Source organism: Pipistrellus kuhlii, unplaced genomic scaffold, assembly GCF_014108245.1.
Source record: "Pipistrellus kuhlii isolate mPipKuh1 unplaced genomic scaffold, mPipKuh1.p scaffold_m20_p_24, whole genome shotgun sequence".
NCBI classification, from domain to species: Eukaryota; Metazoa; Chordata; class Mammalia; order Chiroptera; family Vespertilionidae; genus Pipistrellus; species Pipistrellus kuhlii.
The window spans coordinates 11,230,622-11,301,948 of record NW_023425523.1 but is presented as its reverse complement, the minus strand read 5'-3'; the positions used below and the strand labels follow the sequence as shown (position 1 = coordinate 11,301,948).

Here is a 71,327-nt window from a genome sequence, read left to right as displayed (position 1 = left end):
TGTTTTCTTGTTTGAGTTTGCACAGCTAGTAAATGCAATGAACTAAGATGCTCCCGCCCCATCCCCTCATTCTGTTTGCACATGAAAAATATTTTATTCTGGTAAGATATGGGTAACATAAAATTCACCATCTAAACCATGTTTATGTACAGTTCCGTGGCATTATGTACATTCACATTGTTGTGCAACGGAATCAACTTGCTTTTACCCTGAAGACCCCGGTCTCTCTCTTTTTTTTCATTCCTGTGTATACAAAGCTGCATCTGGTGGCACCCTCCATCCTTCCTTCTGGTGAATGCCGGCCACAGGAAGGATGGCACCACGGCAATCGCCCTGATACGCCATCCCCTGCCTCTGGCATTTTGCCTATCGATTCCATACCTGCTCCCCTTGGCACTTGGTATGGGGATGGACCCCTCATCACGTGGACCCAGGCACCATGTAAGACATGAAATGCCCTCCCCATCCTTATGGGAGAAGATACTCATGCCAAAACTCTTTCGTGGTTATAGAAGCTGGGAGAAAAAACAACAACCTTGCAATAACACACTATAACATTTCTGTGGTTTAAGTTTCTTTCCTAAAATTGCAGATTGACAAGCCTACATTAATATTACTGTTACAAATTTCCTAAGGCCTCTTGTTGGGAAGCTAGCCCAGGGGCCTGTGCTTCCTGCTCGTCCAGCTCGCTAGTAGTTCAGCCTAATGTTGGAGTGAAGAGGAAAAGGGGAGAGGAGAGGTTGGCACATGCCAGCCGTGGTGTTTCACCGTGGTTGCTTTGCCAACTGTGTCATTTCACTATTGAGATGGGGAGTTGAAAACTCAATAAGCATATGGCCTTCTCATCTCTCCATTGGGATGTACCAAGGAGGGTTGCTCTGCAAAGACATTCTGGATTCAAACAGAACTTTCTTTGGAATCTAGAGGTCAAGAAAGGCTCAATTCAGCCATTTGTTCAGAAAAATCTTGAGTACCTTCTCTTGTGCCAGGCTCTGTGTGGGGACGCTGGAGTCACTAAGACGTATCAAATGAATCCTGCCCCGTAGGTTATAGTTTTGGGGGAGGACTCAGTCTATCTGTGTATGGATGACCTGGCTTAGCCAGATGCTGTGGCTTAATGTAGCGAGACCCCCACTCCCTGGCACCACATGGCCGCATCTCATGAGAAGATGCTCTGAGCTACCCATCTCTACCCAAGCCAGAAAGGCCTGCCCTTTCTGTTTCTCTTGTATCTCGATCCCAGATTCCTACTCTGTCTCTGCTTTTACTTGGCACCTGATCTCCTGCACTGGATCCTCTTCTCAGGCCCAGGCCTGGTGTCAGACTCAGTTACTTTATCTTGATACTAAAGCATGCGTGCATTGTTTTACATTCCTATCCTGCCTCTCCCTGCTCTTCTCTGCCCCGGGTCACTTCTCTTTCTGACTTAAACCTCTCCTTACCTCCATCATCCTGGCTGGTCCCACCTACCCAGTCTGGCTCCTTTTCCAGGGGAGGGTTAGATAGCTGCACAGCCAATTTTTGAATTATACTAGTAAACTGATTTCTCTCTGCTGCCCAGCTGAAGTTGAAGCTGCTTTCTTCCTACTATTAGTATCTGAATGCCCAAAAGTACCCACATCAGCCCATTTCACTACTAGTCCAAGGAAAATAGTAACAGAAAGAGAAGCAGGTACCCATTTGTCTGTCTTTGTCTGTAGCTACCCATTATATGTCTTCTTTGATGCTTTTTGAAGGGACATGGATGCCATTTTTTCTGCTTTATCTCCTTTGGTTTACCTACAAGACTACTCTATTCCCTACGGGTAATAACCTAAAGTATTATTTCTGAGACTATAAGGAGCAGACATTTCTTCCTTACTTAATACCTACTAATACCCCATAGGATTAGTCTTCTATAGAACACACTCTTGGAAAAACGGAGCCAACTTTAGCTATCTTCCCAGAGATTCTGTGATTGCTATTGCTTTAGATCCTCTGTCAAACAAATCAAAGTAACACTATATATAAAATGCCAAATGTATATGGGCCAACCAGTCATTGATGTCAGATGGGCTAAAATTCTCTTTGATTCTTCACGATTACAAATTATCCTTCATATGGCTGTCTGGGTGATCTTTCTAAAGTACAAATTGGAACTTCAGAGGCTTGCCATCGTCCCTGGGATGAGATCTAAATTCTAGAGAACAGTGTTCAAAGCTCATCATGAGTGACTCTTGCTTGCTTTTCCAGCATCATCTTTCTCCTGATGCTTGAGGACATTTTGGAGTCTGTCCAAGCCAGCTTCCTTCAGTTACCCACCACGCCATGCTTTCCTTTGCACCCAGGCCTTTGCAAATGCTGTTTCTTGGCCTGGAACTTCCTTTGCCCTTGAAGTCTATTCCTACTCACCCTTCAAGCCTCAGCTCAAATGCCCCTCCTGTAAAGGGCCTTCCTGGCCCCTACAGGCAGAGATAAGAACTTCCTCTCACAGTACCTTTTGCAAAAGACCATTATCTCTGCCTTCCTCCTTCCAGTAGATCCCACTCATCTCACATGTGCCTTTCTCCTCCTCATCAGGTCAAATCCCTCTATTGTGCTCATGGCCCCATATACTTCTATTTGTAGCTCTCTCTCATCATGGGTGCAATTTCACCTACTTGTAGGTTATCTTTCTCCTTCATCAGACTGTAAGTCTCATGTCTGGTTTTCCTTACGACTATATTCCCAGCTTAGATGAACAAATGCATAATAGGAACAATAAACTCCAAGGTAAGCAAATGCAAAATATGGAAATCTGTGGGAGGCAGCCTGGGGTCTAAAGCTGACAAGAGCAAGCAAACCAACATGGTGAGGGAGCTAGTATTTAGACAAAATGAGTTTGTAATAATTTCCTTGGGCCAAGGTCACACGCATTGGTGGTCCTCTCCAGAGGTCTCAGTTGGCCTGACCCTTTCTCAAGTCACCATTCTCTGACAGTTGAGAAGAGCAATCAGTACATTGGATTACCAGATCAAGATTCAGATAGGAAAGATCAGTGGTCATTCAAGTTATTGAGCATTTCTTATTAGTCCCATGCTCTAACCTCTAGGGGGAGCTCAAGACTTCCCCCTCCTCTCACAAGGTGACCAAATAGAAGAGATGGGACTCTTAGTCTGAGGAATATAATGTAGTTATAAATGGAGCCGGACTGAGCAAACACTCTCTTATTCACCCCATGTTTCACACAGTTCACTATTCTTTTTCTTCTCTGCTGTGTTTGCCATTAGAAGGGTTGTTTGAATGAGTTCACAGTCCTACAAAGGAAAGGTTGTCAGGGTGGGAGGCATTATTATATAAGGGGCTTGGGGGCCAATGGTATAATTAGGAACAAAGATCCAGCTTTTTCCTGGTGATTTTATTCTTTAAGCTCTAATCATGGTGGGAGGTAGTTGGTAGAAGATATAACTAACATGTCAGTGAACCGGGGACTCTACTAGGCTCCGGGAAACCATGATGACTTAGATTTAGTTCCTGCCACATAGACTGTAAGTCTAACCATTTAGCCAACCACACGCCTATGTTTAGCCTGAGTACTCACTGGCAAAAATGAAAGATGAAGGAGTCCTGGCTTAATAACAATAAGAAAACAAAGCACAATAAGACAAAACAAAAAACAAGTTGTAATTTTCCATATACTCAAAATAAAAATCTAGAGTGATGTGGCAGCTGAAAAAGTCTTTGTAATGTTAGGCTCCATTAATAGAAATATACTATGCAGATCAAAGGGGTTAATAGTCCCATTGTAATTAGTGCTGGTCAGTCCACATCTGGAGTATTGTGTTTCCTTCTGGATACCACATTTGAAGAGGAACATGAACAAATTAGAGTGTATCAGAGGAGGCTGACCAGGACAGCAAGTGACTGGAAACTCTATTATATGGGATGATTGAAAGACCTGGACTGTTGGGAAATAAACAACATGGGTGGGGGACATAATAGCTATTTTTGGAGATTTGTCATGTGGATTAGGGCACGGGCCAACACCTCATGTTATAGCACAGAACACTTCCTAGGCACAGTACTTGGGTGAGTAGGTGGAAATGTTGGGGAATGATTTTTAGTTCAACATGAGGAGGAACTTTCCAGCATCCAGGCCACCCAACATGGACTGTGTGTTCTCTTTTCTTAGTACTTCACTTTCTTGTCTCTCTTTCTTTTAAAAGTATTTGTATTGATTTTAGAGAGGAAAGGAGAGGGAAAGAGAGATAGAAACATCAATTGATTGGCTTCCTCCTGCATGCCTTACCCTGGGTTGGAGCCCGCAACCCTGGCATATGCCCTGACCGGGAATCGAACCATGAAAACCTGGTTCAGAGGTTGATGCTCAACCACGGAGCCAGGCCAGCTGGGCCACTTTCTTGTCTCTTTTCTGCCTCTTCTCATCTGGGTAAAGAGCTGGTTTGCAGGTTTCATTTTCTTCCCTCATAATCTCAAGTCTCTGATCCTTCTTGGTCACCCTAATGGATTGAAGCCCTAGAATTCACTTCTATGTGAGTGAAAGGTAATATTGATAACTAACACTATGCTGACCACTTACAGACATCATAGTGAATGCAAAGTATAGGATAGATATAATTCTCTTTCCATTTTACTGAGGCAAAGTTTACATAACTTGCTCAGAGTCACATACCTTAGTTTTGTTGTGTTTTTTTAAAAAATATATATTTTATTTATTTTTTTTACAGAGAGGAAGGGAGAGAGATAAAGAGCTAGAAATGTCGATGAGAGAGAAACATCGACTAGCTGCCTCTTGCACACCCCCTACCGTGGATGTGCCTGCAACCAACATACATGCCCTTGACCGGAATCGAACCTGGGACCTTTCAGTCCGCAGACCGACGCTCTACCGCTGCTGAGCCAAACCAGTTTCGGCCACATACCTTAGTTTTATAGATTGAATGGTGTGTCCCTAAAGTTCATGTGCAGAAGCCCTAGCTCTCAATGTGATTGTATTTGTAAATGGGGCCTCCAAGGAAGCAATTATTAATAAAATTAAATAAGGTCATATGGATGGGGCTCTGATCCAATAGGGTTAGTGTCTTTATAAGAGCTCTTTCTCCCTACTTCTCCCCTCAAGAAGATAGCCCTCACCAAAAACCAAATTGGCCAAAAAGACTCCCCAGCCTTAAAAACCGTGAGAAAAATAAATTTATGTTGTTTAAGCCACTCATTCAATGACTGATACAGGCTGTAAAGGAAAGAGTCAGAATTTAAACCCAGGAATTCTACTTCCATGGCTTACTCCCTTAGCCACCTGCTAATATATAAATTCACCAACAAAACAAACCAGGTGGATCAGAAGTTTGGCTGAATGTGGACTAATGGAGTAAGCTTTCTCCCTCACCCCAGTGAATAAGGGGACACACGTGTAGGGCACAGATACATGTGTAGCTCATGTAGTATGTTGAGGACAGTGGGACTCAACGTATTCTTTGGACTTGTCACTCCTTGCCACCCGAACTGTGCACAGTTAACCAGTACTCAGATCCACCCATCGTCCAGATGGTCTGCATGTGTCACCAGGCTGAGCACAGTGGCACAGTCAGGATTCTGATTTCAATATTGCTTTCTTTTCTGACCCCCCTCCCCGCCCTTATTCCACTGGGATCTGGTTATCCCATTCTAATTGTGTCTTTATTGCTTCACATAGGACAATGCTTTTTATAATGAATAAGAAAATTGAAAAGCTTTTTGATTTTAAGAACTTCTATGACTCACCAAATACACACACAACCCACAACCCAATGAAACCATAATTAAAGTCTATGTAGACTAAATTCCTCACTGAGTAGAGTTTTGCATTCTCTTGCCACAGGGCATCCAAACCCTTTGATGTATGTTGGGCCTTCTTGCTCATAGACCTCTGTCCTATCATCACTTTTCACACCGTGAATCTTATGTCACTGTGCTTTCTCAGTGGAGATGAAGTCTTGTCTGACAGGAGGTATAGAGGGAGGCTTCCTGGAACATGTAGGGAGAATCCAGGAAAACGACCGAGTGAAGTTAAGTCCAAAAGAACAGCGGTAACAGACAGCTTTCTCAGCTAGAACTCTTGCCTGTGCTGAATCCAGAGGTTATTGGCATAAGATAGCAAGACTCATTTAGGGGGAATTTTGTCCACAATTTGTTTTTTTGGCTCTCATTCTGTGTAGGATCATGTGGTTAAAAAAAAAAAAATCAAACAGTCTATGAAACAAAATATTTTTCAGAGATAAGTTTATATTGACCACCTGAGGCTGCAAGTCTGTGGCATTGAATACCTAGATGTAAACCAAAGAGATTCTGAATAGATGATTTTTGGTATGCACATACATTTAATTTGGTTTTATTGCTTCTAGCATCTATTAATTCAGAGAAAACTAGCCATCTGTTCTGATAAATTTTAGGTGGCTTGAATTCTTTGCTATGTTTTTCCAGCAAAGCTTCTTTTAGGGCATTTGAAAGCCTCTTCCCCCCCCCCCCCCCCCTTTTTTTTTTGGCATGTCCATGATATTTTACTTAAAATAGAGATATTTTTACTTAAGGGATAAAAGAGAGATTGTAACCACATCAGCATCCATTATAGATCCAGAAAGGAGCCAACTAAATAGAAAAGGAATAGAACTGGTTGTTATTTTTAAATGACATTCTTCAAATATGACAAACTGTAAATAAACTGTATATTGTCCTTTAAGGGTGAGAGCCAGAGGTGGAAACTCCACATATGGCCATCAAGGGAACAGTTTGGGGTTTTCAACTGCTTCAATGACTCCTGACATGATTTGGCTTTGGAATGCATCTACTTAAAGCTGAAGGAAGACAAACCCTGAGACCGATGGTACTACTTGTTTTACACACTTAACTGTGACATTTTTACAAGCCATTGCCAATAGTTATATCAAGTGTCATGTAAACTGTCCTGAGTGCAGTAAAAACAGCCCCTCTGAGAAGTTTTAGGACAGCCCTGAATGTCTGACTCTGATAAGGATGACTTTCCATCCCACTGTTATCAAGATGAACAGACTGAGGGTCAGAGAAGACAGAAAGCCTGCTCAGAAATATTTTGACTTGAAAGATGGTACAGGCCTCCATCGTGGTGCTTTGCTTGTCACCGACACTTCTTCTACGAATAGGACCAAGCTTGGTGCCAAGTGGCAGATGCCTTTCCCTTGTTCTGCTTTGCTGCCAGAAGCCTGACTCTGACCTTGGCTCTGCCCCTGGCTAGCTTCCCTTTGGGATGAGTTTCTACATCCCCAAGACTTAGTTGTAGACCTTATCACATTCTTCCCATATTCATGTAAGGCAGGGCTTCCCCTTCCTGACTTCTTCCCATCAAGGGAGGACAACAAAGCTTACCATGTGGGACTCTGGCCCAAGAGCATGAGGCAGAGGTTGAATTCCAAGTGGCTGGACCTAGACCCAGGACTGTTGCACACAAGGCTAATTGGGACTCTGAGAACAGGACAGATGAGTCTGGTTCAAGTTTCCAAGTGAGAACTGAGGTCTAGACGTGGGATGACCATGTGTGGTCTATGACCCTGCTGCTCAAGGGTGTGGTCCCCAGCACAGCATTGGGGGGCCTTGCCAGGATGCTTGTTAGGAGTGCAGGACCTCAGTTTCCCACCCCCCTCTACTGAATCAGGTCCCCAAACGATTCAGGTGAATATTACAGATGGAGAAGTACTTCTCTGGAAAACCTAGGGCAGGGCCAGGGTCAGGGGCATGGGGCCAAGAGTTTGAAACTGAGTAGGGACAAAATGGAAGTGAAAGCAGGTCAGGAACAAGCAGGTAGAGGCCAAGGTGAGGAGACAGCACGGTTGCTGCCAACACCAGGGTGTGTGAGAGCCTACCTCCCTGTGCTGTGGGTGAGTGATATATAGATACATCTAGACTGGAAGCTGACAGACCAAAATTCTCTATTCAGCCTCCAATTCGGATTTTGGAGGTCAGGAGGCCCATCTTGTCCCCTATTCATTCAGGACCTTGGGTGGCATTTGCATATCATAGATGTGTATCTGGTGTTAGATAAACTGAATAGGTTTCCTCAGTCCCCCCTGTGTGTCACACAGCCTAGGGTGATTGTAGTGGAGAGTCACCACTGATTCTGGTTTCCTCCAGGAGTCTCCTGGTAAGATAAAGGCACTTTGCAATTTTCTTTCCCAGAAGCCACCTGGCTGGATCAGAGAAGATCCAGCCCTCTATTCGGTGAAAGTCCTGGCAGTGCCCTGGAAGCCCAGGCCCCCACCTGGGTGTTGAGCTATCAACATGCCATTTTTGCATAAAAGAAAAATGGACTTGCTGATTCCTGCTGAAAAGTAGGCGCCTAGATGCCAAGTTCAGAGCCTTGCTGTGGGGGATTGTTACCGCCAGCCTCTGCAGAAGGTCGGGAGTGAGCTCAGCTTGCATCAGCCCTCCTCCTGGCAAGAGTTAACGCTAAGGTACAGCTGAAAAAATGTGAAGGCAGGAGAGCCAGCTCGAGGGATTGCTTTTGCAATCAGAAGACGGCCCAAGTCGGAGTTCCAGAGTCCTTTGAAGGGGTGCCAGCTCGGACACATGTTTCCAATTATCATATGCAATCTCGAGACAGTGTGCAAGTTGCACTTTCATTATGTCAAAGTGAAAGGAATGGTGAGGGCGAGATAAAGGGGGAGAGGCCCGCTGAGCTGGAGGCTGCACTTAGCCGTGGCACCAAATGTTAGCCGAGGCGTCTAGCTGGCCTCACACTCAAGTCCATCCCTGGATCCGGGGCACGTGAGGGCCTTCCTTTTTCCTACTTATTTTTGAGGGGAATCAAGGAGATCCATCCCAGCTGATCAGGACAGATGGGGAAGCCCCATCCTCAGGAAGCTATCTGTCAGGCTCTTTGGCATTTGGTCTGAATGCAAAGATAACCCGTGTCCACCTGCAGGATCTTACGTGGTTATTCTCTGAGTTTCCCCGAGGTCTGTATTTGCAGGAGAAGGTAGTCCCTTTGCCAGTTTGTGGTTCACAATGAGGTGAGAGGATAGCGGAGAGTCACACCGGGGAAACCTCTGGTTTGGGTTCTACCTTGTTTGTAAATCTGGAAGAAGTCTCAGCACAGAGAATAATTTCACTCAACCTTTTCTCCTACACACGAATCAGAAGTTGTTTCTTTGAGCAGTCTTCCTGGTTTTACTCTTCCCACCTGATTGCCTCTTATAATTTATGCAATTGCCATCGCTCAGAATACTCATCTGCATAATTTGTGCGTTGCTCTGTGTTTTGAGGTCAGTGTGTGGTTCCATGTGAGTGTGGAATGTACACTTCCAGGCTGCTTCTCAATGCTCTGCGGCTCTGTGAGTGTATACGTATGTTGTGTGTGTATGTGGGCATAGATGTATGTGCATGTAGCTGTGTGTATATTTGCATGTTTTGTATACAATAACTTGCTATATGCCAAGCACTGACTAAGTGCATTACAAGTCCACAGAGTAGGGCCTATTATTATCATCTACGTTTTCCACGTGAGAAAACTGAAGTACAGAGATCAGTCATTTGTCCAATGTCACTCAGACAAGCTAGTGGTAAGGCTAGGGTCTGACTGTCGCCGTCTGACTGTGTTCTTCACCATGACACCAGCCTCTGAAAAGTGCTGGGATGAGTCCCACCCAGTGGCCTCAGGGAGGACCTTACCTTCAACTCAGACCACTAACCCACTTGTTGCAGACACAGGGTAGGCACAGACAGGCTGGGATGGTGTTTGAGGGGGAAAGGATGGAAACTAACTGTCTTACCCGCCCTAAGAGGCTGGTTGAGTGCCTGTGACCTGCAAGATTGAGCCCAGGGTCTGCAGCCCTGGGCGTAAGGGATTCTTTCTCCTCAGGCTGCTGCTGTGGGAGGGCCTGCCCCACCGAATCTTGGCCCCGGGCCCCCGAGCCATCTCCACACACCCAGGTGAACTTTAAGAAGGTCAGAGCTCTTTCTTTGCCGACCCAGAGTAATTGGAGCAGAACAGAGCCCACGTGCTGGCCACATGGAAACTCTCAGCGCCAATGGTTTATAAACTTGCCAAGGGCCGAGAGAGAAAACACACCTCAGAGAACCGGGGAGAGGCTCGCTGGCAGTGATGCGTGAACACAGGAAGGCAGCCTCTGGCATCTTCGCGAGGTGCTCCTAGTATTAGAGTGCGGAGGCTTGCTCCGGCTAATCCACGTTCACTGCTTCCTACAGGGCGGCACACGGCACACGCTCAGTAAACGCTAACGGTCATGGCAGCTTGCTATGACTGTTAGTCACAGAGGAAACCCGTGATGCATTGATAGGACTCTCTGCTCACAAACATGCTTGCCTCGTTGAAAGGTGTTCCACCCCATTCCAACATCCTTTCAGGGTTTCTCGGCCAACTCTACTTAGTTCTCAAAACGAAAATGTATTACATCTTCTTAAATGCCAGACACTTGTGTATATTTATATTATATAATTTATATCATTCCATTGTCTCCCCACCCTCTGTCTTCATTACAAAGATGAAGAAATTGGAGCTCAGAGAAGTGAAGCAACCTGCCCAAGGCCACACAGCCTCAGTGGAAGTATCTTGCTTGTCTGGCTCCAGAGCCCATGCTCGCAGTCAGTTCTCCAGAATCTAGGTGGTCTTCCCGAGCCCAGATTCAAGCGGAATCTGAAGCAGAATAGCTGCTGGTCTTACTCTTGCCCTTCTGAGCCTGGCTATACCAGGTCCATATTTTTTAATGCCCACTAGCAGAGGTTTTCCATGCCCAATCTCTCCATCTGCCAGCAAACAAATACCTAGTGAGCACCTCATAGTTGTTACTCCCCTACAATCACTGCAAGGACTGTCAGTTTAGAACAAATCACTTTGCCTGCCACTTGACTGTTAGCTTTCAAATGCATGGCTTTGCTTTAACTCTGGGCTATCGAAATACTTATTTTCATTCCACAAGTGCAGGATCTGAGGTCAGAGAGGGGCAGTGGCTTGCTGAGCGTTCGCAAAGAGGCATGGGGAGCTGGGCCTGGCCCCTGGCTCTGCTGACACCAAGCCCACGTTTGAACCTTCACATCGGACGGACGGCTTCCTCAGCATCAGGGCCCCAGCTCCCCGCCGCCCCATTCAGGCCTCGGAGCAAAGTGGAGCAAAGACTGAGCTCAATCCTGAGTTGGGGTCCTGTGTTCCCGAGAGTCCGCACTCCCATCGTTCTGGGGCCCCTGTCCAACGACCGGTCCCTTTTCTCCAAGGAGCAGGGACCATGTGGCCCAGAAGGGGCAACCCCTCTGTCCTCTGCACGCCAGGTGGGGGGCGGCCCCCGCTCCCATGATGCCAATGGTGCTGAGACGGCGGTGAGACAGACGGGCAGTCCTTGGTTTCACGGGGGTGAAAATAGCTGCTTGGCTGTGTTGCAGACCTGTCTTCCGTTGCAGGATGTCTGTGAGGGGGAACAGGTCCCGGGGAGGCTGGGGCCTGCGGTGGGAGGGGGTCAGAGGACTGATTGGAACACAAACTAAGGTCAGGCTTTGTCTCCCAGAGTCACTAGGAGAGCTGGGCCATGTCAGGCCAAGGCAGCAGGGATTTGGTTGCTGGAAGGACGCTTCTGGGGAGGGAGCTGGTGAGGGGAAGGCATCTGCTCTGACCTCGGGGCTTTCTGTGATCTGGGCACGAAAACGCCAGTAAGGCGAGTCAAAGAAACGTTTATAAGTCCCGCCTGCCATGGCTGCTCTTGCGCAGAACACAGTGGTGGTTTTGAGCTGTTTTTCAATGTGTTCAAGTGTCTAGGGCCTGGCGACTCAGGACGGCCTCTTGGGGGCAGCCTGGGTGGGTCCGGAAGCCAGAGCTGCCCCGTGTGTGTGGGGAGCAGAATCCAAGTTGCAGAAACCACCAGGTCAGGGTTGTTTTTGGACCACTCGGCTCCAGCAAACTGATAATCCCACGCGGCGTGTAAACACATCGGCTCCCGCTCGGCCCACGGCAGATGCTGCCTTTGGGGAGGGCCGTGGTGAGTGAGGTCAGGGGCCCGCCGTTACCCACCCCTCGGCCTCCATCCTTCCTTCGAGGCTGTCTTCCCTCCAGGTCTTGGGGACCCATGTCCTGAGGTGTGGAGTGGCTCTCCAGACGCCACGCTGGCAGAGACCAAGCCAGCTTTCCAATGCCCCAGCCCCTCCTCTCTCATCACCTCTGGGCCCAGCAGGCCTGCTCAGCGCTAGGAGAAAGGGCCCAGGGACTCTTTGCTAAGAGGAGCCGGGATGGCTGAGGCCCTGGCACTGGTGCCCACCGAAAAGCCACAGACACAGGTCCGTGGGAGGCCTCTCCCCCTGCAGGCTTTATCTGCCAGAATGTTCTGGTTGGTGTTTCTTTAACACAAATCTTTATTCCAGTGGCAGTAGCCCTGATAGGAAAGCAGGCTACATTTCACCATGGTTTCACCCTCATCAGATTCCTCTCGTGCCAACGCTCTCAATGTTTCCAATGCGCCCCGTTTGGGTGGGGGTGAGGGAGGGGTGGGCTGCCGAGAGTTACAGAGGAACAAGCATGGTTATTTGCTTTTTCTATCAGAGGGACAATCTGGGCCAGCTCTCATAAAAACTGGGGTCAGGGAAGGGTTGGGAAACAAAATCTCCATTTCAGTGTAAACTCTCTCTTGAGGGGAGACAGTTATGCCTTCAGAGAAAATACAAAACAAACAAACAAAGAAATCACAAGGCCAAGTGGCAGCTTGAGGCTGGTTGGAGTGCTATTCTGGGCTGTAAGCTGGAGTCTCTCTGTCACCTCCATGTCTCTGTCACCTCCATCTCTCTTAAGTCAAGATGCTCTTGATGTTGTCAGCATTGATTAGCACCTGTCCCCCCCAAAAAGAAGACCGCCCCCCAGGGCGCTGGGTTTCTTGGAGGCAGGGGAGGCTGGTAAAGGTGAGATGGCACCTTCCCCCTCCTCCTGCTCTGCGTCCCCCTTCTCACACCTTCCTGCTCTCCTCTCCCCTGTCGGGGAGCCTCGGGAAGGCACTGTGCCCCTGGCATCGCCCACCTTGCCTGGTGCATTTGTGTCCATCTTCGCTCCATTTACTTGTGTCTTTTCTACCCACACCCTCTCTCGGAGATCCCATGACCCTGCCCACCTCCGGACACCTGTGAAAATCACCCAGTGAGAACGAAAACACTTTCAAGTTTTTTTTCACGGCGGGTCTCTGACTCCCCTGAGTGGAGGCTGCCATCGGAAGTGGCCGTGAGGCCCTCGGTGGGTAGCAAGAGTGTCTGAGACCCTGTGATTTCCTTGGGTAGCCACGTCTTTCCAAAAGAAGCTGCCGGAGGAGAAGCTGAGGATCAGCGTTAGTGATAAGGCAATCTGGACGTGAAATCAGACCCACCGCCGGCGGGCCTCCTGTGGTTATTTCCTTGCAGCTCTGCCGGAGAGAGCCCCAGCTTTTGCAGATCTTCCCCTAGAAGCCAGCCAGCCTCTCGGGTCCTCGGTGCAAGTCTCCTCCTGCCTACAGAGCGAGTGGGTCCCCCCAGGACGGAGCCTTCTGATGAGGCTCCACAGATTCCCCGAGTGGAGCAATCAAGGCGCATGCATCCAGGCCCGGGGCAGGTAATCCAAGGATTAGGTAGCTTTGGCTCTGGAATGCAGAACTAAGTTGCAATCCAGCAGGCATCCCTCCCCAATCACGCCCAATGCGGACTAATATCTGAAACCAGTGCGCCTTCCCTGAAGCGGTAGAGCCGGCTGGGGGGTGGGGTGGGGGGCTGAGGGCTCCTGGCAGGCCTTTCAGGGGATCCAGGGGCGGCTGCGGGCAACACCCCACTTCCCTCCCCTCTTCCTCCGTACCCCCACCCCCGGCCAGCCCCGGACTTGCAGATGGCCACCCTGGGGGAAATGACCCGAGTGGCCGGACTCAGGATGCTTCCAAAAAATTTAATAAATAACGATATTTCTTTTAAAACCGTATAAACTATAAATTACCATGCAGTCCTTATAATTTAAAATAATTTACAGGTTGAGGTAGGGAGGGGCCCAGGAGAGAGTGGCGGGAGCTGGGGCGGGGCTGGCGTGTGGTCAGGCTCTCCTCCCGGCCTTCCTGCTGAGCACGCACACGCAGGCCGTGTCTATGCGGATGAAGCGCCAGGCGGCCTGCTTGTCGTCCATGGTCAGCGCCTTGACGAAGGTGTGCGTCGTGGTGCAGTACGAGTTCCAGTGCTTGGCGTCGATGCCCCGGCACCCGCTGTCCACGGGGTGGGGGGCCCGGCACTTGGTCTCGAAAAAGTACTGCTTGAACACGCTGTTGTTGATGTTCACCTCGCCCAGCACCATCACCTCCTTGCCCTTGATGTCCGTGGCCGTGGTCTTGTCCCCCACCCACACGCTGATGCTGTCGCACACCGAGAACTCGCCCCTGTGGAAGATGGGGTGGGACGCGGAGCGCTTGCTCCGGTGGGTCCTGTTGAAGGAGGCGGCCCCGCCGGCCTCCGGGTCCAGCTGCTGGGCTTCGGCGGCCACCGGCGGGGGCTGCGTGCTGAACAGCACGCGGGGCGAGCGCAGCCGCCGCTTCTTGAAGAGCTTGGGGTCCACGGTGATGTTGCCGGTCTGCCCGGACACCCTGGCGGCTATCGCCCGGGCCGGGGCGCTGCGGGCTCTGCGGAGGGCTGTGTCGAGGGAATGCTGCAGGCTTGTCCAGTGGGCTGGGGGGACATCGCTCTCTGCCTGGGGTTCCGCCTGGATGCCGATCAGAAGAGCTGTGATGAGAGCGTAGAACAACATGGACATCACGCTATGCACCTGAAACGAGGCAAAGACCAGGGTCATCCACGGAGGACTTAGTGGGACAAAGGCAGGATCTGGGTCGCGCAGAATCGGCCTCCCAAGAGGATTCCAAGGAGGCTTCACCCTGGACGCCCCGGGCAAGGGGACCCTGGAAATGACCTTCAGCCGGGAGGGACACTTTCAAGAGCGAAGGGGTGCCAGCAGCAATGACAGTGGGACCCCCGGCATAAATAGGCCCGGCTCAGACGCCCGGATATGAGGTCATCCTCTCGGGGGCGGGCTTTTCCAGGAAGGGGCAGAGGCCCTGACATCCTGCCCTGTGGCCCGGTGTGAATGTGGGAGCATCGCTCACAGAACCCCTGTCAGCTCTGCGCTCCCGTGACTCTGAACACTTACTCTGAATCCATGAAGCATTTGTGTTTGCCAAACGCTGTGTGGCTCTGAGACCATCTTAGTCAGCCGGCCCGTCTGGTCAGCCCTTGCCTATGACGCGATACTGATAACATTTCCTTTCTGTGTGTTGTGAAACTTTTCAAATATGTTCACTTCTAACTTCTCATTAGTCTGTGAGTTAGGTTAGGATGTATCCTCTTTCTCCCATCTACGAGGAAAGTGGTCCACAGAAAGTCAACCAAGAGGCTGGAAGTCACTAACACACACTGGAACAGAAATAGAATCCAAACCTGGCCCTTGACTGAGTGAGTCCACCCTTCCATGCTCTCCTTCCTCCCTCACTTTCTCTTTCATTCTTCAGTGTGTCCTTGCTTTCTGTTATTTGTTCTTAACAAGAATAGATCAAGTGGCATAACCTAGCTCTCCCCAAGAGGCAGCGCAAGCCCCGAGCATGAGCCAGACGGACTCCGAGCTGCATACGGTTGCCCACCAGTAACCAGCCCAAACCCACGCCTGGGTCAGTGAGCTGTGGCACTAGCTCTCTTCTCTGTTCACAAGCGCAGATTCACATCAACTGTCAGCTCCGTTGTGAAGCTTCCCCAGGTGTTCTTAGTAGGGTAAGAGCATCCCTGTAGAGGGTGTTCAAATGTCTAAGTCTATCCCTCCCTCCACGGGTCCTTCTGCTCCCTGCCTGCTTGCCCAGCCTGGCACAGATACCACCTTCTTTTGAGACATTCTCAGGTCACCCCAATCAAAAGTGATCGCTTTCCATTCTCAACTTGAGAAGCGCACGCACATGTGTGTGTGTGTGTGTGTGTGTGTGTTTGTGTGTTCATGTTTGTGTGTTCTCTCCTACTAAATCAACGTAGTGGAAAGAACTCTGTATTGGATCTGGGGTTAGAAAACCTTGTTTGGATTCGAGCGTGGCTACGTGTTAGCGGAAGGAAGTCACTAATCTTTCTGGGCCTTAGTTTCCTCATTGATACAAGGGGGCAATAAACACCGTTTCACAGGGTTGCTGACAGGATTAATCGGGCGCTCATAAAATCCGAGTTAACGCCGAGTCCCTGTCAGATCCTGTGGGCAAAGACTCCATCTTTCTGAATCACATAGCTGCTTCTTCACTCCTCGAGCTCACTCCATCTCCATCTTGTCATAGCACCTTGTTTTCCCGCCATCAGGCTTCTTTTTGAGCCTGTCCCTGTACTGGCTGTGCCACCGCTGTGTCACGGCAGCTAGTCATTCCATCGCTGGGTGTACACCTCTCTCATCGCCTGCCCGTGCGTAACCCTGCCCCCCTCCTGGTGCCGTAGATGATCATGTACACGCCTGTCCTCCCCAAGAGCACATTAGGAGCAGTGCCATTTGCATTTAAATATTCTGGGGCCACGGGCAATGCCTGGCAGGTAGTAGGTCCTCAACAACTGTCCGGAGAAGGGACGAAAGAGGGAATGGAGATGGCCAGGGCAGCTTCCCCTCTGCCTTCTGTGCGCCCAGGTGCATGCTGGGATTTTGTGTCTGTGGCCAAGCCCAGCGTTGCTAACGCTGTGAGCGATGCATTCCGCTAGGCACCGTGCTTTTCTGCAGCTGGGAATAGACAGCTCTTTGATCAGATACCAAGAACAAGACCGTCACATTCTTTTCTCTTTGGTCACTTTGAAAACACTTGTGTTTGCTCCAGTTCTCCAGCCGGCCGTGCAGGGGGTTGGGGCACGTCTGGGCTTCTGACCACGCCTGGTTCAGTGGCCAGTCGCCAGCGGCTGTGAGAGAGCTCATCACTCAGGTGGCAGCGGAGTTTACTTTTGCCCCTTTTCATGCTTCACTCCTCTCTGCTTCTTAGCACACGGTATCTCATTGGGTAGATGGAGGGAGAAGAACTGAAACATTCATCCCTCTTTATCCAAATTAGAACTTGGATAAGGAAATGAAAGAAAGGACTACACTGTAGGGTTTTGATGGGAATGAGGGCATAGTGCTCCCTGTTTCCCATTTCCAAGGGTTCCCATCTCACTTCAGTCTCCCTGTTGGTGCTCTCTCCCGCTTCTAAGGAGTCACCTGAGATTGCTGTGTGGCCCGTGCCTGGAGCCTGACACCTTAAAGCTAGGACCATCACCTCCTTCTCTTTTCTCAACAACAGCAGTCCAGAGGGGGACCCTTGCTGATTCCATAGCCATTCCACTGCTCCTGTCTCCTGACGCCTCTCCCCATCCTTCTCTGCGTGTTTCTCCGCGTGTCACTCTCTCTGTGCCTGGGCCACCGTTCCTTCCCTCTCCAGCCCCAGACCTGGCTCACCCCTGGACTCTGCTCTATCCTTGTGCCCTCCCTCCAGCCCTATAGATTCTGGTTCAGTAGCATCTCTTGAAACTGTAATATCTCCCCTCTAGTCCTGGGCCCTCATCTCCCTTCTCCCAGTGCCTGCTATCCCTGGCCGCCCTGCTCACCCTCCTCAAGCGCTGCCCTGATCACAGCCCGCTCAGAGCGCCCAGCGGTGAGTCAGCTGTCCCATGAGCCAGTGGGACTGCTAGGCCCTGCCCGCCTGCACTGCCTCACACATTTGGCATTCCGGGTAAACAGAGCTCCTCCTGGAGCATCTGCTCCACGCTCCCCCGCCACTGGCCTTGTTCAGCCTCTTCTGTCCCAGGCGTGCTCCCCGCTGCCCCTCTCAGCATCTTTCCTGCTCCCGTCTCGGCTGGCTGGACTCCTTCCCATTGTCTTTTAACACCTAACGGAGATGCCACCTCCACTGGGGCGCTCTTCCTGTTTCCAAAGAGACAAACTCTCTCCCTTCTCCATCTCCGAAAGCATTTCCTGCAGTCTCTTGTCACAGTTGTGTTCTCTTATCATTCCTTCTAGAAGGCAAACTCCTCGCAGGCAGCACATCCTGCTCCTCTTTGCTGTGACAGGTGACCTCGCACCCGCAGCTGGCTCCGCTTCTAAGAATCTGAGGGTGAGGGTGGGTCTCCTCCCCTCAGTGCTCTTTCACCTCTCCTTCAGAGTAGTAACGTTTAAGGGGGCTTCCAACTGCAACTTCTGAGTTTAAGCAAACATAGTCACACTTTGGAGATGTGGTGGGTTTAGTCTCAGATGACCACCATAAAGGGAATATTCTGGTCCAGCAAATAACACAAATTTTTGGTTTCCCAGTGCATATAGAAAATTATGTTTACACTATGCTACAGTCCACGAAGTGTGCAATAGCATTGTGTCTAAAAATACAATGTATAATTGGCAAAGCTCTCATAGGCCGATGCTACGTCTCAGTCTGCTATTAGCATATAGTTGTGGGGCTGGTGGCGTACACTCCCGGCCGGGATTTGCATCTCGGACAGATAGTTTCATAAAGATTTGCAAATGCTCTCATTTGAATTTCAGAGGAAAAAATGTTTTTTTTTTTTTTAAAGTATTTATTTGATTTACAATAGTGTGCCCCTATAATCTTTTTAAATTTAAAAAAAGTCTTCCTTTTAAAAAATCATCAATAGCTAAAAAAGAAAGAAAGAAAGAAACCGGTGTGTTTTCTATTCTAGTGATACAATGCACAATGCACAGTTTACAAAAGGACATTCTCTTCTTAATTGAAGTTAACCCGGCAGGATTTTCATCTTATTTTTAATAACAACCTTTGAAATGATGACAATCCTCACCAGACTCCACTAAGCGGAGCCCCGTGAGCTGGATGATGGATTGGTGGTGAAGTCAGGCTGACTGTGTGCATGTTCCGTGATTGTCCTGCTCCTCCCAGAATGGAAGATACACCACTCAGCGTGGGGGGACCCACCAGTGCCTTTTACCCAGCTCCTAACAGGCTGCCCAACTCCTTCGTCCCTTCCTGGACCAGGGGTACCTCACACGCGGCCATAAGAAGAGACATCGCCGGCACCAGGCGAAGGGAGCTTTGCGTAGATTTTGGCCTCATCTGGATAGGGGATGACACTGCTGGACAGAGTTAAGTAACTGGTCCAGATAGAAGGGCTGATGGCACCCTGAGGCTTGGCAGCCTGCCTCTGGAGGTGCGCTGCAGAGGGGAGTCAGATCCTCCCTGCCTCCAGGGGCTGGTGCCAAGAGCGCCTGGTGAGGCTCGGGCCAGAGATTGCATCAGGGAGCCAAGGTCATTGCGTGTTAGTGAGAGGAAATGCTTGTGGCTGAGGAAATCCAGCCTCCTCCTCCTCCTCCTCCATCTCACTCGCCACATTATGACAGTGGGTCAAGGGCCATGTCTTGTTTTACACTCGGCCTCTGCCGTAAACGTAAACGGCTGCTGTCTTCAGTTGTAGACTCAGACGCTCCCAGTGGTCGGGGCCTGTGTGTGGTGTGCGGGATTCTCTGGCTCCTCAGCTCCCCGGGGAGGTAGCCCCGAGGCTGCTGTGGAGAAAGGCACTGACGGAAAAAACCCAGTCCTTGGCTAGCATTTCCCAGGGGCACCGGGAGGGACGTCAGGGGGTCTCAAGCCCACAGGTGCAGTGCCTGGGAATTACCCAGAGAATTTGTTAAACCACAGACTGCGGGGCCCCTCCCCCGGTTTCTGATTCGTAGGCCTGGGGTGGGGCCCGAAAATCTTCATCTCTCCCAAGTCCCCAGGGGATACCCATACTGCTGGCTCGGGGACCACATGTTGAGAACCACGCATCCAGTTAAATCGTTGAACTTTTCGGAGCAGAGAAATGGGCCTTGAAGGCTAAGAGACCTGGGGTTGTGCAGCGCGTGAGCGGCAGACTCCACAGGTGCGCCCTTGACGTTGCTCAGCACTTTGCAGGGGACAGAGACCTGAAGCCCCACACGCGTCGTAAACACTGGAGTCCTGGGCTGGGTTTACTCAACCCCCCCGCCCCCCCCAACATCAAAGCGAAAATCCCTTTCCAAAGACTATAAGTCTTACCCTCCTTAGGCCACAAACCCAGATACTGGAAACATGTGGACATTCAGTTATTTTAAAATCTAGTTTATCAGGTTTCTGGGCCTCGTGTAAACGTGATCTGAAAGTGCTTAAAATGCCCACGGTGGCAATAAGCAGCCAGGACACGCTGGCACGTGCGGGCACCTGTGGATTTATTGGGCACCGCGGGACAGAATGGAAACAGAATCTACTGATCCTTGTGCTTAGAGACACATCTTAAAATGAATGAGTTGAGGTCCTATCATCATCTCTTGGGCTTAACTGTCTCGTTAACGCCCACCACAAGCTGGGGAGGTGGGCCGGATTACTCCCATTTTGTAGAGGAGGAAGCAGACACGGTGAGAGTGACTGGACCATGGGCACACACCGGGAGGGAAAGGAACTCAGAGCCGGGTCTCGGCCTCCAGATCTGAGCTCTTGCCTCGCTCCTTCCCATGGCCAAGGGCATGGGAGTGATCAAGGACCTCACATCCCACCAAGGCGGCCGGCCCAGAGAGACCGGGAGCTGCGTGCAGGGTCTGTCTGTCTGGGTGAGGCCCCATGACCCGTGACTTTAGTGGTGGACGCTCAGACTCCCAGCTTGTCCCTGGAAGCTCTCAGGGACTTCCTCTCCCCCGTGGGCCAGGAGAGTCACATGTGTTGGAAACCCATGATCAGCAGTGGGATCCAATGCCCCTTCCTCAGCCTGGGGCTCATTTCCAGCCCTCCCGGCGGCTCCAGAGCCCGGAACCGTGGTGAGACGGACACCCCCGGTGCTCACCTCAGTGTGGCCAGGACGGAAAGCTGCTTCCTTGGAAAAGCCGTTATTGGGCCCGGACGCTGAGCTGAGCTTGGGTCCAGCATGCCATCCAGCCACCTGGACTGCACGACCACGGGCCAGGACTCTGTGGGAGGGAAGAGCTGGCATTAGATGGGCCCTTCGCCGCATTCTCAGGCAGATGGAGAGCTGTGCCCCAGGCAGGAAGGGAGGGAGGGCCAACAGGACAAACTCCATTTCCCTGAGTTCTGGGATTTTGTCAGCATCAGAGCTCAGGAAGGAGCTAGAGCCCAGCTTCCCAAACCGCTTGGGGCTGACCTTGCCCACACCTACGGTGGCATCTGCCTTTCACTCTTTTCTTTTCTTTAAAAAAAAAAAATATATTTTATTGATTTTTTACAGAGGGGAAGGCAGAGGGACAGAGAGCTAGAAACATCAATGAGAGAGAAACATCGATCAGCTGCCTCTTGCACACCCCCCCACTGGGAATGTGCCCGCAACCAAGGTACATGCACTTGACCGGAATCGAACCTGGGATCTTTCAGTCTGCAGACCGACGCCCTATCCACTGATACAAACTGTTTCGGCTGCCTTTCACTCTTGTGCCAATGCTTTTGGTTTCTGCTGGGACACAGTCTGGCTGATCTTATGCCTAGCATAGGTGCTTCCAGTCCCAGACCAGAGTCCTGCTCCAGCATACCCCTAATCCAGCATCCACATGGGTGTTATTCTGTACGTCACACACATGTAGATGTGGTAGACCCAGCCCTGGACCAGCCCAAGATAACACACAGAAGGAAAAGTCCTGACACTTGAGAGTAAATTGGTGCTTTTGATGAAAATCCAGGCAACCTGGTCACTTGACAGATAACAGAGAACTCTACAGGACTGCGATAGGAATCTCAAGAACCATTGCACAAGCCAAATTCCAGGAATCAGAAGCTATGGGGATCTTACAAAGAGAAAAAAAATGCTATCCAGTTTCAGGTTATGGTTCCTGGAAGCAATGGAAGGTTTTTATTTTTTTCACTTGTGTAAACTTCAATAAATGAATTTTACATACAAAATTCATTTATTCAGCAATATTTCCTGAGCACCTACTATGTGCCAAGCACTGTTTTAGTTGCTGGGGACACAGCAGTGAATAAGACAACAAGGTCTCTGCTCTCATGGGGCTTATAGTCTTGTGTAAATAAATAAAGTTATCCTCAGATTCTTCTTATGCCATGAAGGAAATACATGGGGTGTGATGACAGCAGACAAGTTAAGGGTTCTCTGAGGAAGTAACCTTCCCATTGAGATCTGAAGGATGAGAAGGAATGAGGGCGAGAGTATTTCAAGCAGAAGGCACAGCAAGTGCTAAGGCCCTGAGGTAGAAACAAGTCACAGTTGCTGAGCGAGTAGGAAGTAGTCCTAGGAAATGAGTTGGGATGAGGCAGAAGGAGCGAGGTCTGCAGGGACATAGCTGGGAACTATGGTTTTATCCTAAGGGGAATGGAAAGGGACTGAAAGGGTTGAAGCAAGAGAGTTACATGACACTCTTTAAATGAATGAATGAATGAATGAATGAATGAATGACTAAACTATTGTGTCTGCTGCAGAATTTATAGGGTGTGGCAACTCTAGTAAAAGAAAAAAACAAAGAATGACATTGTTACTCTTCCTGTCTATATTCTTTCCAACACCCAGCTCCTTTCCCCATCAAGTCTTTTTTTTACTGTGGATCCCCACCAGTTACCTTCCTTCAACCCCCTATCATTTTGTGCTACAGAAGCAAATACCAATGGAGGTGGCCCCAAGTCCCTCCCATAAAGGAGCCGAGGACAGAGAGGTACAAGGGCCCCTGAGTAGTTCTCCTGCTGCTAGAATCATGAGCTGAGGTGCTGCCATTCCTCTTCCTTACCCACTTTGCTCAAAGAATCCTTTTTGCTGTGGAAGCACCAGGAAAACCTTCCTACTCAATCGGGGGTCAGGCCTAGAGAAGCACACTCACTCCAAGACTCTCACAAAAGGTTATATTCTGCAGCAAAGAACATTCCCACTCTCTCTGGGCTGGATTTAGCACAGGCCAGGGAGGGTGTCCTGTGCCCCATGCTAAGAGGTTGGCTTCATGGGGTCTGGCTCCATCACTTGTGGGAAGGGGGATCTGATCAGGTCCACAAACTCTTTGTTTCCTTTTAAGAAATTCTTTATTGTTGAAAATATTACATACCTCAGGGTACCAGAAACGCTTCGTTTTGGCCCAGTTCGCTCCCCTTCTAGGGTAGGCCACTCAGTATCTTTAAGGAGCCTCCTCCGGCATCGGCCGAGGAATTGCCACCGGTGATAGCAAAGGTCCCCTCCAGCTCTGATCATCTGCGACTCTATGAGCGTCAATGTTTTCCAGCCCACGTCCCTACGGGGTACTTGATGAACGCTTTCCCCCATTCAAACACTGGAATTCCTTTATTCCACTAATTAAACAGGAAACCTGCAAGTGTCATGCCAGCTCCTGGGTTAGGTGTTAGGGACACAAATAATACAATATAACAGTTAACTTCCAAGAGCAAATAATCTAGAGGCGAGGAAAGGCCAGCACAGGAACTTGTCACATGATAAGCATGATGGGTAGTGGATGTGAGATGGAAGGAGGATTTAGTCTTACCCTGGCCAGACTCGCTAGAGACATACGTTCCTAGAGAAAGTAACATCTGAGCAGGGTTCTGAAGGACGAATAGGAGCTCATGAGGGAAGATGGGAAGGAAAGGAAACACAGGGCCCCAGAATTCAAGAACTGGCGAGAGGTCCAACGTAACTTAGCAGGAGGTTGGAGGGGGCGGGGAGGTGAGAGGAGTATGTGATGGGGCTTATACAGAAGTAGGTGCCTATGAGCTTGTAGAGTTCACTGCTGTAGCCTGCCCACTGACCACAATTTCACAGAAAGCCTCCCCATTTTATCTAGGGAACACCCAGGGAAGTAAGAGTGACCAGAAATATTCTGGATATTCCACTCTAGGCCAGGATGGCCTCCAATCTAGATGGTTAGAAGAAGAGCGAAGTTCAAACTAAATAAAAAACACGACAACCTCTAAGCAGACCTGCTTTTCTGGGGGCCAGCTATAGACCAACCACCAAAGGTCCCCTGCCCCTATTTCAGTATTCTCTGGGCCATGCTGCCTGGGTGCATGCCTGAGTGTTGTACCTGAGATCCATTCTAGCATCTCCCAGGCCTTTGGCCTTCTCTTGTTCAGCGTATGCATAGGTGGCTCGCCACTGGGGAGAGAAGTCCACGGTCTTCTCTCATGTCTGTGAGAATCACGTGGTGGGAAACGTCACGTGATGCTCACAGACATGGCTGCCATTGTTTTCAGTCTCCTGCTAGGAAAGGGTGGGGCTCTAGAATTAAACCTGATTTAAATATGACCAGTTTCTAATGCAAAAAAATATTAGGAACAAACAACCCAAAGGCGTATCTATTTTTAAAGGGCTGTCTGTTCTCATGAGGTAATCACTTCATCAGATGGCTCTCACACTTGTATACGCGCACGAAAATAAACCCAGCTCCTCTCGGGACCGCGCTCTATTCCTGTAGGCACAGAGGGATCCTGGTGAGGTCCGCTGCGCCGCGCCTAGACTCGGACAGCCCTCTCCTCTCCTGGGCCTCGTGCTTCACGGCAGTGATTCTCAAGGTGTGTACGTAGGAGTATTGGCAATATCTAGGAACTTGCTAGAAATGCAAACTCTCAGGCACCTCCCAACCCCGAGTTTAAGCCTGTTAGTACGGTCCTCTCTGTTGATGCATGCCCAGCATCCCTTCTACTTTTTTAAGGCCTTAGCGATATTTTGGTCAATTGTAGCCAAGAAGCTTAGGTTAATGGTGAGTTGTTCAAAATCCATTCAATACGTAGTTTAAGGAAACTGACCCTCTGCTGGTCAGTTTCCTTAAACTACGTATTGAATGGATTTATCAGGAGGGAAGGGCATTGGCTCAGAGATGGCAGCCTGTCTTCCATCAGCTCCCTCCAGAGCCCTCCATGCTCACATCCTGTGCCAGGTTCTACCTTCCTCTCAGCTCCCACTTTCTGCTGTCCTCCCTCAGCCCAAACCTTCCGTAGCAGTGTCTCTCAACCCTGCCACACACTGGAGTCATGGGGGGTGGGGGGGAGAGACACAGGATTTTTAGGAGCTCCTGACACCCGTGCCGCCCCCAGAGATTCTGATTTAACTGGTCTGGAGGGCTACCTGGGTCTCAGTTATTTATAAAGCTCCCAAGGCAATCCCAAGGAAAAGCCAGGGCTGAGAACCACTGCTGTTCAGGGTGAATGGGACACTTGACATTGACTTTGATGAGCTAGTAATTAAGAGAAATGGCCAAGAAATTAACATGGCTCAGCAAATGTAAAGGTCTGGTGTGGTCACATTATTGGCAACATGGTGTGAGAATACAGCTGGCAGACTCTCTGGGGGGAGGGGGGCGGGATATACTGTCCCAATCTCCCCTGCGGTCCAACCCCCCCCCCCCCCATTGCCTAGAGATAATTGTCATTTAAAAAAAAAAAGTTTTTATTCATATTATTACAAATGTTCCTCCCCCCCCCACCATTGCTCTCCTCCACCAGGTTCCCACCCCACCCTCTGCCCTTTCCCCACTCCCCATTGTCCTCATCCATAGGTGCACAGTTTATGTTCAGTAGAGATAATTGTCATTTGTGAATTGGAAGGTTTTCTCTGTACTCCTTGCACACCATTTAACCTGCTGTTTGTTGTTGGAGCTATGGCTAGCTTATTATTAAGCCCAAGGATTATCGGCTGACATTTTTAATACCCAAGATGTGGGGATGCTTGACCAAAAAGATCTCTTGGATGACTCTTCAGAAGTCACGGCCAGTTCCAGGCGCAGCTTACACCACTCGGAAGGTGCCAGAGCGTCGGTGTGAAGTGCAGGCTCCTTTCTCCGGCTTCCACCTGCTGGCGGTCTGTGAGCTTGGAAAACTCACTAAACATGCTGCGCTTAAGCACACATTGTGGAGAGCGTCCTAACTGTTTGTGCTGTTGCTGTGGTTTTCATTGCTGTAACCATCCCCTCTAATTCTCTCCTCTCTCTGTTAGTCCTTATTCTGAGCCGCTACACAAAGAACATTTGGAGTCTTTTGCGCTGCACGTCTGTTTTCCCAATTTTTAGCCTAATCAGAAGTTTTCTATTATGGATTATGACTGTGAGGTTTGCTGAGTAGGAGCTCTTTTTTTGTTTTTAAATTCAATTTTGGCCATTTCAAGATGATTTGATGTGTTTTAACTATTTAGTGGTTTTGGCCCATCCAGTAGGAAAATGGTGCATCTGGCACCGAGGACTTAGGAAGACAGTCAAGTTCAGCAAAACCACCGTTCCTTTACACTGGAAATTTCAATCATCACAGTTCCAGAGGGTCTTGCCACACACTTCCCTGAATAGGCATGGTCCTATGGATCTCTCAGAGATTCTGGGATAAAGTACCAAAACCTTCCTGCCATTTCCCAGGGGAGTCTGGCAGCTCAAGGAAGAAGCTATCGTGGTTGGTTGACCTTGAGCTTCAGAATCGAAAAGCATTTGCTAGGACTGTGTGTGACACTCTGGGGTGTGTGGTGGGCCAGCCTGTGTGGCACTTACCTGGCTGGATTCCTGAGCTGTGCAATGCCAGCACCACAGAAAGACTTTCACCGTGTGGGTACCTGACAGCATTAACGTGGTCGAAGAATAGACATCAAACACACAGCGACCTTCTATTCTAGAGCTGAGGGCAGTATTTTATTTATTTTTTTTTGCAGGAATATGCTGCTAAATAACAGTCATTGTGGGGCAGCCCATCAAGTTAGCGAATTCCAGTAATAAATCTGTAATCTCCATTGGAGTGTCCAAAACAACCCAATAGTTTCTCAAACTTGTCTGTGACCCTTCGAAAACATCTCCTTGGTTCCAACTGGCTGATCCTTAAACCACACGAAAAAGATCCATTTCAGCTCTGCTCCTGGCCTCTCGCGGTCTGTTGTTCCCATATTTGGGACTCGGCAAACACAGAAGTACTGGGGGGGGGCGAGGGGGGGAAGCGGACTCTCAGGTTGGCTGGAGTCAAAGTGTCTATCCAATAATTCCAGCACCTATCAGGGTCCCCAGCCCACTGCGGACCTCAGGGGACCCCCTGGGATGGAATATGTACATGAATGAAAACAAAATGCTGCCAGTGAACGTGAACTCAGACCCAAGCTCTTTATCCTATTTGTTTTATAGGATTAAATGTCCTCAGCTCTTCTTGAGCTAACCTCTTCCTCTCAGTGTGCGGTATGTTTTCCAAGCAATGGGTCAAGCCATGTTACAACATATAAGTCTATAATGCAATTCAGATGTAATTTAAGAAGGTCAGACAAGCTGTAGTTTCATAGTCCTGAGAAAGACCAGGAAAAATCCTGGTTTCACAGACACAGTATTCTGGGGCTTTTAAAAAAAGACAGGCAGTCCACCCTTTAATAAAAGAGGGATGCGGGACAAGCTATGGGACTCGAATATAAGGATTCCAGTAAAATCCTACATTTACTTTTAAAAAATGTGAGGCGAGGGCATTTCTGTGTCACTGCAAAAACTGGTGCATCTCAACCAGCCTGCATCGGAGAAGACAAGGACCACAGTAGCCAGCCCCAAACACCCCCAGGGGAAACCAAGTCCCAAGGCCACGTCAGATGCCACCGTGACTCCTGCTCCCAGTGGATGGCTTTGAAACTACCCCAGTCCCAATGGGCTCCTACCACACAGGGAACACATCTCTGATGAGAGACTGTCGGAATGCCATCGGTGTGGTTAGCTGCCCCGAAGGGCTGTTGGATGGGCATCCTTAAGCTTCTCTCGGGGAGTTTCACCTCGCTCTATCGGGAGGAAAGGTCGGGGCGGTGGAATCCTGCCGTCCCTTCTGAAGTCACTGGAGTCTCACATAACTACATTTCAGAACATTCCCAGTCTTCTAGTGTTTCTCCCTTTAGGTTTTACTTGACCGTGACATAAACAGAATAAACACTCCACACTAGGAAATTCAGTCCGGAGCCACAAGAGGCCCACAGAGTGCATCTGTCCCTAGGGACCCGGCACACTGTGGGCCACATGTGTCAAACACAAGGCCCGCGGGCCAAATCCGTCCCGCCAGGCCTTGCAATGTGGCCCGCACCGTGCTGTCATCACTGCACTCCGCTGCGTTTCCATCACAATGACAGTTTATGACTGTTCAGTAAACCATTCGGCCCGCGATTTAGGCTGGATTTTAGATTTTGGCCCCTTCTCTGATTGAGTTCGACACCCCTACTGTGGGCAATTAGACAGTCAAAGGGGGGCAGAAATGTTCCTCACGCAACCATGATAGTGATGGTGGTGGTGGCGGAGGGCGGTGGGGAGAGACAGAGAGACAGAGACAGAGACAGAGCGAGAGAGGGAGGGGGGGGGGAAGAGAGGGAGAGAGATCTCAGCTACTCACCCTGTTGCTTCTAAAGAGGTAAGCTTGGATGTTTAAGACTCAGAGGAATAGAAACCAACTTCAGAATCTCCGTTATTCTTTTACATAATTAGACCGTTTGAGCCGTGAAGAAAGGGTGCTGATGACTCTGCAGTCCATTGTTTTCCCCTGACAGATGGCCAATGGGGGCTCGAGGCCTGGAGCTGGTTGCATCCAAGCCTCACCAGTTTTCAGCTGGGTGACCTTTAGCAAGTCACTTAACCTCTCTGTGCCTTGATGTCTCCACTCAAAAATCAGAAGGATTATACCTTCCACCCTGGGCTCTTGAGAAGATGAAATAGGATAAGCATTTAGCCCAGTGGTTGGCACCTTGCTGGTGCTATTTAAATACAGGGTGTCCCCCAAAATGTACACACACTTTAACAGCTGAAAATTCACTTAACTTTCACTCCTTTTCAGGTTTAACTGATTTGAAATAATGGGTGAAACCACGCTAAGCTTTAAACAAAGAAAATTTATCTTAAAGTGCCACTAGACTTCTTTTTAAAAAAATATATTTTATTGATTTTTTTTTTTTTTTTTTTTTACAGAGAGGAAGAGAAAGGGATAGAGAGCTAGAAACATCGATGAGAGAGAAACATCGACCAGCTGCCTCCTGCACACCCCCTATTGGGGATGTGCCCGCAACCAATGTACATGCCCTTGACCAGAATCAAACCAGGGACCTTTCAGTCCGCAGGCAGACACTCTATCCACTGAGCCAAACCGGTTTTGGCATTAGACTTCTTTTATGGGGATACATAAGAGATAAAATTCACGGTACAAAACCGGCAGCAGTTCACAAATCGAGGGCACACACATATTGAACACTGTGATTCTCGATGCTTGTGATTTCACTGCTTTACACATCAGCAGCAGTGCCTGGACCAGAGCAGTCATCCGTTTGAAGACATTGGGGGAAAATTATCCCTTTCTGTGGATTCTTTTAAATGTTTCCACTGAACTGTATGCTAATAGCACTAACTTTAGAATCAAAGTGGGTAAACATTTTTGGGGACAGCCTGTATTACCTATTATTCTTAATATCATTAACACCAGTCAGCTGTCATCAGGCAGCGAGTTCCTGGCAGGCTGGGCGCAGAGCAGAAGTGAAGCCCGTGTCCAGCCCGCGTCCCCATCTGGCTGTCTCTGTGCTTCGCGTCCCAGTCGTGGCCGCAGTGGTTGGCCGCGCACATGCTCAGTGGCCCCGTCTGCAGCTGCAGGACAATAATCGGCAATCATTTGCCAACCGAGATGCTGAGTAGGAAACTGAAACATTTGCCTTTGAAATGATCTATTTCCTTCAGCCCTGTTGCAGTCAAACAGAGGAAGCTGCTCGCTATAGCTAGTTGGGGAGATGGCAGGGGTGGGGGGTGGGGAGGGGGGGATGGCGGCAGCACAGTGTTCTTTGGGTAATGCAAACACTTGCCAGGACCCATAGAGTTAACAGCATCTTAGCATAGGTAATTGCCGCCTTCCAAGGGAATAAATACATCAGGAAAGCGTCCTCATTGTCAAATGTATGCTCAACGGTCCAGGGACTTGGGGCACATTTAGACAGCAGCTGGATGGTTGACTTCTTGAGGTCATTGGTGTTTTTCTATCATGGGCCTGGACTGGGCACTTAATGATTGTTTACTGAACAAAACTGAAGACTCCTCACACAGCTGCATCCAGCTTATTCAGAGGGAGTCACTACTTCATATTATTCTGGGAAAGGCCCTACTTTATCTTCCTGGGTAACTGGGTGAGCCCCCACCACTCTGGCAATGTGGCATTTCACTGAAGGAGCGCGCCCCCTCGATGGGCTGGCAGGTGCACTGCTGAGAGCTAAGAGGCTGAGCTCAGTAGACCTTCATTCCGCCTTCATCACGGGCACTACACGGCACTCCCAGGTGCTGGACAAAGCCAACTCCTTCCTGTTTCCCGTTTGCTTATTTTTCTTGTCCAGAATTTCTCTGGGGCAAACCCTGTTCCAGTGCAGCCGCTGGTAATGTGCGGTCCACTGGGATGGCAATCACCTCATTGTTTAGTTACCACCCCTGGAAAGAAAAAAAAAAAAAAAAAAAAAAGCGAGAAAGAAAGCAGAGCTCACACATACAGAAGAGGGTGGAGGCTGCGAGATGATAATGAAAACCAGTTGCTGGCGTTTCACTCCTTCCTTTGTGAACCGGCTGAGCTGCTGGCACCAGGCCTCTGTCTGAGAGGGCGCTGCACCCTGTTTGTCAGGAGTGTCACCCTTCGTCCCAGGAAGGAGGGGGCTTGACTGACCACCCCAGCTGCCTCGTCCACAGCCACCAGGCCATCTCCAGCTCTCACCATCAGTCTCGCCCAGGGCACTCCCCGTCCTGTGTGATGGCGCATTGACCTCGGTTCTTGCCAAGCTCTGCCTAAGCCACACTTCCTTTCACTGTGTAGGAAGGTCTCTCCTCTCTAGTCTGCATCCTGTCCACCTCTCGTGTCCAGGACTTGCAGACCGGCTTTCTTTTTAACTGTTTTTACTTTGCTTTCTATCCCACAGACCTGGTTTCCATATTCCTAAAATATAGATTCACACCTTTTTTTTTAAGATAAGAAACAAAAATAAAAATTTAAAAGTAAAACAAACAAACAAAAATTCCAACAAACAAAACCCCCAAACCTACAACCCGTAGAACAGGATAGATTTGCCAAAGCATCTCTGTTTGGCTTGTCATGTCCCTGAATCACCTCCAAAGGCACATGTTATAGTTACGGACAAGATTCCTCCTGCCAACTGCTCTGTGCTCAGTAAGTCTGAGTACCCTCCCCCCCCCCCCCCCCCCCCCACACACACACTTCTCAAATCTACCACAGCATTTATATACGCCCTGTTCAGGTCATATACGCCCTGTTCAGGTCCATAGAGCATAGTAGCATTATCTCCATCAACCACCTCCATCACTATGACTATGACTTCCACCCCCATCACTGCCTCACCATCATCACCACCATCATCTGCTCCAACTCTTCCTCCCACCACCATGCTATCACCACTTGTTACCACCACCAACATGACCATTTGCACCATTTTACTATCACCATTACCATTCCTACCTTCAATACCACCACCACCACCACCACCACCACCACCACCACCACCAAAAGATTAAAGAACTTCCTAGAGTTAGAGAACTCGTTCCCCAAGGCCTCCTCTTAAGCTGTCAATAGAATGAGCAAGCCTGCGGGTCACTTAGTCTCTTCCAGAGTAGGTAGATGAACAGTTTTGGTCCATGTAACACCCAACTGAACTGGGTCTATTCATAAAAGCATTGCTTTCCTGTATATTCTGTAATAGTACATCCAGAAACCATTCTATCAATAGAAGGTGTTTTTTAAAATTTTCTTTCTCCTGATATATTTTTGTGTTAACTTTGTATTCCCAATAATGTAAATGTCAACATTATTCAGTTTAGACCTTGATACAATTATCTCCAAAGAGGAATATCTATGACTATCACAAGGACATTATGTTTACACACACACACACACACACACACTCTCCAAAAGATAAATGAGGAATTATGGGCCTTGGTCCTCCAAAACAAGGCAGGTTCTTTTGTATGCCTGATGCAATGAGTTAAGGAGAAGTGCACAATTTTTGCCAATCACTTCTGAGTTTTTCTGCGTCTTTGCCCCTGGAGACAAGTGGATCTGTGCTTAGGTCTGCAGGAAGGAACGCTCTCTCACCCCTCCCCTTGGCCCCGACAAGACTGACTCCCTGGCAGTGATTGGCTCCCACTTGAAAGAGGGGCGTTCCCTGAGAGTTAAAGGCCAGGCTCTCTCCTGGCCCTTCTGTCCCAGCGGGTATATAGACCCACCAGCTAACTGGCCCAGGAGGCAGGCTTCTTTCTCAGCCACTTGTTCAGACTGAGTGGGGAGCTTCTTCCTGTAGGGCCATCAGGGTGAGTATGCCAACATGGGAAGTTTGAGCTTGAACTTGGGGGAGAAAGGGAAAGGGTGGGATAGAAGTCCCCAAAGAGCCCCCGTAGGCTGTCTGAGAGGTAGTGATTAGGAGAGAATTACCCCATATTTTAGGTGTAAAGTTCAATGTAATGCAATATGATGTGTTAAAATATATATGTTAAGAACTTCCCTAGAATAAACTGTGGGCTAGAAGTGAATGCAATTACTACCACTGATAACAACATTTATTGTGTTGTACATGCCAGGCACTATACTGGGGGATTTCTATATATCCTCTTTAAAATACTTATTAAAAATCTTCTGAGGTCAGTATCATCCATTTTAGAGGTAAGGAGCTTCAACTTAGCATGCAGAGAGGAAGTGCAAAGCCACCCTGCCTAGGGGAGGGGAGGATGGAAAAAGCCCATGTCTCTCATTCTCTAGTCCTCTCCCCTTCACCCCGCTCTGGACTGCTCAAAATCTGACTAGGCAAAGGAGCAATGTCTGTGTTCTCTGGGTTTTGCATTCAAGGTCCATTTCTGCTCCTGTGATACAGATAATGTATGGACAGGATTCTGCATGTTTTCTATTCTTGACTTGACTCATTTCTTTTTAGAATCTAGTACCGATTTTCTAATTGTAATTTGCCTTGACTCCTCCACTTGTCTGTCACCAGACCCTTCTCGTTTACAACCTTGAGGGCGACCACAGATCATGCTCCCTCCTCACCGAGATACCTATCCACCCAGAAACAGCTTCTTGAAGACCCACGGTTCTGGCAGAAATGTAGGCACCGAGGAGAGATGCTTAGAATGTGAGGCTGTTTCTTACTGGGCAGTTTATAAACATAGGAATGTGGCTATTCCATTTACTCTCCTACATTTTCTGGGTAAGACTTACTGTGAATTGTGAGACCAGGGAGAGGGTTGGGGAGGGGGGCAGCTAAGACAGGATCTGTTCACTCTGGACCAGGGTGGGATTCTCTGCTGGTTGGCATTTTGGGCGTGAAGACCAAGCCTGAGGCTGGTGGAGCCAAGTGGGGTCTGTTACTATTGCCATTCATGGACATGCACTAGAAAACCACCTCATGCATTTACAGGCAAACATCAAATGTAATATCTTTGTTGAGTTTAATCAGAACCAGAGTAAAATTCCAGTCGCCGAGAATAGAAACTTACCCTAATGATTTCATTTTTAGTCCAAAATATACAGTGTTTTCTCTGCCTGCTCTGTTTGTCACTTTCTAAAACAAGAAATTACCCAGCGACGACTTTGGTTTGAGGGATGGGAGGGAAGTGATAAACACTGAGCAGCGATGCAAAGAGATGGAGTGCCGAAGGGCCTCAGTGGATGGGCATTCAGAAGCGAGTTCAGTTGGTGAATCGTTGCCTTTATTTCCCAGGACCCTGTGAATCACTCGGTCAGGGTTCCCTCGTCCAGACTCTGTGCTCTCGGCAGTGAGCACTTCATAGAGCAGAACTGAGTCAAAGGCAAGAGGAGAAAGTTGAGTTACCATCTGCGTATTTTTCAGGAAGACATAGTTGTTTTCATTGTTTCATCTTCTAGAAAATAGTCCTTTTCTAGAAGAATGAGAGTCTCAGGTTGTGAGAAAGAGACAGGACACCTAGACAGAAGAGAAGCTATTCCTTCTGATTTGTCATATTGAGTTGAGGAGATGGTTTGGGTTAGGAATCATGCTGGTCTGAGTGCAGCTGAATGGTGGCTTCCGCTTTAAGGTCTGGGGTGAAAACCTGGCCTACCAGCCTACTGCCACCAGACGCTCTTTGAAAGAGACAGGGCCGCTGCCTTTGAACGTCTAAGGAATAGCGTGAGCAGGAAGGGACAAGTCATCAGAAGGCTCTTCACCAGGGAGCACTGGCTGTCACCTATGGGACCACAGTGACATTTGGCAGACACATGAGAAGGGCACACAGTGGCCATGAATTATGTGGCTTGGCCCCGTCCCACCAGGCACCAATGGAATCTGAGTAATGCTGGCACCAAGGATGGCCCTGGCTCTGGGCTGGATCTGTTGCTTCCAATTAGGGGCCAGCCTGGGGCTGAGCCCAGGTCAGGGACAGAGGGAGAAACCTATCTCATTTCTGATCAGCTTAGAGTGTGCTGAGTGCATGTGGCATGAATGGATGAGTCTTGAACAGATGGACTCAGACCAGCCCAACACCTGCAGGCACTGGGAGGCACTGGGAGAGCTGACTGAGCTGGGATTCGCCCTGCTGTTGGGAAGTCTGATGTCATGGTGGAGGGAAAATGAAGATGTGGAGGGAGGAAGATGGGCCTAGAGTACACAGCAATTGAAGAGGAGCAGAGTGGGAGAAAGAATAAGAACAGTCCTGGAGGGGTGAGAGAGGGCAACAAAATGACAACGAATGATCAAGGAAAGGAGGGTGAAGAGAGAGACCCAACAGGCAAAAGAGCAACAGAAAGAGATGGGAGCAGCCAAGAGAGGAACAAGCAAGAGAAGGAAATGGAAAACAAAGGCAGAGTTGGGAACGGACCTTGAAGATGGCCTCGGCCTCAGCTTTAGGAAAGTGGAAGAAACCCTCGCACAGATCATCATCTGTGCTGTTGAGATGTGACTACGGGTGTCCCTAGAGAACCAGCCTGGGCAACAGCTACACAGCCACTAACAACTCCCCCAAAGAACCCCAATTTAGTCAAACTGGCTTCTGGAAACCATACCAGATAATCCTGCTGATACTTTTCAATTAACAGTCTATTAGGATATGATTTTTACTGGAAAAATTCCATGTGAGCCCAAACCCAGTGATAACATTGCTTGGCAGCGTGACATAGTGACTTCATTCCATAGGTTAGGACAAGGCCACGTCCCAGGGTACTACGCAGCATGCTCATCACAGAGTCCTCCATCCCAGGGCCACTGGGCTGGGTGTGCCAGACTGGCACTTAAGATAAATGAGATGAAATGACCTCACTGTTATCAGATTCAGAGAAAACTCCTCGGAAAGAAACGGCAAGTGGAAAGGGTAAAAAGACCACGCCAGGGGAGTTGGAGCTTCCCATTGATGCTCTGATCCAGCTGCAGTTTGTTAGAGTGTAAACTGTGTTCCATCAAGTCCTCTGTCATGAATAAAACCCCAGACCAAATCCAAACACAGATAAATGGTGATGTACTTGGCTTTCACTTTGGGCTTGCATCATCGCTCCACCAGGTGCCATGCGTAAGTCTGGGGTGCAGGCCACGTCTCCATCCAGCCTGCGCCATTGCCATTTCCCTGTCACTGCTGCCTGGCCAGTGAGTGAGTCCTTCTCTTCCTGGCACCACAAGCATTAAGGGCAAACCAGGAAGGTGGGCACCTGGAAACCACTCCCTAACAGCAATGACAGGATGAATTAGGGATGGTACAGATGCAGGAAAGCTTTCACAAGGCGAGGGGGAAGAGCTGCTCTCCATCGTTCTGGGAGACACAACTGGGATGAAGGAGCAGAACTGGGGTCTTCAGCACATGAGGGCTGGATGTGAGACTATCCGGCAAAAGGACTGCCTACTGAGCTAGGATTTCCATCATGAGCCCTGTTCAGTGCGGGAGAATGGCCTCTTATAAAAGAGTACTAAACTAAAAGTCTATTCAATCATAAGCAACTAGGACAACTAAAAGGAGGAAAGGGGGCAGGAAAGGAAGAAGGAAAGGAGGGAAAGAAAAAAATGCGTCATAGCGTCCACCAGGAGGGTGATTCTTCACGTTCCACAAAGTGAGCCTGGGAGGTGGAGAACTGCAGACTCAAGTTCCTCACCTGACTGTCTTCACTGAGGCTGGTGCCATACATAACTGCTCATCCAGGAAGCCTCATTGTGGTAATATTATAACAAGGCTAATTTTAAGTAGATGCATATGTTAAAGGCAGACACGGGTTGGTGGGGGAAGACTAGAAGAAAATACAGCAAATGTTAGCGGTACTTGAGTTAGAGGATCATGGGTAATTTTTGTTTATTCTTTTCCACATTTTCTAAATTATTGCAATGATCCGTGAATAGCTTTTATAATCAGAACAATGTATTTTAAAATACTTTGACACTATTCTATCTAAAACTCTTGAAATGCCCATAGATTTTACCTATGAATTCCACTTTTGAGACTTTATCCTAATATAATAGTCTTAAAAGGGAAAAAGATACACTAATGATTTTTTTTTGTGTGCGTTGGTAAACGATTTATAATTGCAAAAGCGGATGCCCAGTGTTCTTCAATAATGGGATCGTGAGTTAGTGACTTTGTGGAAATTCTCAGGAACTTCTCTGTAGTCATTAAATACGAAACACGGTGAAGACAATAGGGACAAGGAGACATGCTTGTGCTGTAGTGTGAGGTTAGGGAGAAGCAGGTTCGGGAAGACTGAAATCATTGCAGCCCAGGGAAATCACATGTGCCTAGGAGCCAGGCCTGGAAGTAAATACAGTACATAAAACGAAACCAGTTGTATGGAGTGTTAGAGCGTCGGGCGATCGCCTCCTCGCCTTCATTTTCCAAGTGGTTCATAATGTTGTTATAATGTCTTTATAATGAAAGTAAAGTCCATAAACCTTTCCATATGTTCTTTCTGTAAACCCTTCAGGTTTCGGGCGACACCAGATACCCTCCCACGTCAGGGCTCGCCCCTTGGTGCCTGGTCTAAGCTGCTTCGTTCTGCAGCGGCTCGGCCAGTGCCGCTGACTAAGTCCCCAGGTTTACTCCGTGGCTTTTGGCGGGTGCAGGTGGCGGACGCGCACAACCTGGGAGCAGCCTCTTTGTCTCCTCAAGTTACAGATTTATCACGTTGAACAGAGAATAAGAAACCGCTGGACGGCTCGGACGTCTGTGGACACATTCCCTATATTTGGCAGTTCTTGGCCATGAACGTGAAGGGTTGAGGACCCAGATTCTCCTTTATCTATTGTTGACGGAGGCGGCTGCATACTCCAAAGCTCACATAAGGTTTGGATATAATGTCGGCTTCTGATTATCTGTTACATGGGAGGAAGAAATTGGAAACAAACCACCAAGCTATTTGTAGCGCATATCGCTTGGTTTTGTACACCCCAGTTTTGGGGGAGAGCAGTGGGAGGAGGCGGAGGAGAACCACCAACATTCAGTCCGTGCCTGCCACTTGCCCAGCCGTATACCAGGGGCCTTTCACGGTGTCGCTGACTGACACTTGTCAGACAAGGGCACTGAGATGCTGAGATACGGTAACGTGTGGCAGGCCACACAGGAGGAAAAGGAGTGATCTAGGCCCAGAGCACAGACTGACAGATAGCCCACAAAGTGAAACAAATCACTGGCCCTTAGTCTAGAACTGACTTTAATCACCAGGGATTCTTTTACCACCAGTGGTTCTTAACTAGGAGTGGTTTTGACCCCCTGCACCACCCCAGGAGACACTTGGCAACATCTGGAGACATTTTTGATGGGGATGGGGAGTGCTACTGGCATCTTGTAGGTAGAAGCCATGGATGCTGCTAAACATCTTATTATGCACAGGACCACCTACCACAGTGAAGAATCATCTGGGCCAACATGCGAATAGAGCTGAGGTGGAGAAAGCTTGACATATCGTAATAGAACCCAATGGAACTCACCTCACTCAAGTCACCTTCTGTTCACTTGTGAAGTTAAGTTTCCGTGGCTCCAAACAATCCTCAAAGATAGAAAGCATCTGAGGTGCTGTTTCTTGGCCATACAATTAGGAACCATTGAGCATATGTAAACCAAATAAGTGTGCATAAAATCTGCATGACAGTGCCAAGTTTAACTCTGAAATTTATGAGGGGAGTTCACAGTAAAATTGCCAGCGAGAAATTAACAACTCCCCAAGTGTTACCAATTGTGGCTAACCCTAATCTGCATTAAATTCTACGATGAACAGCTAAACATTCGCGGAGTCTCACTCGGGATTCCCATATGTAAAATCGGAAACTTGGCTGTTCTCCGATGACAGGGTCAAATCGCTAAGTTTTAATACTTCAGCTGTGTCTATGCGCAGAGTGTAAATTGCTTTAGTTTGCTGTGGCTTGCTTATTTGGAAGGGAGCGCGTGCACTGATTTTGCTCCTTCCATGTCATTAAGACAGCCCCTGGAAAACCGGAGTTAATGAATTAGCCAATATTTTTGTGGTTCACCATAATTTTGAGGCATAGAATTGTAACAGTATTTGAGGAAGACTCTTAGAAACGCTGCAAAACTGAGAAGGACTCAGGGATCATCTAATTTAGTCTTTAATCAATCAAGTAGCATTCATTGGATGACCTACGATGTGCCCAACACCGTGCTCAGTACCATAGAGAATACTAGGCAAGTATAAAGATGAATTTTGCCTTCAAGTAATAAACAATACGGGGAGGAGATAAGTCAAGTGCACAGGAAGTATTTAGCGAATAACTTGGGCTCTACATTGTGTTGTGCAGACTGTCAGCACTGATGGGGGTTCAGAGAAGGTGTATCCCATAAGATCGTTGATGTTTGTTCACTTGTGTACCTGTCCCCTTGCAAGGACAGTGACCTGAGTGCAGGAACCTAAAAGGCACTTTCTACTCTGTCTCTGACTTGGTGTCTAGGCAGAGCCTGGCCTGTGGAAGCCAACTAGAGTAAATGTCCATTTAATAAGTGAATGGATGATCTCAATGGGAAATGGACCTGATCTTGGCCTTGAAGCCACAGGAATGTCTCGACCAACGTTTCCCACTCCTGGGATGTCCAAAGAGGTTTGGTAAAACAAGGGTTCCATGGCCAAATGGATTTGGGAATTGCTGGGTTAGAAATAGCTCTCTTTAATCAGAGCTTCCCATATTCTAATATGGGTCTAGAAGGACTTGGGGTCATGGAAACATATCTTATTAAATATTTGGTAACATAAATTTGACTTAAGATACCAAGAAATCCACGTTGAGAATTATTAGTCTAACTATCCAAAGAAAAGAGTTTCTTGAGTTGACTAATGCTTTGAAAACTAGTATGCTGGAGCTCAGAGAGTTACGATTTGGGGATCTTCTAGAGAGAGTACAAAGGAAGCCTGTCCTCTGGGGCCAGGCCTGTATGAAGGAAGGACCAGGACACTTTTTGTGCTGCCCTAAGTAGCTTTTCTCAACGGCCCTTCTGTAGCTCTGGCTTAGCGAGCCCTGCTTTGGCCTGTGGCCATGGCTTGAGCCTGGGACACACATTTTTTAAAAATTTGGACGAGTCTTTTCTTAATATTCCCACTGGGCTTGTACTTTTATTTTTTAAATGTCTTTTGCCCTGTACTGCTCAACGGGGCTTGATAACTTCCCAGCAGGCTGCTGGCCGCAGAGCATGACCTGGGAGAGCGGCTGTTTGTTTCTGGGTAAGTCTGCGCTTGCTTTGATTTGGGTAGGTTTCCTTCCATAGCTTCGCATTATGAGGACCCCTTATGGGACTAAGCCTCGAGAAAGGTAAAAGCAAAAAATACAGGTCCGATGGTGTTTCTTTGTTAAAAACGCTTTCCTTTTTAAATATATCTTTCAAACGTACAGTTATTTTTCCTTTCTGAAACAAGTCTTCCAGGCCCCAAAAGGGTTTTTATTAAGAGACAAAGCAGTTTAAAAATAATTGATGGTGAACTGGGGAGTTGAGTAACATTCTATTACCATCAGGAGCAAATAGAAGCAGTCGGTGACACATTTTATGAATTATTTCTATTTAAACATTTGAGCCTGAGGGTACAGTTGAAGTCAGGGCTAAACCCATTTTTGCAAAGTAGCTTTGATTTTAAGATAAATTTGTAAAATGATTCCTAGCACATTGTGTCATGTTCTATCCCAACTTGTGCCCATGAATTTTATACCTGGACCCCTGGCCAAGGAGCCAGTTATAGCACCTGTGTACTGGGCCTTGGGGGCATGAGTCCTGAGGATGGCATTACAGAAAGACCCCACCCAGTCCGTTCCTGCAAATCATTGGACGTGATTCCAAGGCTGAGGAATGAAGTTGTCAATTTCTTTAGGAATGTGGCAGAATGAGGCAGTAGCCAAGATTTGTCTACATGCTGCGATTGTGGGTGTATGGCACACCCTCCCCTTTAAGACGGCCCCTGTGACCCTAGTGGCTCAGGTCCCATCAACTCTTTGGTCACATTTACTCCGCTGCTATCCCCAGAGCTGGGCTCCGCCTGCTCAGGCCTGACAGGAGGTCACTGTGCACTGCTCTGCTGGGGCTGCTCCTTGTGTCCAGGGTTCTAACGAAACACAGAGACCGTCTCTCAGAGAATGTACACGCCCTTTGGACACAATGCCTCTTGTAGACAATACAAACTGGTCTGAAGTCACGTAATTTATGGCTAGTGCTTGGCACCTGTTCAACTGAATTCAGAAAACATGTAATGAGCACCTGGGCCTCGCAGGTGCAGCATGCTGGGAAGTGCAGGAGTTAGGAGGGGAAGAGGCTGGTCCGGGCGGGGTAATAAGAGAAGCACAAACAACTAACCCGAATCAGAATGAAAGTATACTATCGACTCACTTGATTAGCAAATATATAGTGAGCACCTACTGTGTGTTAAGAGCCTGTTGCAGATGTGGGGATACAGTAGTGAACAGCGTGGGGAGAGTCTCTGCTTCCAGGGAGCTTACATTCTAAGTGGGGTGGACAGAAAACACAGGACGAATGAGCAACCAAAAGTCAGTTGGTGGAAAAAACACAGTCTGGTGAGGATTTGGGAATTGTAAGTTGAGGACGTGCTGGTTTGGTCAGGGAAGGTCCAAATACATGGGGTGTATTTATAAAGAGACCTGGATGAAGTATGGGAGACAGCTCTGCAGAAATGTGGCTGAGGGTGGCCAGTGGAAAGGTCTTGAGGCAGGAGCATGCATGGCAGAAACATTTGCCATGCCCGAGGCTGGGGCAGATGATCGCCACCGGGGAGAGTAGCAGAAGATGAGATCTGAGACGCAAACAGAGCCAGCTGTTGTAGAACCTTAGGGATCCTGGCGAGCGCTTTATTCTAAAGGAGAAAGGAAGCCATGAGACAGCATTGAGCAGGAAATGAGTTGATACGCTTTTAAAGGAACACCCTGGCTGAGCCCACACGGTGGAGATAGAGTGGAAGCAGGAAGATAGGTTAGGTGGCTCTTGTCATAATCTGGGTGAGAGGAGGTGGCGGTCTGGGCTAGGATGGCGGTGTCGAGGAGGTGAAAGGACATTGTAAGGGGGGTAGGTGGGAGGAACAGGAAGAATAGGGTTCCCTAAGTGATGTAGAAAAGTGGGGAAGTGGAGAGTCAAGGATCTCCAAGGTTTTAGGATCCAGCTGGATGGAGGTGTGCTTTGCTGAGATGGAGACACTGGGGAGAAAGCCGTTGTAAAGAGCAGAATGACAAGTTTAGGTTTAGACATCTTAAATTTGAGATCCCTAGACATACAAGGGGAGAGTCTGAGTAGGCAGTTAATACAGAAATTTGGGATCAGGCAGAGAGGTCAAGGGCTACATTTTGGAAATATCTCGCTTTGGAACTCATCTGGTTAAGGAGCCTGCAGAACGAGGGCACCGAGGTTTATTATGGGATTCCATTTCTAACTTCATTCTTCTGTAGATGAAATTGAACAAGTCTCCCCTCTCTGAGATTCCCCCCCTTAACTGCCATTGCACCTTCCCTGGTAAGTCTCTGGAAGGTTCCTGAAAGCAGAGACTCTGTCTTATTTAGCTCCCAAAACTTTACACGGCCATGCATGCACCTGTCACATTAAAGCCCACAAACCACAGCTGAGTTGGAATGCCACCTACTATACATACACCCAGGGCTGTGCTTTGTGCTGTGATGTTGCAGGTGGGATCAGGAACCATTGGGGAGTCAGTCTCATCATACATCAACCAGCAGAGAAACTGAGGGACCATCTGTCAGGAAAGAGACTCATAGGCGGCAAGGGCCTCAGGGTCCAGTCCTGTCTCCCTTACTCTGGCAACGTCACCACATCTCTGGCTTCAGTCTCCTCATCTGTCCAATGGTCTAGACCAGTGGTCGGCAAACTCATTAGTCAACAGAGCCAAATATCAACAGTGCCACGATTGAAATTCCTTTCGAGAGCCAATTTTTAAAAACTTAAACTTCTTCTAACGCCACTTCTTAAAGACTCGCCCAGGCCGTGGTATTTTGTGGAAGAGCCACACTCAAGGGGCCAAAGAACCGCATGTGGCTCGTGAGCCACTGATCCCTGCCTTACCAAATAAAGCACTACTTGTAGGGTGGCTGGGAAGAGATCTAAGACCTGCTAGGGTGGGAGGACTTGAGTTCACCCTGGATCTTCCTTCCACACTCACATCTACCTCAGGTGAATTCAGAAGAGAAGACAATTGATATCTGTTCATCTGCCCACTTTTTTCTTATCTTTAAAAGAAAATTAAAATATACATATTTATTTCAATGAATATATATATTTCATTTTCATATGACTAATGATAGCTATAAAATATGACTAAGATGTATCAAATATTATGTATATGCCAGGGATTTTGGTAAATAAATAGATGATCTCACTTAATGCTCATGCTAGCTCTATGAGTACAGTTGTTTTCTTGCACAGAGGAGGAAGCTGAGGTAATATATATGTTTGCCTTGCTGAATTTCATAAAACAAACTAACCAACAGATACACTCTAATAGTGCTTTACCCGGATTACATCACTTTAACCTAGAAAATCTCAGAGTGTCAATACACTGAGATTAAACTTCTATATCTTAGAGCAATCGAAATAGTTTATTACCTAACTAGCATTTTAGGGCAAATTTTTATCAACAGATAACACACATACACACACACACACACACACACACACACACACACATATGATTTCCCCATAACCTCAAGATTTGTTTATGACAAATGGAATATTTTTTGGGATTGAGTGTGACTTTCTCAAACAAGTATGCAAAATTCCAGATATTCTATCGTGTTTTTTCCAATCCAGAGATAGCTAATGCTAACTCAGGAAAAACTAATGTTAACATTTAGAACACACCCTTCTAGAATTTGCTTTAGCTTTCTAAAGGATCTTATTTTGACACAGGCCTGGCCCCTCGGAGCATGTGAATGGAGAAGGGGAGGTCTCTCTCTTGCCCAGTAGGTAAAAATGGAGTTTGGCCTGGCAGCGAGGAGGTGGAGTCACGGGCCTTGTAATTTTCCAGTGGGGTGGCGCTTGCCCGGAGCCACCATCTGTCTCAGGGCAGCTCCGAGTGCTGGGCATCTGATTTCAATGAGCCCGGAGAGCGGCTCTGTCCTATAGCACATTGGCAGCGGGCACAGCTGCTCCGTCTCCACACCCCACACGCCCACGGAGCGTGGGTCTCGTGGCGCCGTGGTTCCTCCCGTGATAACAGAAGACAGAGGTTGCTGTTGGACCTTGTCCAGTCCCTGCCGAGGTCAGCTCTTGACCTGGAGCCTTCTGGAGCATAGAGAGGCCAGGCTGGCATTGTTCTGTATGATTAGTTGTGTTGTCTCAATTAGAATAAAGAAATCTATGGAAGTCTGGATGCAGAATTCTCAAGTCTGGAATTCCGCCCACACGTGGAAAACAAGACTCACTCACGGAAACAATGCCACTGTGTTTGTCGCCCACGGGCTTGGGGACGTGACCACAGAGAATAACTGGCACGTTCTCCCAGTGCCCCTTGCCAGGGACTGATAAAGAGCCATCACCCAGCCCAGCCGCAGCCAGAGCCCAGCCCAGCGACTGGGGCAGCAAGTGGCGCTCACTGGGAAGCACAGCCCTGCGGCTGGCAGCAGGCCCGTGCTCACTGCCATGTTTGGCTACTTATCCACCATGAGATACTTTATTTAACAATATTTAGACAATGAACACAAGAACATAAACAAGTGAATTATTTCAATGTTAATAAGGAAAACATCCCTTCATCTCCAGACCGCATGCGTTTACTTCAGCGGCGTGAGCGGGTAACCCTGGGCTGGCTCTCGCAGGCCGGGTTAAGTGGGTAGCACTAGACTTCACCTTGCCCTCCTTCAACCTCTGTCCCGCCTCTGGCCCTCCCTAGTGCTGCCTCCCCGCTCCTCTGGGCTTTCCATCCTCTCTCGGGGCTCCCTCCCAGGACCCTTGGGGGCTCCCGGAGTCGGGCTGCAGCTGGGCCGCATGGAGCCCTCGTGTGAATTAGCAGAACGAAAACCTTTTTCTCAGGCAGATTCAGCTCTGACAGGGGGACGGTGGCCCTGACTCACCCCCTCGGCTAGATGCTCTGTGCAGGATACAACCTGTACCACCGCCACAGAGCCCTTTTGATGACTGGACAGGGCTGGCTGCGGATGCCTCACTATTCACAGTGCCCAGCCCTGGCCCCCGAATTGCTGCCCGGGGCCGGAGGGTCTGCAGGGAGCCCTGGGCTCCCAGGCAGTGTCGGCAAAGGAACAGGGAGGGTCATAGCATCTCTGCAGGGCAGCTGGGGGCCATCTTCACGCCCACCGAGCTTTGGTCTGCGGTGCTGTGGGTGGCTCACCCCATGCCAGCCTCTTTCCCACACCTGTGATCTCCGGCCGCCCTCTCTCCTTTGTCTCCTCCGCTCTCCACTCACAGGCACCTGCAAACAGCAGGCACTCCCGCTCCCCGCCTCCCCGCCGCAGCCACCTGCTGCCCTCTCCCCGCCTGCTGGCCTCTCCCCGCCTGCCCACACGCCTCTGGGGAGCCCTTCTCCTAGCCCTGTGCTCAGCCCCAGCCCCCGAGAAGTGGATTCCAGTCCAGCTGCGAGAAGCTGGTGGTGCCACCCTGATCGCTCCTGGGTTCGCGTATAAGGGACGCCTCCTGGAGACTCACTGTCACCAGGTGGCAGTGCCCAGAGTGGTGCCCTGGGCACAGAATGTCGGGGAGCTTCACAGGACCTCTAAACCAGCCCCTGCATGTTCATGACTGGTTGTCACCAAGAAGCCTGGTTGTCACCAAGAAGCCTGGTGGGAAGACTGACTGGTGTCATCCAGCTTTCAAACCCAGTGGGTGGTTGTGCTTCTATTGCCCAGGGGGTGCCCTTCCCGGCCAGGACAGCTAGTCCTGGTCAGTAATAGTCCCGGAGCCTGTCCAGGAGCCGAGAGGTGGTCAGAGGGAAAGGAATATGTCTGTTGATCTAGAGCAGTATTTCCCAAACTTTTGACATATGCGTACCCCTTCTATAATTTTCGTAACACTGAGTACACCTCATACTCATGAGAACGTAGAATTAGGCGCAGCTAAGCACGGTGCAGTGCATATCCCCACCAAACTCCGGTGCAAAGCGTACCCCTACCAAACTCTTCCCGTACCCCTGGGGGTACGCGAACCACACTTTGGGAAATACTGCTCTAAAGAGCTCAGCTTCTCTTCCCAGCCAGACCCCATGGCTGCTCTGTGCCTTTAAGATTCCCCATCTCACCGCCCTGCCTGGCTTCCTCATGATACCCTGTACCCTGTCCAGTCACTGTTTGTTCCCCAACATTCTGTGTGCACAGCAGACCCCTCCCCCCAAACACACACACACACACACACACACACACACACAGAGACACACACACACACACACACACACACGCACGTGTCCTGGAAACAAAGATGCTTCCATTGCAACACCCTTCCTCTGGGATGCCCACCCCTCCTTGCTTCCTGCCCGTCTTGGTAAAAACTCAAAACTTACTTTTTTGCTTGGCAAATCTCTTCAGAGAACCGGGGCTCAGTGGGAGGGCAAGGTCAGTGGAATCCATGGTTTTTAAACTTGATCAAATCGTATATATCGTGAGCTCTGCCCTCCACTCACCTGGTGCTTCCTGAGCCTAGACACAGACACAGGCGGGGAAACGGCCGTGGGGCACCTCCTAATCCGGTGCCCTCAGCTGGGCTCGCCGCCCTGGTTCCCGTGCCCCGGGCAGCCGAGTTATATTAAGGAAGAACAGTGTCAGCCTGGCAGCCTCTGCCAGGCCCCGAATTCCTGAGGGGTCACAGCCTGACTTGAGGTCGGCCTGGCCAAGCGTGTCTCCTGCAGCGCTAGGCAGGCGTGGGTGGTGGATAAATATCGTGAGATGGCAAGGGGTGACGAAGACCCCACGAAAGGGCTCTTTCTTAGTTGCTTGCTGCTAACTCGCTGGGATGTCCTGGGTCCTGGGAGAAGCCAGGTGGCCCAGGGTCTGAAATAAACAGCCCCAAGGCCCTTGCCTTTCTGGGAACAGGTTCTTGATGGAGTTTCTGCAGGAAACTAGGCTTGGGCTTAACGCAGGGTCTGTGCTGCCCACAGCTAGGAAGCAGGTGACGTTCATACAGCCTGGGTAGAGTTGGTCATTCCCCCTCCCAAGGCAGGGAGGCTGACTGGGAGCGTAGGCCTGCTTTGAGGCATTGCTGCGTTCTGAGGTGTAAGTACTCCCACTGTGGCCAGTTTCAAGCTACCAGGGTGACCTCAGGAGCGTGGAGAGAAGAGACGTTCCTAGTGGAGCAAGCATGAGCCCGTAGGAGCTTCTCCAGCCCGCCCGGTCAGCCACATTGCTGGGGAGGAGAGAGGACTTCCTTTATCTTTGGAGCATCTCTCCTCCTCCTCCTCCTGTCGACCTTTCAGATCTCAGGAGTACCATGCCTTCCTCCAGGAAGCTTTCCCTGCCTGCCTGATATGCCTCTCAGACAGCACACAGTGAGTGGCTCTCTCAGGCCCTGATCGGAGTGGGACCTCTCCTTCTGTTGCGTGGTCCTCTGTCACTGACTTCCTGACCAGCCTGCAAGCCCCCTGCGGGAGGGAACTGTGTATGGTTTTTGTCCACCTGTCTCACCAGTGCTTAGCACAGCTCCGGCCACAACGCTGGTGCTTGAGAAATAGCTGATGAGTAAAACAGAAAGAAAGGAAGGGAGAACGTGAGGAAGGAAGGAAGGAAGGAAGTAGGAAGGAAGGAACCTGAGCTGGGCTTTGCTGCTAACTCTGATTTTAGGTGAGGCACTTCATCCACTAGTTTTTTTGTCTTCTTTCTTTATTTCCCCGTCTCCCCATGATAATTTAAAATCTTCCCCATGCATGTTTCTCATGATTCTCTTGATGCTAGGATTCTATGGATCTTTGAATCAGAATGATTGTGCAGGTCTTGAATATTTGCAGCTGCCTCAACAATGTCTTTATTTTTGTGTGTGTGGTTACGTGTGTGTGTGTGTGTGTGTGTGTGTGTGTGTGGGGTAGAGTGTGAGTGTGTGAGTATGGTGGAAGGTAGACAGGGGCAGTCAGAAGAAGCCTGCGGAAGGGGGAGAAGAGCATTTTATAATGAAAGACCTTCATTCCCTTTTTATGGTCAAGGCTACCAGGTCATAGCAGAATCCTCCTGACCCTGTGGTATTAGACCCATCCCAGTGATTCTTTCCCCGAAAGGCTGAAGGCTTCCTCAGAGTTAAAATGGACTGTGAAAAGGACTAGTCAGCTTGTAGGTCCCCCGCAGGCAGGTCTAAGTCGTAAATGTCCTAAATGCAGCTAATGGCCAGGGCAGCGCAGGGCAGGGAGAACTCAGTAAAAACCACTGAAGAGTGAGCCTTGAGACAGACCTCACTCTGGCAGTCAGAACTGGTTCTCATTAAGAACTTTGGTGGGTCCAAAAGTTCCTCCATTTTTATGTGTTTACTTAGGGACATATGGGCAGACATGGCTTCAGAAAGTTTTATAAGTTTGGTAGCTTTGATCACAAATGAGACAACCCTGCAATTATCTCTCCCTGAGTCCAGCCGAGCTAGAGGGCTCTTGTCTCTGGTGTTTCTCTTCCATCCCGGTCCAGCTCTTGTTGGCCAGGCCAACGGCAAAAGCAAAGCTCTGGACCCTTTCCCTTGGGCGGCGTAAGTTCATCTCAGAGACCATGGAAGAAAGGAAAGGAGCCCTGATCATGCAAAGCATGACATTGACATTGCCTTGCCACGTGGAAGCAGCGTGGAGAGAATCCCAGACATGTGTGCGAGGGAGTTTCCGCTGCCTGTGAATGCCCCGTGACGGGAACAGACGCTGGAGGTGGGGGGAGCTGTCCTGGCCTCAGTCCTGGGTCAGTGCTCAGGAACCCGGGTTGGATCTGTCTGTGCACAAGCTGCTGACCTGTGTAAGGAGCTGTAGAGGAAGCATGGGGACATGGGTTGTGGCAATGCCAGCAATAATGACGAGAACACTAACAGTTTCGAGGTTTATGTGCCTGGTGCAGTGTTACTCGTTTTATAAGCATTATTATGTTTAATCACCATAGCCGCCTTAATATTACCCCCAACGTATATACGTGGCTTCACTGAGTTATCCCACCAATGAGCGGTAGATCACAGTGATACTATGACAGTGAACTGTGCCTTCCTTGTCTAGAGATTTCCTTCCAGTGTCTTAAACCTCATTTTCCTTTCCTCTCACTGTACAAGAACCTCACACTCTAAAACATCCCCTTGAGTCATTGACTGATGTTGGAAAGTTGCCTCCAAGGCTGTATTAATATAATGAGGACGGCTGCCATTTGTTGAATGACTCTCATGTGTCAGGTACTATGCTGCTACTTACACTCTCTCATTTAAGCACTACAGTAGGTCCTTGGTTATGTTGAAGATCCATTCCTACGGTGATGTAATGCGATTTTCGCTGAAAGTTGGAACCCACCTACATAAGCACCCACGTCACTCACATGGAGCCCATCCGCCGCAGTAACAAGTGAAACAGTACAGAAAATTTAAAAGAAAGCTAACAATTCCAATAAATAATAAAACACATAAAGCACATATGTACATAGGTCGAAATGACGGAACTTTTTTTTTTTTAAATAAATAAATGGTAGATGGCAAACTAACCACCAAACGACGTACGTTGAGTCTGATGTAACCCAAGGACTGCCTGTACTCTGTAAGGATGTATCACTATTATTCTGATTTTATAGTTCAGGAAACTGAGAATCAGGGGGCGTTTATATAATGTATTTGAAGTCTCACAGTCAGTAGGAAGGAAGGCCCAAGGCCAGCCTGTTGCTTGCTCCGTTGTCTGCCGCCTTCTGACTGAATTTGATGGCTACTGAAAGCGGTCACCACTGGAAGAAGCAGCAGCTGAGACACTATCAGCTGTGCATTGCTTATGGATGAAGGGTCAGAGGTCACTTTTTGATGGGGTAGAAGTTGGACGACATTAAACTTCTGTGTACCAAGCAGAGGCCCTGATGATCAAAGTGGGCCCGGTGACAAGTTGGCAGGCAGGTTTTGTGAACAGAAAGCCACAGGGGCATGCCAGCAGCTCCCTGAGGAAGCAGAGGAGGGATGGTCAGCGAGGGGTGTGACTTCCGAGGCTGTGTGATGGACAGCCTCATCACCTCAGGCCTACGAGGCACACAGGGCCCCTCGGCAGCTATGAGAAGGCGTTTGCGGGAAAATCTGTATTTCACGGACTGAGTCAGGGCTAAATTAAACATTAGGGTAATCCACCACATCTGAATTTCATCGCCATTATATCATTCTTCAGACCTTGTAAATGTTTGTAATGATATTTTTGGTAGGTTGGAGTAAGCCGTCTACATCTGAGGTGTATTACTTTAAATCTACATTTATAGACTAATAAAATGAGGCATTGGCCAGCTCGTCTCCTATAGTCATACCCTCATGAGTATCCAGGCAGCAAAATGAACCAGGGTTATGAGTAAGTGTCCTGAGGTAGCCCTGCGGGCACAGATCCTAAAATACCCACACTGTGTCATTCGTAGGAGGTGTGGGCATGACCAGACCTGTGTCTCTGGACCAGGCATTCCCCTCTCAAGAGAGGCTCAGCGATCTGCATCCCCTGGAAATCTGAGGCCTTGGGAAAACGAGCCATGGCTAGCCCCCTCCCCCATCAATCTTGCTCAAGAACTGGACATCAGTTCTGTGAGATGGCACTGGGGGCTGACCTGGGATGGGCTGTGTACCCACTCATTGCCTGGCACGTGCTGAACATCAACTATATATTATCACAGGTGGCATTACTTTTTTAAACTGAAGCAAAGGACCAATGTTTGACACTGGATCAGAGTGTTTGGAATCAAGACTCTCTCATAGGGAACCATGCTTTTCCTAATGATCTCACATAGACTCAACTTAATATAGGTCAGTATCTCTGTTCAAGTCAGTCTCTGCCTGGCTTTCCTCGTGCTCCTGGTCCTTCGCTCACTCCTGGAAAACGATGGTGAAAGACCTCCCAGTTCCTTCCCTAGGAACTACCGTGAGCCCCTCAGGATGAGCTGGCTCAGAGATTCTCCCCTGGAGGCGGCTGCTCTTCCCTCCCAGGACCCTCCTTCCCTACTGAACCAACTCCAACTCACCTCTCTTTCCCGACTCCTCTGCTCCATCACACATCTTGGGTCTCTGAGTCCTCCAGCTTTGCTCTTTAAACCGAATACTAAAGTCCACAGCTGGCTCTAATCTACAAGACAGCTGGCCCCCCAGGTACGCTCATGCTTGAGAGGAAGCTGCACATCCAAAGTCCTGCTCTACTTAGCTGTAGGGGCAGGGACTCCAGAAACTTGCAATGCAACCCATGGCATGCCTCCTCCAGGAAGCCTTCCCCGCAATGCTGCACCCCACTAATCTCCTTTTCTAACCTCTGTAGTCTTTGTCTGCGCCATGCTTATCCATTCGTTCAGCACACACTCACTGAGCTCCCACTACCTGATGAAGCACATGGTGAACACAGAAGTTCCCACCCTCATTCTTAACACAAGAAACCACATAATCGAATGGAGTACTAAGCAATAAATAAAGTTGGGTTAGGGAACAGAGTCTACTGGTGGCAGGGTTTGGTGGGGATGGGGACAGACGTTTTAAACTAGGGGGTCATCTGAGCAGACTTAGTGGTGAAGCAGATCTGTGGGTAGGAGTGTCCTAAACAGAGGAAACAGCACATGCAAAGTCCTTGAGATAGTCACAAGACCCGTGTGTGGAAGACATAATAAGAAGGTCAGCATGGCTGCCATAGAGCAGGCAGGCATGATACAGACTGTTGGAGTGGGAGTCCGCACCTAGTCATACAAAGGCAGGGCTTCTCTACCGCAACCCTGCTGACACTTTGAGCCAATTCTTTGTTGGCACGAGGGGGGGGTGGTTATGGCCCCGTGCGTTGTATAATGTTTAGCTGCAGCCCGGGACTCCACTCATAAGATGCCAGTATCACTGCAATCCACACCCCCCCCCCATACACACACACACACACACACACACACACACAAATGTCCCCAGCTGTTGCAAATGTCCCCTGGGGGCAAAATTCACTCCTAGTTAAGAAACACTGAACTAAGTCCATGATAAAAATGTGGATTTTATTCTATGTGTAATGGAAAGCCGTTGGAGGGTGGGGAGCCGGGAAATAACGTGACATGACTTACGGTCTTGGAAGGGCACTCTGACAGCTGTTGGGCTGAAAGGCTGTGAGGGAACAAGGACAGAGGCAGGGAGACCCAGGAGGAGGTTCCTGTCATTGGGGTAGAGGGGACACTGGTTTGGACTAAGAAGCAGTAGTGGGATGGGGGGCAGTGACTGGATTCAGAATTTCTTATGAAGCCGCCAGAACTTGCCCATGATTTGACCATAAAAGGTGATGAGGAAGGCAGAACCAAGGATGCTTTCTAGATTTGAGGTTGGACCTGGGAATAATGATGTCATTAAGACTGAACTGAGACTTGAAGAATAGTTTGGGGGTCAGAAATCCTACATTGTAGAGGTCTATTAGTATCCAAGTGGCCATGGACATTCGGATGGAGATCTAGATGTTGTAGGTCGTGTTTGATGCCTGGGGAGCATGAAGTCATCTACAAAAAGAGTGACACAGAAAAGAAAGGATTTGGAGTGGCTCCAGGGCACCCCTCTATTTTGAGGTCAGTAGAAGAAGAAGCTAGCAAAGGAGGTGGCGGAGGAGGCCAGTGAGAAAGAGGGACGGTAGGAAAGCCCCACGTCCCCAAGGCATCCTGGCTCTGTAACTCTGTCTGCCTTAGACTGTCCTCAGCCAGGTCACCATGCAGTTGGGCAGATCCTGGGCATGCGTTCATGTTCAACATCATTGACCATTCCAAAGCCATGATCCAAGCCACGGGAAGACTTCACAGACACCACCTGGCTTAATCCTGACACTAACAAGCGCTATTCATCCCGTTTTATAGTTGAGGAAACAGACACCCAGAGAGTTGTGGTACCTCACCCCCCATCACTCCTGGGCCTGGCACCCTGGGGAGTCTGATTCCATGTTTAGACTCTGTCCACGGTGTCCTTGGCCAGGGGCCCACTCAGTGCCTAGCACAGGCCTCTTGCACAGGATGGGCAGGCAGGAGCGTGGATCCCTCATGTAGGGCAAGTGACTGCTTAGGCCCCTCAGCCACCAAGGTCCAGCATTGGCACCTGGAGTCTGACATCCTCTCCCAGGGCTCTCACATTGGACCTCTTGTCTACAGCCAAGGTGTTTCCTCAGCTCAAACACAGTCAGTGCAGCAGCCCATTCGGTAGGCCGGGGCGATATGGTTAGTCTTATTTTACAGATTAAGAAACAGGCTCAGAGGGGTTCTGTGACTTGCCCACATTACACACAGTGAGGAGAAGGCTGAGCCAGAAAAAAATCACTGTTTTCCTGGATTGCAGTATTCCTGTGTCGAAATAAATAACCCATCCCTGACTTAACCGTTATTCTGTCTTACAACTTTCCCAATCCATAAAAGAAATAAGCTTCAGACAGGCTCGTGGAATTTTCCCAAGCCCGAGCATGGCCAGTCCAAGTTCTGTCCATAATCATTTAAGAAGTTGAAATGACTAGAGTTGAAAGTTTAAAATTTTAAGATTGCTTCTCTCCCCCCTCCCCCCTTAATCATGAAGATGCTTTAAAAAGAACCTTTGAGACATATTTGTTGCTCTATTAAGTCATCCACTTTCTGACACGTCCAGTTCTTTTTCAGAAATAATGAAAAACACCAATGCTTACTTAAAAGCCCCACCCCCAAATAGTTCCTTCCATTTCTAAATCACAGAGAGAGATGCTGACACGCGGCCATGAAATCTGGACTCGGTTTGCTGTGTGGCCGCCTCACAAAGGAACAGAAAAACATTGCTAAGTGTTCACACTTTCCCTATCAAAGGGCAGACACCGCACTCTCCAGCCCGGGAGAAAAGAAGGTAATGCGTTGCATGCCTAGGAGGCATTCTTGGTGGTGTGTCGTGTCCGGGGACAATTGATTCCATTTGTCATGATGAGTTTCAGAAAGTGGAAATACACTTTCCCCTCTCCCCCCGCCCCTTTTGGGCACAGAAAACCTAAGTTGGCATTTGCTTTTCCCTTCAAAGCAAAACAAACCAAAAAACCCCCACCACCACCAAGGTGCAACAGTGATGAATTCAAACAGCCTCTTGGCTGCTTTGCGTGCGCTCCACTCAGGTTCAATACAGTCCCCCGCGTGGAGGGGCGGGGCCTGGGTGTGATTGACAGAGGGCTGTAAACTTACTGGAAGGCGCAATTGGCCTGATGACTGTGTTATGGGGAGCGGTGGCTAGGAGAAAGGGATACTCAGAGAGACGAAAACCACACTGGAAACAAATCTGTTTTCTCCCCTTGGGCCCCACCGCCCGGTAACCTCACATAGAGAAGCCTTAGCTGCCTAGAGAGGAGCGTTCGTACTTCGGTTGGACTGGAATTCAGCATTTGAGGAGATGTCACTAGTAATCCTCTCTGAGGTGGGGTGGTGAGCATGGGGCGGGTTGGGGGTGGGGGTGGGGGCGAAGGATTGGAATGAGCCCCAGGGGAGCATGGGAAATGCAGAAGAGGGGGGAAGGTGAAGCTTCCTTGTTCCAAAAAGAGGCGGTGGATTGTCACTGCTGATCTGCCTGCAGGGGCTGTGTGAGCCGGGCTCTCGGAAAGTTGGGACAGGTCACCTCTGTGGCCCCGCGCTGGGTGTGCGTCACTCTTTCGCACGCCCTCCTCTGAGGAGGGAAGGTCAGGCCTGGGGTCGCTGACAGACTGCAGCTGGGTTGAGGGCTGGAGTTAGGATTGGGTTTGGTGTCCCTGAAGGTGTCAGGTCCAGGGTCCACGCTGCCAGGAGCCTAAAGCTGTTTACAGGAGGGGAGAAGCCTAAACCGCCCCTGCCCCTGCCCCCCAGCCCCCGACGCTGCAACAGCCTGGAACCTCCCTCGTGAGAAAATGTCAGGCTCTCTGCTTGAGAATCTGACAATGTCAACACTTTAATGGCATCTTAGCTCTGCCGTCCTTACAAAAATATACTGAGGGGGAAGGGATGCCATTTGCGGGGACAGAAGCTCCTCCCCGAGCAACTGCACCCACAGGAGCACCAACACGATTATCTGGTCCCAGGCCAGGGAGGGCCGGGGTGCGCCTCTGCTGCTCCAGCGGCGGGAGGAGGAGGTCTTATGCCCCTTGGACAACTGCTGTCACGTTCAGGGGCCAGAATCGCAGAAAGATGTCTCTGCAGGAATGAAGTGGGAGGAAGATGACATGGAAGGTGGGGACAGAGACCAGATGTGATGACTGTTTTCTTGCTGGGTTTGCCAGAGAACACCAAACCGCAGGGATGAAAGCGTTTGGGGCAGTCACGGTTGTGATGATATTGAGTTTGTCCGAAAGAAGATAGAGGGAGAGAGGAGATGGAGGACAGGGCCAAGGGGAGGACAGACAAGGATAGCAGCTCTCACTGGTTCAGGGCCTCCTTGATGGCAAGCACACTACCAGCCACACTGCACACCTTGGTCAGTGACTCTACACACCAGCCCTGTGAGGGGTCATTGTTCTGACCTTATACACTGAGGCTTAGAGAACGTGTGACCCAAGGTCATACGACTAGGAACCACAGAGCTGGCCCTTCACCCGGGCTTCAGAGCCACGCCTTTTCCTAAACCATGCTGTCATCTATACCGGTAGCTTATAAGCTTTTTTTTTTTTTTTAAAAAAACCAGGACTCCGAGTGAAAAAATACATTTCCATCCCGATCCAGTGTGCACATGTATATGTGTAACATAAACACAACTAAAGCGAGGTTCATGAATACTTTCCCTGCTGCATGCAGTGCCCACTAATTGTTGAAAATCGTACTCTGCTCTCTTTCATTTAGAGAGAGAGATGAGTAAATTGATTCCACATCTCCATATGGGCCTTTGAACAACATTTTCCTTTCCTCTGGCCTCTGACAGCCAAGTTGAAATGTTTTCAACTCCCCGCTTGATCTCGTTGGATGCTGGGCAGCATCTTTGCTTCTGAGGCATGTTGCTAATTGTGCACTCTGGACCGTCCCTCTGGTCAGGGGCCATCATCAATCAAATATCTCCGAAATTACAAATATCTGACAGAGACTTGCTCGCTTGGAAAAGAGTCAATCCAGGAAACCATCCAGAAAACATAATCGCTGATCTCAGACCCCGACGAGTAATATTTTAGGCGGTGGATGCATGCTTTCGCAAAAGCAACTATTCCCTCTGTTGTTTCCAGAATCTAACGGTCTCCTCTGTTCTGATGGGGCAATGCACAGTCACCATCTGACACCAAATGCCAAAGGACGAGAGACCGGCCAACCGGTCACCAACACTAGGGCTGTCTTTCTCAATTTCTGGTGAGTGTGCCCAGGACCTGAAACTAGATTGACTTTCAAGGGGGTGTGTGTGCCCCCACTCTGCCCGCGGATTCGGGGGGTGATGTGGTTTCGACGGCGGGGGGCAGTTCCAGGCCTGGCCGAATCAGATGTAGGTCATGGAAAGTGAAGCCCGGATCAGGTGGCCCGGCGTGCGCCGGCCCCGAGGAGCCGCAGCCACGGTGACTTCACGGAGAGCAATGTGCACACTAATTGAGAAAACATGTTCCCGGGATGGCCTCATGCAAAAATCCAGTTACGACTTTTTTTTTTTAATTCCTAAGAATTCCTGGAATAGTTGCCGTGCGTGTCTATACAGCCTCCTGGAGTACTTTTCCTTCTTACTGAGAGGAGCTGTGTTTCTCTGCGGAGGCCCAGGCCAGATTTTTAAAGGGGTACCAGGCTTCCGACCAGTGGGCACATGGACACAGGCCTTGGGAGGAGCAGGGAGAGGGCCGGGAAGGAGAAAGGTCACATACACCTTCTGTCCGTTTCCCAGGGCAAGAGAAGGCAGGTGAGCTCAGGCACTTGCTCCATCGATCTCTGGGCTTAGTAGGGGCTTTCCAGCGCTCTCTCACTCACCCTTACCCTTGACCTCCGAGACTGACCTATGAATCCCTTTTATAGACGAGGAAACTGAGGCTCAGAAGGGTTATGGGATGTGGTCCTAGAACTGATACAATCTGATTTTGGCTCCTTCTGTTAAGTGCACTCACGGCCCCTCCCCTAGGAAGCCTTCCTGGAGGGTGCCTCCTCATTCAGACCTCTCCCTGCTCTGAGGTCTTATGGCCACACCGTCAGCACTTCTTCAGCTGGCTCCCCCGATACTGCTCTCAATTGCTCCGAGTCTAGAAGAGACGGTAATAAAGCCTGCTGACAGGTTTTGTTTGCGCTGCACAGATGTTTGGAAAGTGAAGAAATTATATATTCAACCTCAGAGTTTTGACTTCTCTTGAAAGGTTGGAAGATCTGGCCACACTGGACTTAGAACCGTGCGAAGCAAAGGGGACACAGGGCCTGTCCCCTTTCCATGGCCATCCCATTTGTAGTTTACTGCACTCACCGCACCAGCCCGTGGCCTTGCCTCAGTCACATGACCTGAGCGGCCCTAACGGTCTTTTAATTTTAGAAGCTCCTTGGGCAGGATCATGATTTATATTTGTCGTGACTCCCCTGGTGAGGACAGTGATAAAGATGCTAATTGGGAGAAGGGAAGTCAACCCAGTGGCCTGATAGCTGGGGGACCTCTCTCCCCAGGGGGGTGGGACTGTCCCTGCGCTGACCACAGGAATATGCCATTCAGCAGCAGCTGCTCAGCCCCTGACCTTGGCCTGGAGAACGCGGATGCCCTGCTCTCGTGGAAAAGTCCACAGCCGCCTCCTTCCTTCGCCTGGAAAGTCCATAAGACACACAGCAAGTCCTAAAGCCACCAGCTGTTGGAGGAGGAGGAGGAGCCGTGATGCGGGGAAGGAACCAAACACTCTGAACGCTGCCAGGACGAACGGCCCCGCTTGGGAAGAGCCTTATTTAGAGAGCGTTGTGTAACGCGTCTGAAGTGGGAGCCCGAGGAGAAGCTGCCTCAGAAAGAAAGCCGCCGGAGTGTCCACGGGTCCCTTTCACCCGGACGTTATGAGGCAAAGGAAACGCAGATGAAGAATTTGGTTAAAATTCTGTCTAAATGAGAATGTCCATCACAGAAGGTCAACATATAGTAGGGGTGTCGAACTCAATCAGAGAAGGGGCCAAAATCTAAAATCCAGCCTAAATCGCGGGCCGAATGGTTTACTGAACAGTCATAAACTGTCATTGTGATGGAAACGCAGCGGAGTGCAGTGATGACAGCGCGGTGCGGGCCACATTGCAAGGCCTGGCTGGACGGATTTGGCCCGCGGGCCTTGTGTTTGACACATGTGACATATAGACTTAAAGAAGGCAAAGGTGGTATTGTCTGACCTGAAGTGAAAAGGCATCAAGAAAGGGCCCCCTCAGATCAGCTCTGCCGAGAGGGGAAGGATGGCGGGTTACGGAGTGCCCACTGTGTGCCAGGCCCGGGCTGGAGTCCCGCCGGCAGCATCCCCACTGTGCACTGCGGCCCGGCAGAGAAGGTACTACTGTTCTCTCTTTTCCAGAAGAGGAACTGGGATCGAGAGATGCTCTCCTGCACCTCTGTCCCCTGGTGCTCATCTCTTCTCTCTGCTCACCTGGTCCAACATCCTCCCTGCGGTCAGAGCCCAGCATGGCCACCCCTCCCTTCCAAAGCTCAGGCCACAGGGGGCCTGACGCCCTTGGCATCTCCCATCTCCGCGGGGACTCAACACCAGGTTGTGGTACCCCGTGTGTTCCCCTCCGAGCCAGGTCAGCTCAGGCCCTACCATGCGATGGCATTTCACTGGACTGGGCAAATGAGACCCTCGTGTCACTGTAACCACACCTTCGATCCACAGCGACGAGAGCCTGAGACAGCACCTCCCTGTCCCCCCACCTGGGCTGAGCACACCAGGCTTCCACCAGGCAGTCCTCCGGGGCTCACCCTGGAGCAGCACGCTGCAAGCAGACGGGTGATGCGCACCACGGACCCTGGCTACTGACCCAAGAGCCGAAGGAAAACAGCCCGGCAGCCCCTCGGGGCCCAACAGCAGATGCTCTGTGGCTCCTGGGAAAGGGTCCCGTCACCATGGGCTGTGACTCCCTCCACGTGGCAGGGCTTCTGTGCGAAGCGAGGGGCGTCCCTTCCCACGGCGTCCAGAGCCAGACCCTCTCCCCCTGCAGAGGCCACCACACGCGCTGCCCACACATCGCCTCTGCTGAGCCTGGTGGCGGGTTTGCAGGGAAACCCTGACTGACTCTGACTTACTGCTGCTCATGGAAAGAAAAGGATGCTCCACAAGGGAACGGGGCTGGCCAAACTCGTGGGCAATTCAAAAAGCACCTGCTAGTCCCCCGTGACAGACCACGGTATCAGCCAGTCCCCTCCCTGGGAATCTCATTAGGCCTCCCAGCCTTTTAATTTATTATTATTTTTTACTTCATTAGAAGTCAGCTCTCCAAACTCTATCAGCCTTCCTCCTTTGGTAGTTTTCTCTCCTTCCACTTGGGAGTGAGTAGCCAGTAGTTGTCCCTGTAATCCCCCTAAGACACTCCTTTTGGCCCTTGGCACTAGGAATAACCAAAGGGTTCTAACTGTTGCCCTCCAGCAAGAGGCTGGGTCAGAGGTGAGGATCATGGGAGCTGTTCTCCTGGAGGATAAGCCTAGCGCTAGAAGCACCGTCCCTCAGGTAGCATTGCTAGCCTCCCCTTTTCACTCAAACATCACATGATCGGTTCCCGCTTATTCTCACAGCGTGGGTCCAGTGGTATTAAGTTGATAGCAGCATGTACCCACGTGGTATGAAGTGCTGTCCGCGCTGGGGCGGGTCTGCCGCCTCATCCTCTCATTTGGGGGAGGACCCTCCTGGTGCCACAGGTTGATCCACTTAGGGAAGGAGGGGAGGGCTCTGCCCAGAGCTGTGGGCAACCCCGGGCAAACAGCCTGCCTGTGTTTTTAGTAGCAAATGGCACAGACAGAGGCCGCCACGCTCTAAAAGCCCCTGGCCCTTCTCCCCATTCCCTCCGGTTTTGTGTTCACGGGGGTCATTTGTAGTCACATTCCACTGACAGAGGCAAAGGAGGAGGCCTGGTGGGGCGACAGCACTGCTGTTCCTGCCAGTGGCTTCCGGAGCGTGAACTGCTGCTTCTCAGAGAGCGGAGCCCAGGCCGGCTCCGTCCTCGGTGATAAATAGATGCCCAACATTAAGGCCTGGAAGGAAGAGCCTGGTGGGTAATTTCCAAGGGAGTTCTCAACTGGGAGCAAAGTATCCTTTTAATAAGCATGTAACCATATATGGCATGGCGGGGAGGGGGAGACCTTTGGTTGTCACCCTGACTTCCATCATGTAGTAGAGAAGGTAGGGATTCTCCACTCCCCGCACTAGGTAAATAGGTCACACGTATCCAAGTGTTGCCCCCAACTGCCACTAGCCCCATGAAGGAACACTGGTAATTCAGACGGGTCCTGCAGATTGGGACACGGAAGCCTGAGAAGCTTAGCGACTCGTACAAGGTCACAAAGCTACTTTTCCTCCTGTTTCAAAACTCAGGAGACTACCACAGAAAGTCACCTAACATACGGGAGGAAAATATCAAGAGACCATCCCGATGTTTCCGTCTGATTCTTACTGTCCCGGAGGCCAGCAGTCTATAGAGACTTCTTAAAGGCAGGTGACGGAGCCCTTAGGAGAATACGGGAAGCATCACGGGGCACGAGAAGCTCTTCTTTATCGCAGCCGCCATTATTCTGGTCTTGGCCAAACTTCGTGGCCGAAGAGCTTTCCTGGGGCACATCCACCCACAGGCCGGGGGCCACAGCGCCTCTGTTTCTCCAGCCGCGCTCCTGCCTCTGGACCGTCTTGGCTGTGCTGCTCTTTGGGATGAGGATGTTCACTGTGTCTCTGCTGTCAGGATGCAAGTTTCCTGGGAGTGGGTTGGGGTAGCGTCTTCCATCTCCATGCGTTTGCTTCACGCCACCACCGCATGCTGTTCTGTAAGACGGGCCCATCACGGAGCTGGCTTCTCAGACTAGCTAAGCCTGCGAGCTGACGGTTAGCCGATAGTTTGTGAGATCAGAGGCTCCAGTCACAGAAACACAGACCCTCTGCGAACACAGGCTGTTTGCTCAGGGATGTCCAGGCATTTTTAAGCGAATCCCGAGCAAGCCGGCCACTGCCTCCCGAGAGCAGGAAGTGTTGGCTGCCAGCAGAGGTCTCCAAGACTTACCTGCTCTGAGCCCTGACGCCTCTCCAAGGTCTTTTGGGGAGAAGACAAATGGCTGGGCTCTGGTGCCTGGGTGGCACCTGCATGGCTCCATGCCGGGCCCGGAGGAGCAGGAGTGCATCTCCTTTGTAGTTTCTCTGAGGCTCAATGCGGCCCATGGCGAGGGGCGCTCCTGGGATGTGCAGCGGGAGTGCCGCTGAGATGCATTTGAAAGTGGAATGCTCATTCTCATCAGTTCTATCTCAGCAGGATGAGAAACTTCCCCGAGGCTGCAGCCCTGCCCTGCCCTGCCCTCCCTGCTGGTGTCTGCAGTTGGCTCCCTTCCTGGCCGAGGCACAGATTTCTCCATGGGAGCGAGGGCAGTGTGAAGCTCCATCCCCTCTCCCTCTGGTGCTCTGGGTAGATGTGGGAGGGCAATGGGAGGAGCTCTGAGGACGGCTAAGGGGGGTACAGTGCTAGGGTGCCTGCCCCGAGTGGACCCAGTTCCCAATTCTGTGGTGGGGCTGGGCTGCTGCAGGGGGAAGGTGTGGCAGCAGCAGCTGGTTATAAAATCCTCTGTTACTCCTACGGTTCTCTCAAGCTCGTGTCCCCGTGCCCCAGAGGCCTGGTGCCTCCTAGCACTGTCCCCCTTGAGGCTGCTCTTTTCTTCACCTGCATACAACCATGGGGAAGCAAGGGGGAGAGGTTTGGTCTCATGTGCTGTTAGCCCCGCCCCTCTCCAAGGACGCAAGTGCGGGGAACACTCATTTCTTCAGTGTGTCCTTGCCTGCAGGGCCAGTCTCTGCCCCCAGACCACTCTCACTGCCCCGCCCCCCCCCCCCAAAAAAAAACCCTCTGGGAACGCTGCCCGTCATGGAGTGACAGTGGGGTTGCCCAGGCTGACATGCGACTCAGTCCACAGAAGAGACCCGTCCAGGCCTCAGGTGGACTCTCCAGACTCTCTCCTGCGGCTCCCTCTGCAGAGGCAGAGTTTCAGGTGCAAAAACCTTCACTGATGGCTTCCCGCGAGTGAAGACCCTGGAGATGAGCTACGGGGGGCCCTCCAGCAGGATTCTGGCTCTGCAGAAGGCAGCTGGCGGCACATGGGGGAGGAGGGGCTGGCACGGGCAGAGGGTGCGCACCGCCCAGAGGATGGAGCCAGGCCATTAATCAAGTGCCTTTTCCCCAGGATGACAGACAGGGCGCAGGCACCCCGGAGAGCACTGCTTTCCCTTTCCAGCTGGGAACGCGCGCTAAGCTGTTCTGGAATACCCACAGCACCCAAAAGGCTGCGCCGTGATACTCCTCGGCGCACGGAACACCCATAAATTATCCTCCGTCCTCTCACAACTTCCAACCTGGAGCAACTTGGAAAAACCAGCCGAGCAAGCAGGCTCCTCTCCAATCCCAATTCACAGGAGAAGAGAGAAGTTCAAGCAGAAAACACCTTCCATGAGAAAAAGTGCAGAGGCTTTTGTTGTTGAAAGAATGAGGAACGCGGGACTGGAACAGCGCAGAGCCTCTTGTTGGCCTTGGCTGAGAGATGCCGCTCTCTGCCCCCTGAGTCCTCTGGGTCTTTGCTGCCTGGACCAAGGCGCTGCCCGCCCACCCCTCCAGGCCAGCTTCTCACCTGGCAGCAGCAGACAGCTGGGGGGAGGGGGGGGGAGGCCTGGGACCCAGGAGCCCGGGTCAGTCGGGACTGCTTGATGGAGGCCCCTTGGCATGCAGGCTTCCAAACAAGCTCCGGGGGACCTACCTCATGAATCCCAGCCCTTCTGCTACGAGCGGAAGAGCCCACAGACACTTGCTCAGTTCCTGGCACGGCCCCTCTGGCCCCCTCACCTGGGGATTTGCAGACTCGGTGCACAACCCAGTCCGCGCCGTGCACGGTGCACTCGCCCTCCGGTGCAGACCGAGCTCCGCTGGTCCAGGCGCTCCCCCTCCCGCCCGCGCATCCCTGTCGCTCCCGCCACGCCGCTCATTCCTCTCCCTCACTGGCGCGCTGTCCCCTCCTGGCCCGCCACGCGGCTCCTGCAGGCACCGGGGTGGCCTCCGCACGCCGGGCCATTGGGAGACCGCGAGCTCCGCCGCCAGAGGGACCGCAGCAGCTCCCCGCGACTTGCCCGCCCGCCCGCCCGGCTTGACTCCTGCGCTCCAGCTCCCACTGGGGACACTCTTCTGAGGAGCCTCCGGGTGCACGGAGGTCTCGTCTCCTCCGTTCGGCCTGGACGACCCGGGAGCTCAGCCCCACCGGCCCCGGCCCGCCCCCCGGGTCCCCGCGCTGCGCCCCCGCGGGGCTCGCTGTGCACTCACCCTGCGCTCCGCTCTGTCCCGGCGCTCTCTGCCGAGCGGGAGCGCCTCCCGAGCAGCTTTTACACTCACTGTCTGAAACCCTTAGCCCCTCCTCCCAGACTCCTCCTCACTCTAAATCCGTCCCGACTCCATCTCTGCTCCGGCCGGTCGAGCCCCACACCTGTCTGGGCCCCACGGTGAGGCCCGGCGGTAGATGGTCTTGGGGACGAGCAATCAGTCCTTCCCCAAAGGGCTGCTCCGCTCAGCCAGGGAAGGTGCAAACCCCAGAGGTCAAATGGAAACGCACGGGGGTGGGAGGTGAAGGGCCCTCGCATCCTGAGCGCAGGAGGGGGTTTTCAGGGGCACCAGGCAGGGGGCTGGCCAAGGTGGCCAATGGGCCCAGGAGCTGGGGGTGGGCGGAGTTGCCCCCAGCTCCCCCGCCCCCGCCCCCACCAACTCTGCCTGCAGCCAGTGTCTGGGGGTCTGCCTTAGGCTTGGTTATTCCTCACCTCACCGTCTACAGAGAGAAGCCCGGGGGCTTGTTACCTGGGACGCCTCCAGTAACCCCCGTAGAAGCCAGCAAGCACCCAGAGGAGCCCCATAAGATGCAGTGCGGGCGCTCCTGTGACTGGAGGGCAGTGGCTCCTAGAACCCAATGGGCTAGAAGGATTCAGAGCCTGCCATCTCCTGACCCACATTAGCAAGTCAGAAATACCCCTGAAGTCGGATATTTCACCAAATGTAATCATGTTCTGGGGGACTCAGGTCTTTCAGAGTCACAGCCCACTTTTTCTGGTGTTGAACTCTGATGTCTTCGCGTCTTCCCTGGCACACTATGTGCTGAGCCCCTGCCCTGTGCCAGGTGCACCTGGGAGAACGGGATGTGGGGAGGGAGGCAGAGAGGGAGAAGGGCCCCCTCGGGCACCTGGGTGTAGTAGGCACAGGGATTCCTGTGGTAAGTCCCAGAGGAAGGCACTGGAGCAAGCTGAGGCTCTTCTTAGGCACTTCTGAGGCCCTGGACACAGATTGGTCTGAGGCCGCCACTTCTTCCTCGTTTCCCCTTTGCCCCAAGTTCACCCCACTTGTGCGTGGTCTGCGAAGGATGAAGCAGGAAGAACGCCCCGGAACTGGAGGTCAGTTTTGGCTTGGGCATGGCCTCATTCCTTCGCAGCAAAGGCTTGGCCACTTCTGAGTCGTTCCGCACAGATTGGTGGGTGAGCACCCTTTGGAGGTGAGTGCTGGGGGTGGGGGTGGGGTGTGTGTGTCACCGTGGCAGAAGCAGTCCCAGAGTCGGGGTGACTGGTTAGGAAATTCATCATCGTCAATCAAACGAAGAAATGTCCAGACAATAGGACAAATTCCAAACATGTATAAACTTGTTGGAAAGCACTAGCCGTAAGCCTGGCATAACAGCTGCCTGAGAAGTTTTGGGATGAAGTTGAAAATTTTAGAATAACAGAGAATGTAGTTGTTGAATGCAGAGCTTTGGTATATGTCCTTGTGGCATCACCTAGAAGGACAAAAGGATTCGGGGCACTTGTGGCTTTTCTTTTTAGGTGGCATATAAGAGGGAAATGTAGAAATGATGTAAGCAGACTATAAGCCTCGATGCCCTCCTCAGATTCTTGGTTGTATTCTAGCGGCACATGCTGGCTTAATAAGAGCTCCTTGCCATCCGTGACTAGCTCTGTTTCTGTCCTTGAATTTTAAGGAACTTAAATAAGAACATGAAAATAAGAATACGTAGGCAACAAACAAATACTCCAAAGATTAATTATGAGAACCTACTATGTGGCAGATACTGTGAGATGGCTGAGGTGCCTGTTCTCAGAGAGTGGAGGCTAATTATGAGGCCCTGGCCATGTGTATTGGGGTCTCCCCAGGTCCTAGCACCGGACCTGGCACACACTAGGTGTTTAGTAAATGCTTAGTGAATCCAATAAAGATCAGAGCTGAACTGTGACTGTCAAACAGCCCATCCACACTGGCCTGGTTTCCAGCGGGTTCCGGATAAGGCCGACAGTACAGAGCCCACAGCTAGGGGTCTCTCCTCTTGCCTCTTCCACATGCATGATGGGTCCAAGCAGGAACGTCCCTCTCCTGGGGCACCGAGAGAAGGACCTGAAAGCTTGGACCAGCTGCGTTTATAGGAATGAGAAGCAGCTGGGAGGGCAGCGGGCAGAGGGAATGGTGCAGACAAGCAGAGGATAAGGATGTTTTTCTGAACAGGATTTTCTCGAAAGAGCTTTTTATCCAAGGTATCAAAATAACCAACCACCGCTGCATTCGCTTCTGTGGTGGACAGAGTGTGGGGTGCAGAGGAATTGTTATTTCCGAGGATCCGGAGCCTGCAGCCACAGCAGCACTCAGCCCAGCACAAAGCTCTTGCTTCGTCCCAGAAGCCAAAGCCAAGTGCTCATGCTATGTCACCCGCCGGGAGGCTCAGCCGCGATCCGCCAGTGCGGACGCTGTGGCCGGGTCTGCTGGCAGAACGTCCGAAACAGAAATATTGTCTCAGTCGCTGAAAGAAGGAATAGCTTCAGTGCTAAGATGGTTTTTCCTCCCTCCTAATCAGAATGGAGAAAAACTTCAGAAGAGGAAATATTTTATAAAGCTCAGAGTGATGACATGGCTGCAGAGTCACCCAGATAATCATTCCGGCCACCAGGAGGAGGACACAAGAGCTCAGGAAGGGCTGGGGCTCAGCCAAGTACCAGTGGCCACAGTCAGAGCAGAACTGGAGCCTCCTGGCTTGCAGGCTAGCCCGCTCTCTGCCTCACTCTCTGGAAGAGGCAACGAAAAGACCTCCAACCGCCGTCTTTGCTGCGGCTGGTAAAAGAGCAAAGGCAGGCGGGGTGCAGAACACGGCTCCCCCTCTCCTTTCAGGGCCATCTCTGCCTGCTCCTGGCTCTGCCTCTCCTTGACAGCTTCCGTTTCTCACCGTTACAGAGTCCCTCCCCTTTGCTGTGCCCATTCACTTGTCTTTTCTCTTAAAGAAACTAGGAGCCCTCCTGCTGCCCAGCCCCTGGACCTCTCACCTGCTTGCACTACTCAACTCCTTAGCACCCACCGTTTCTTTGGGCCCCCTCAGCTTCCTGCTATCTGAGTCCCATCTTTTTCATCTCCCCTTCCCACTGAAGGGATATTTTCTTCTTAAAGGTCAGCAGTTGCAATAACATCAAGACCACCAATCATCAGCATAAGAACCACAGCATTTCTTGAGTGCCTCCCCTGTGTGGGGTTGGGGATAAGCATTTTACCTGCCCTATAAACAGGTAGTGCCCATTTATTTGTAAATAAGGAAACTGAAGTCCTGATTGAGGGGCAAGTCTCTTAACGCAGCAAAAGCCACTGAGATGGCTGGCTGGCAGCCATCAATGGCGGGGCAGAGACTCGGATGGTGCCTATGAGGCTCTGGCTGTCCAACACCGAGCCTTCTTCCAGCCAAGCTCAGGGAGACGTTGCCAGCCCTCAGCTTCCTCCCTGAGGACGGCCTGCAGGGAGAAACTTCCTGGCTCAGTCTGCATTCTTTTCCACCCTCAGTCTTCCCGGAGATTCCTCCTATGCTTATGATTCCACCCCCAGCTTCACCTCTGACCTCGGTCTTAACTCAGCAGCCTGTGGTTCTCATCTCTGGAAAGGGTCCTGTCTCCTTGGGCCCAGGGCAGTTCCGCTCTTCTCCAGCAGGGGCGCCGCAGCCCAGGAAAGCCACCAGCGTGGATGGGGGAAGATGTAGCTCACCTAACTTCTCTGTCCTCTGAGGTGGGGTGCCCGTGGGAGAAAGATGTGTCCTTGTTGAGCCGTAATGACTACGATTACTTACAATCATATTACTCATTGTATGAACTAAAGAGGTTTGAGCACCTTTTCTAGGTTCTGGGGACTCAGCAAGGGAACGAAACAGCCTGTAGCCACAAGCAGCTCAAGTTCTATTAAGTGCATGCCTAAAGTTCAAGCTGTTCCCTCCATCTGACATTATTTATGGAAATATTTAATAAGTATTAATGTAGCGTGCATTATACAGGGTGCGGCAACAGTAGGTTTAGAGTTGTTCATATGGAAAATAATGCAATAATTCCTCACTAATAATACAAGCATAATTTGCGCTCTGCATACTCACAACTGTAAACCTACTTTTGCCCCACCCTGTATGCCAGGCCCAGAGCAAAAAAGAAAAAAAAATAGTGGTTTCGGTGAGCTCGGTGTGGGAAGGAGGCAGGCGATGAGATCCCAGGTGCTGGTTTGTCCTCCGCTCTCCCGATCCGAGCACGAGTGAGCCTCCAAGTTCTCAGACTCATCCAACGCTGTCCCCCAAAGACCTCCAATGACCCGATGGCCCACCAGGTGGACAGTGAGATCAGGTCTTCACGGGTGGCGTCTTCAGACACCTCTGCGGTTCTCGCTGCTCTCTCACTGGGGCCGGCCAGTCCTCAGCTCCTCCTGAGCCCGCGCAGCCTGCTGCCGCTCCGGGGCTGAGCTGGAGGGTCTGTAGCGGTGTGTGGGGGACGTCACGGGTTAAAGAGAGAGGGACTGGCAGATGCTTGGGGACCACAGGAGACGAGGCTGCAAAGCAGCAGGCTTGTCCAGGCCCCCAGGAACTCTGGGGCTGGCCTGTCCTCAGCCCCTTTCCCCCTCGCTCTGCGTCCCGGATGGAGGCCGGTTGCTGGCGTGCTGATTGTAACGGTGCCCCTCCTCAGTTGCAATATCATCAGCACCACCAATGTCATCATCAGCACAAGAACCACAGCATTTCTTGAATGCCTCCCCTGTTTGGGGTTGAAGGCAAGCATTTTACTTGCTCCTCAGCAGGAGTGTATTTCTTCCTCTTTGCGTCACATGTACAGTTTCTGGCAGATTAATCACAGCCACGGCCGTCCTGCGTATTCTGCACAGGGTACAATTTTACTTTCAAAACGTCATCTCCATGAAGAAGGACGTGCGTCAGGGAAGGCGTATGTCTGGCAGGCTGCCCTGGCCACCGAGCAGGTGTTCGCCCTGCTGCCCCCGAGTGGCAACCCCTCCAGCAAGGAAGGAAGGGAGTCCCGGGCTTCTGGGATGGGGTGGGAGGACTGGAAATACCTTGGCTGCAGCCAAGTTATATATTTTTTCAAGAAATGTTCTTCCTTGCCTTTTTTAGAAAGCAGCATGCCTTTGCATTATGTAGCAGAAAGAATGTGACTGTAGAGGCATAGAGATCGGGCCTGTGGCCTTCACATTTCTTTTACCCTTTGGTCCTTTATCCCGTCACTCTCTGTGTGACCTTGGGCCAGTTCCTTACCCTCTCTGAGCATCAGATGCCTGAGAGGAGGCAGGTCCCCATCAGAGGTGCACCTGGAAACACGGAAACAGGCAGGCGAAGCACTTTGGGACGTTTCTGGACACACAGCGAGTGCTCCGTATGAGAATCAGGATGGACGCATCTCCTCCTGCTCAGCTCGAGCCCGGGAGGGGCCGACCTTGCCAGCTTGACAGTCTGTACGGGGCCCGCCCTGGTTTGGAAAGCGTCACTGCTTTGAAAGCACAGAATCCAGAAACACATTTCAGCTTCACCATTACCCTCATTCTGGACCCAGAGCCAGAGACCAAGCCGGTGGGAGCAACAAGGTCATTTTTCAAAAAAAGAAAAACGTTTTGCGGTAAGGGGAAAAAAATGCCTGCACAAGAGGCCCCCGAAGAAAAGCTCCTGTTTTTGATGTCACCCCACTGGATCGAGAGGAAATAGAGAGCTGCTTTGCAACAAGGGTCCGCAGGTGGGCAAAGAGCTGGCCGAAACGCTGTGTCCGATGTGGCTCTGGGGCAGGGAAGCCCTGGTCCACCCGGTGGTGTCACTATCGGTCTCCTTGTCAGTCCAGGTTGGCTCAGATGAAGGTGAGGAGGAAGCCTTGGACGTGAGTCTGTGCTGTCACAGAAAAGGAGACTGTTGGAGGACTGCTATCCCTGTGGTAGGACCTAGGAGCCATCAGGCCCCTGACCAAAGAGCTGCAAAAAGGAAAAATACAAAACGAAACTAAAATCCCGCTGAAACCGGTTTGACTCAGTGGATGGAGTGTTGATCTGCAGACTGAAAGGTCCCAGGTTTGATTCCAGTCAAGGGCATGTACATTGGTTGCGGGCACAACCCCAGTAGGGGGTGTGCAGGGGGCAGCTGGTGGATGATTCTTTCTCATTGATGTGTCTAGCTATCTATCCCTCTCCCTTCCTCTCTGTGAAAAATCAATAATAATATATATATATAAAAAAACAAAACCAAAACCAAAAAAACCCCCAAAATCTCCATAGGGTGAGCCTACCATCCCCACTTGGAATTCTAGATTAGGTCCCAACTACAGATCTTTTGTTGTGTTGGGATTTTGTCATTTCAAACATCGGGCCCCTTGAGACCAGCTCTGTGGCTTTTTTCTATCTCTGCATCGGCAGATCGGAGCCCCTACAGTACCCGGCAGAATTTGTTTTCCATCGTGGTCATGACATGGATGCATGTGCGATTATTCTGAGCGATGGGCCATCGTTCAGGATATTTGTTCCAGAGAAATCTCTGTTCTAATGAAACGTAAGCACTGTTCTTTCATAATAGCTGGCATCTGTTAGGTGGAATGAAGGTATAGAGGCGGGGAAAGACTGCAGGTAGCCCATCTGGCATTGTCATTAACGGGACTTAGACGTTAATACACCAAACAGGCCGGGAAGCGGCGCACGATGTCACGTGGTCCCGGGTGCGGCTTCAGCAGGCGTCCCAGGCTCGTCTCATGTGCGGGAGGAAAGACAGGGGCCGTGTGCATCGGGAGAAAGGGAGGTTCCCCTGGGACAAGGGGGACAGCACTACAGACCTCTCCGCGGGGGAACGAGGCTCAGATTATGCCTTTTTATGGGGACATTTTTTCCCCCCGTGAAAGCAAAATCATCTGTCTTAGTTAACATTTTTATAGGTGTTGATATGCTTTTCGGCACTTTTATGTAATGCAAATATTCATCTAAACTTCAGAAGAAAAAACTAACACCATTTCGGTTTATCCTGCGCATTTTTCCAACACTGAGGCCTGGTAACCATTGCCCACTGCCCCTCGGCTGCCTGGCTCTGGGCTGCTATGTGGGCCCTGAGACTGCAAATCTCTCCGGCAATGCTTTTCTCTGCAGGTCATTCATTACCTCTTGTTAGAAGGGGGGACTCAGGTCTGCACCTCCTGTTGCCTCTTGCCTCTGCCACTCACGGGGAAGGTCTGGTCCCTAATGACCTAAAAAGGCAGCGTGGCTTTCCTGGACCCCAGAGGAAAAGCCTAGGACAAAAGTCACTAAAAATGGGCATTGTCGAAGATTTGCAGAAACCACAGAGGGGTTTGATGTGAAAGGTTTCAAACAGCGGTTTTAAAAGGTACAACTAATAATAAAAACCTAATAAAAGTGATAGTCAGGCGCTTGTAGATTTGAAGCATGACATTAAAAGTGCGTAATACAAACGGTCCTGGTTGGCATGCCAGGGGCCAGTGTGCCAGGCTGCGGAGAGGAGTGCCGGCTCTGGCTGCTTTTAGCTGTGCCCGACCCACGGGGAGCAGCTCAAAGAACGCTGTGCAGGAGGGTGGCACAGAGCTGGCAGGCAGGAAGACTCCAGAGAAGATGGAGGGAGCACATTCTCTTTATCCCTCGCCCTTCCTCTCTCTCTAAAAATCAATACAAATATTTATAAAAACAAGCACACCTTTGGAATCACCTAGTCCAAGCCTTGTGTTTCATTCGAAGAAACTGCGGTCCAGAGAGGGAATGTGTCCTATCACACACACACACACACACACACACACACACACACACACACAGTTGAACTGCATTTTATTCATTTTTAAAAATAATTTTTCTTCCCAGGTTTGGTTTTTCCGGTTCAGGACAAGCAAAGCCAAGGTTAAATGATGGAAGGATTTGCAACCTTGAAGGAAGGTGGACTGGAGTCTGGCTCAGGACTGGTCCATACAAAATACTGAAGGAGACAACGCTCCTTTTACCTGCTGCTTCTTTTCTCCCTGCATCCCCTCCAAGACCCGAGTACTGCCAGGAGCCCCCTGGCCAGGCCGGACAATAGCCAGGGAGAAAGCGATGCACTAGGAGGCAGGAGTCCTCTTTAGATATCAGCTCAACTTTAATTTTCTACATGACCTTGAGCAAGATCGCTTACCCCTCTGGACCTTAGTCTCTTCAAGTGAAACACGAGGCTTGGACTAAAAGATTTCAAGGATGTGTTTGCTTTTTAAACATTCGTATTGATTTTTAGAGAGAGAGGAAGGGAGAGGGATAGAGCAATAAAAACATCGATGAGAGAGAAACATCCTTGATTGGCTGCCTCCTTCATGCCTCCTCCTAGGGATCAAGCCCACAACCTGCCTAGGAACCGAACTGGTGACCACTTGGTTCCTGGGTCAACACTCAACCACTGAGCCATACCATCCAGGTCTCAAGGGTGTCTTTGAGTTGTAAGTTCAATCCACAGTAAGCAACCTCTCTAGTGGGCATTTCCATTGTGAAATAAGCTCCTTGAAAAAGGGGCA

The 71,327-nt window shown here is 50.4% G+C and overlaps 1 protein-coding gene across 1 annotated transcript; it reads right to left on the bottom strand.

The window, feature by feature from the left end:
* Positions 1–13,859: 13,859 nt before the first annotated feature.
* On the bottom strand, positions 13,860–62,944 carry NGF (nerve growth factor). The gene is made up of 3 exons (XM_036452888.2): positions 62,818–62,944; positions 20,773–20,896; positions 13,860–14,740 (listed from the first exon to the last, which is right to left on the bottom strand). The coding sequence occupies exon 3, from the start codon at positions 14,726–14,728 to the stop codon at positions 14,021–14,023; it is 708 nt and encodes a 235-aa protein (XP_036308781.1). The 5' UTR covers positions 14,729–14,740; positions 20,773–20,896; positions 62,818–62,944; the 3' UTR covers positions 13,860–14,020.
* Positions 62,945–71,327: the final 8,383 nt, after the last annotated feature.

What these genes read in the sequence shown, in the direction of transcription:
- NGF (XM_036452888.2), bottom strand. Translation starts at nt 14,728, where the DNA reads ATGTCCATGTTGTTCTACGCTCTCATCACAGCTCTTCTGATCGGCATC.